This window comes from Gymnoscopelus microlampas, assembly GCF_963454915.1.
Source record: "Gymnoscopelus microlampas genome assembly, chromosome: 8".
Taxonomy (NCBI): Eukaryota; Metazoa; Chordata; class Actinopteri; order Myctophiformes; family Myctophidae; genus Gymnoscopelus; species Gymnoscopelus microlampas.
The window spans coordinates 11620006-11692094 of record NC_139945.1 but is presented as its reverse complement, the minus strand read 5'-3'; the positions used below and the strand labels follow the sequence as shown (position 1 = coordinate 11692094).

Below are 72089 nucleotides of genomic sequence, written 5' to 3'. Positions count from 1 at the left end.
GTTTACAATGTTTATGGTTTGTATATTTACTGAGATCACTTTAGGCCAGTCTATAAACTCCTCTTCAGAATCCTCACCCCCTAGCCTTGTATCACTTCTTGTTAGATACTTCACATACTAGATGGTTCATGTTATGTCATTTAGATAGACATATACTATTTGCTTGTCCACACAATGCTAATGTTATTTAGATAGCATGTTGTTTAGAGACAGCTGCTAGTTTTGATGTTTACCAATACCTGCTAACCTAGTTACTTTGTAGCACTTTAATGTGACCATGTTGAGTAGTCTTTGTCCCATTTACTCTGATCTTGCACTTTGTAAATCTTCAATTAAATCGATTAATCGTTCTTAACAGTAGTAATAATGATTTTGGTCAGTCATGCACATCCCTAGTAAATTCTAGGGACATTGAACTGTACGTTGAACTGGTGCTTGCAGAGTTGCAGAAATGGATACAGATGCTGGAATAGCATTTTCAGAGTGCTTGCATAGTTGAAGGTGTTCTGGCTACATCACTTTGTTGTAAGAGGTCTTTATTATCAAGGCAAGGTTAGATGCCACTCTCTACAGGAGCTATGGTTAGTATATTGAATTGCTGTTACACAAAAAGTGACAAAAAGTAATTTGTTCTTCTTATCAACATCTTATCAAACTCAGACAGGAATATGTTTCACCTTCTTGCTTATGCTTAATTATGCTCCATCTTGCCAAAACAAATATAGCTCATATCCGGAAGTAATAGAACTCCATTGTTGTCCAAAAAAACTAAATGTACAATAATTCATCATTTGGACATTGTAGTTTTTCCAGGGACCATCTTTATGAAGTGATGCTGAGAGCTTTCAGAGTGTGAACGAGGTAATGCCCATGCACAGGGACAATGGTCCAAAAAGCATTTGCCATCACTTCTTAAAGCTGTTCCTGGAATAAATTACAATGTCCAGTTTCATCACAATGATGAGTTTTGCAGAGCCAAGCAACTATGCTGTTCTGGGACAGGTTTTTTGGACCACATTGCCCTATGAGTTCCCATATACTACAGTAAGTAGACAAAATGCATTTTCCGTTCTTGGAAATGTTGTGTTGGTATGCGGAAAAAGTACACTGCTCAGCCTTTAAATTGCAAAATGGCAATTTTTCAGAGAAAATCTTTCTGTATTCTCCGTTTAGTAGGAAAAACACACTTAATAACACATTTCATTTGATGTACTGTAAGGGTAACACGCTACACATCTTGTACTGGACTTAAATGCGGGAAAATACTGTTGTGTGTGTGGGGGGTTGCTAAATCTACTCTTGCAAAAGAAGGCATTTAATCTCAGATTATCTTCAGGTCATTTCCTGGATTGGCACCTTTAGCAAGACAGGAAGTCCAGTCCAGACTCTTACATCACGTCTCTTGTTGAATGTGCTGCCGCACACACACACACACACACACACACACACACACACACACACACACACACACACACACACACACACACACACACACACACACACACACACACACACACACAATGCCAGCTCTGTTTCAGCTGTGCTGCTGTGCGGCTGTTCATTTAGACCTGGAAGTCTTCAGTAGCATTTTGATAAGGCCATGCAGGAGTCACGGCAATCACACAAGCTGCTGTGTTCATGTAATGTGGGAGATAGACCTGCGCTGCCATGCAGATAGACAGACTGTGATGCAGATAGACAGGCTGTGATGCAGATAGACGGGCTGTGATGCAGATAGACGGGCTGTGATGCAGATAGACGGGCTGCGATGCAGATAGACGGGCTGCGATGCAGATAGACGGGCTGTGATGCAGATAGACGGGCTGCGATGCAGATAGACGGGCTGCGATGCAGATAGACGGGCTGTGATGAAGATAGACAGGCTGTGATGCAGATAGACGGGCTGCGATGCAGATAGACAAGCTGTGATGCAGATAGACGGGCTGCGATGCAGATAGACAGGCTGTGATGCAGATAGACGGTCTGCGATGAAGATAGACAGGCTGTGAAGCAGATAGACGGGCTGCGATGCAGATAGACAGGTTGTGATGCAGATACAGTAGGTTGCAATGCAAACGCTGATGAAAGCCTGAGTAGCCGTAACGCGTCTGTTTGTCAGAGACTGCTGCTGAGGTAAATAAAAACAATTCAAAGAAAATTCACCTTGTGAGATGTTGTGTGCGAATTGTTTCTTTAGACTGTTCACTGAGTGTCTGCACTCGTCTGTTCTTCTCTTAATCCATTAAGACCTGGAATGCATCTGTGTCACTTTAGATTTCTTTGGCTATTCAAAAATAGCAGATCTGCTAATTTTGAAAAATCGTGAAAACATTTTTTTCATATTTTTTTCAAAAAACTGTTAGGATTTAGAAAACATTTTTAAGAATCGCTTAATGGGTCAATCAGCTCGGGACTTCTGTCCTATAGTATTTGGACAATGCAGAGTAGACACACCGGCTGGGATGCACAATCACTAGACCTCACTAGAGGTCATAGTGATCTGATGTCTGCCTCTCTCACAGCCTGTAGTCAAAAAAACTCTGCCCACACCAACGTCTTTTTGATCGTGATAGTAGTTGTGACCTTGAACATTTCTACCAGTGGTTCATGAACATCTGCCCAGCCTTCTCAATGGAATAAGCTAACAGACAGACAGACACAAACAGCCTGCCATGCCAAGCAGCATGCAGGGTCAAGGAAGCCAAACCTGTATTATATATGTTTGCGTTTGTCATCAAGTGACACGTATCTCCTCCTAGACATTTTGAAGGAGGAGACACATAGCTATGTCTATTTCATTGGTAAGGAAGGGGCTTTTACCCCTGCAAATCAACAACCCTCAAAGCTCAATGGACACCAGGTCCTCTGAGACAATAAACCACAGATTTCTTTGCATGGGTGACATTAGGAACTAAAAATAACATCCGTACGTCGGGGGTCTTGGCTGGTCATCTGCTGTAACATGATGGTACAGTCAGGGGGTACGATGGCAAAGAGCAGACTGTCATCCAGGCAGGGCTTCTCCTCCTGCCTCCACAATACAATATCGTCTCTGTCGGGTGGGAAACCTCATATGTCCAAAACTGTTACTGTTTTCGGTATTCAAATTCAAAAGCATCAAAAGTAGCAGATCTACAAGCTCGATGCTTTTGTGTGATGCCGCAGTGTGATCAAGTAGGGCGTTAGTCCATTAAGACCTGGAACGCATCTGTGTCATTTTTAAGATTTCTTTGGCTATTAAAAATGTTTTAGACAGGGCCGGTGGAGGGCTGATCGCCACTCTAGGCGAGATTCCTTTGATGCGTGCGGGGGCGCGTCTGTAAAAAAAATATCTTTATTTCGGTTTTAGGGTTAGGTTAGGGTTGTGTTGTTTAATTATGATTTTACCGATTTATTATCATTACAGTATTATTATTTTTTCCCGACTTTTTTTGCCGCCTCTCCAAACTGCCGCTCTAGGCGGCCGCCTAGGTCGCCTTAATGGACGCGCACACATTTGAACGTGAAAATGTGTGCAAATCTTTGAATATATATTTTTTTAAATTTTTTTAAACTAAAATCCTTGCTTCTGGGGGGGCCCTGGTACAAAATATTTTGAGATGGGGGGGTCCGCGGACAAATACATATCATTTTGGGTGGTCCTTGACATGAACAAAAAGTTTAAGAACCACTGATATTATAGCAACATAAGTAAAAAAACAAAACAAAACAAAATTAAAAAAAAACTTCGAGGATTTAGAAGACGTTTGTAGAATCCCCCAGAAGCAAAGATTTTAGTTAAAAATGTTCGCTTGAAAATATTCTATATTCAAAGATTTTCACAAATGTTCAAGAATGTTCAAAATCCCGAATTGAATGCGTTAATTTACGAAACAAACAACAAGTTAGAATAATATGGAGATAGGAGGTTTCTGCCCCGACAGCAACGATATGCCACTTGACCAACATGGTGCTCTCCTCTCGCCAGCCAGCCAGCCGGAACCCAGCCCACTCCACATAGTGGCTCGAGCGCACAGAGCCAAATTATACCTCTACACGCGAGAGCTGTGATTTCCAGCTACGCTAAAGGCTGTCTGGGAGCGTATTTTAAGACACATTTTGTTCCGCTGACGTCGGTTTAGGGAGGTACAAAAGAACCATGAACAAAGAGACGTTCAAATTGTAAATAATAGGGGTCAATTATGGTCATGTGAGTTGCATGCATTTTTGAGTTGCATGCATCTTTCTTTTCTTTTTGAAAAAAAATCACGTTGGATGTTTGTGTTTCTGATAGCACCAAGCATAATACTGTATGTTTGAGATAACAAGCTACAGTATGACTGGATCATTAGTAGTAGCTGTCTGTAAGAATGCTGTAGTCAGTGTTTTAGAGAGCTTATCAGATGCAATATCCTTCAAATAAATCACCTACACATGCTGCAAGAATGTCTTTTGCAAGGTGTGGAAACTCATACTTCATTTCTATTCCGGAAACGCAACACAGGGTCTACAACGCCTACCATTTAGTAATTCCCTCTTATCTCTTCCCCTTTGGCAGAGACACTTTGAATTAGGTTTTCCATTCATTCTCAGCTAAACAGGAGTTATAATGGGGATTATTATTGTCTGTCAAATACCCCGAGATCAGCGTGTAGAACGTTGATGTTGGACAATTAGGTTTCAACCGCAGCACAAACTGCTAACCCTTTGATCCAGTGTGTGGGTCTGGGAACTGAAGGTGGCATTAATGTTCCTGTTTACACTGGACTGTTGCACCAGAATAACACACATAACACTTGACACACATAAAACCACAACAGTCAAAACAGCACCAACATGTTGGCTTGTGAACTCTGTTTCCCCCAATGAGCCTGTCTATCTGCACTGTCTATCTGCACTGCACCATGTCTATCTGCATGGCAGCAGTGGTGTAAAGTAACTACGTACATTTACTCAAGTACTTGAGTACAATTTTGAGGTATTTTTTTTTCTTTACTGGGGTATCTCCAATTTTCAGTGTTTTTACTTCTACTCCACTACATCTCAGAGGCAAATATCACTTACAAAACATACATTAAACACTTAAAGCCCTATTTAAACTTTGGCTATTTGAAATTAGCCGATCTACAAGCTCACACCGCATCGCATCGCGGCGCGTTATGAGCTTGTAGATCTGCTATTTTCTAAAGATTTTAATACATTTTTTATGATATTCTGCATAATGAGTACTTTTACTTTTGGTACTTTAAGTATATGTTGATGCCAATACCTTTGTACTTTCTCTCAAGTGAATTTAGATTATTTCTACATTGCAGTATTAAGAATGTGAGTACTTTTTCCACCACGGGTGGGTACAGCTGGTGCTAATGGACTAAAGTGGTTGCCGGCCTCGAAAAGAAGCAAACTCACCACAAGAACACTGGCTTTTAATGCATTTTATTGATCCTACCCTGTCTGATCTCCAAATAAAAGGCAACAGTTAGATGTGTCTGTCATTGGTCAAAACGTGCACATTGTCAAATATCAGCAGTACTTTATATTGCTGACACACCCACCACATCAGGATCGGAATGCTGAATCCACGCGGCTTCCGGTTTCAGCTCCCAATACTTAGACATTGGCACGGATGGTAGAGTTTGTTCGTGCCAGCAATAGAACTCTGAGAAAACACTGCCATGGGTACAGTAGTTACAGGCCCAGTGTGCCAGTTTACTCAACCGGCTCTAACCAACCAGAGGTCCTCCAGTTCAAGCGTTTACAGCAGTGATTACAATGGACTTTCAGGCTCGCATCATAATTGGTGAAATTGACCTGCAAAATATAGCTAACGAAAACTACAGCTAGTAATGACAGATATGAAACCCCATTTCGTTGCTGAGCATAGTCCCTCAGGGCTCTATACCAGTGTATTTTCTGTTTTCGCTCTACATTAAATACAACACACTTGTAGATTTGCTATTTTCTGCGAGAGTTTTCCCCAGGATACGGCTGCTGGTATTTTAAGTGGTTAACCACTTAAGCCCTGTGTACTTCATCGTACAATGATTAGCAAAAGTAGCGCAATAACGCATCGCGATGTGACACATTGTGAGCTTCTAGATGGCTATTTTTACTAATGAAATACTAACTGAAATTTCGGGAAACTTTTTTAACTTTCTTTCGAAAACTCTCACCTATAATGAAATGCCCAGAATTCGAAAACTCACCTATAATGAAATGCCCAGAATTCGAAAACTCTCACCTAATGAAATGCCCAGAATTCGGTCACCAGGTAGAAAGCAGATAAAGTTATTATATATCTTTTGTCAGCGCTTTCAATGCAATGTGTGGAATGAGGAAAATGACTGCAAACAAAAGAATGTCCCTCTTTTTTTTTTTTTTTTACTGTGATCGCCTCGGCCTTTAAGAGTCCTTCAAACGGAAGCTCTCCTTCAGCAGTTGACCTTGTGAGCCATTGTTCCGCTCCACACAGAACCCTGTGTGAGAGAGAGAGGGGGAAAGAAACAAAGCCCATGAATGCTTTCACCCCATTCCTAACAGGAATGTTTATGTGTCTGATAAAGATCCTTAATTGAATGGTGGAGGAAGTGTAAGTTCAGCGTCTCTTCAAGTCGTTCCTCCTGCTGTCATAGAACAATATTTGTGTTCCTGCAGAAGGTGGTGGATAATCTGCCCATGATGGCGTGTAAAGTCTCACTACAGTCAGTGTGATTAGAACAGTAGTTCTCAAAGTTTTTCCTGCCAAAATAATCATATTTGAACTGGGGACCCCCCACCCTGACAAGCACTTGGAATTGTAGGCAATTGCATTTAGTTTGACTCGGTTCCACAGATAAATATTGTGAAAATAGCCGAACTACAAGCCCACAGAGCCTCGCACTGACGAGGCGTTGTGAGGCTATTCTCACAATGTTTTCTTCTTTCTTATTTGACAATTTGGCCAATTTGGTATGAAAAAGTGCAGATATACCCTGTATACACTTAATACTCTATGTTGGTTTTATACTGTTGAGTGAGAAAACAATGTTGCATATAAGCAGTGGTGGAACAAGAACTTAAATGTTTTACTTAAGTTAAAGTATCAATACACCAATATCCGGAATTCAAAATTTACTTGAGTAAAAGTTCAAAAGTATTGGTATCAAAATGTACTTAAAGTACCAAAAGTAAAAGTACTCGTTATGCAGAATGTCCCATTTCATAAGTTCAAAATGTATACTTGAGCTCACATTGCATTGCGACGCATTGTGAGCTTGTAGATCTGCTATTTTCAAATGGCCGAAATATATATAGGGTTGAAGTGGTTAATGTATGTTTTGTGATAATAATCGTTAAATAATTGTAGTGGAGTAAAAGTACAATATTTGCCTCTGAGATGTAGTGGAGTAGAAGTAAAAGTGTTGAAATTTGGAAACACTCCAGTAAAGTAAAAATACCTCAAAATTGTACTTGAGTACAGTACTTGAGTAAATGTACTTACTTAGTTACTTAGTTACTTTACACCACTGCACATAAGCTACAGTAATCATCTGGGGACCCCCCTTCCCCCCATAATAATATGTGGCTCCCCCTGGGACAAGACCCGCTGTGTGAATTACAATCATATGCCCACAGTTAGAGGTCAGGTTTCTCACTGTGAGGATAAAAACATTGTTGGCTCTGTTTTTATAAGCTCTGAACAATGTCCTAAAACTGCCAGGTCCGCTGTCTTTAACCTGTAAATGCTCTCACCACCACCAACAGAGCGCATGATGCACTATTTGACGACATTATCTTGCACGAGCTGTTGCATAAATTGTACATTTTTAGATTGTATCTAGGGCAGAACTGTTATAGTTCACCACATGATACCGAGTGCTACTTGCGCTGTGTTTAAACTTGGTTACTAACTTATTCATCCTTTCTGCTGCATCACTGTATATTCTGTATATCTACAGTCACTACTGAGTTCATCCATTATTATATTATTTATATTCTCTATTATATAATATTGTTGGCTGCAAAGTACAGTATATGTATTTACCTCAATCCAAGGATGGTGCGATTCGAAACACTGCTCTGTGATTTCAAACCTCTGTCCCCACCTCTGTATTTAAGTTTGTCTTTCTATTTTGACGCTGTAAAAAATAATAATAATACAAAAATGATGTCTATTTCTCAAATTCTGCTATACTGGACGTTATTTGGCTCTCACAAGTGTATACAAGTACACACACACACACACACACACACACACACACACACACACACACACACACACACACACACACACACACACACACACACACACACACACACACACACACACACACACACACACACTCCAATCACAGACAGTAGATGGCGCCACCCTCTCTGGGCAGCTGACTCCAATGCCTGGTGTGTGTAGCATCAGCAGTGATAGATCCAATGTGATGGTAGAGAAACATTGTCATATTGTCTTGTGACACAGACACTCTTGTCAGGTTCACCTCAACGTTCAACTTTATTGTCAACAGTACCAATTACAAGTAAAAGGCATGTGAAATTCATTGTGCGCTAAAAAAAACAACACAGCAGCTACAGTCTCAAGAGTAAAGCTGTTAAAGGCTCACTGTCAAATGTGATCTGTGTTCAAAACGAAGCTGCTTAAATAAATAAGCGATCTATATAAAAGATCTAAACTACCTGTTAGTGCAAAATAGCTCAAGTGCAAACTGCATTGTCATGACGCAGCATCTGATTTGTGTCTGAGATCCAGTTGGTACAACAAGATGTCCTTCCCTCCACTCACAGAGAGAAGACGTTTCTCTGGGACTTTGAAGGATTATTTATACTTAGTTGTGCACCACACCGGTGTTGCGCAATCAATGTCGCACACTGAAAATACTAATAGCAGATCTACAAGCTCACAACGTGTTGCAGTTTCCATGCGCCACACGGCACGCAACAAAGTATAAATCAGGCTTGAGAGTTTAGGAATTCATGTTGGTTCTGGACCCTGTGTTCCACTGTCGAGTCCCGGCCCCCGATCTTCCATTGTAGGCCCTGGCCCCCCTTATTTCAGTGTTGGCCCCTGGTCCCCCCGTATTCCGTAGTTCTCCCGGGCCCCGCCCCCAGTATTGCAGTGTTGGCACAGTACCTGTAGTGTAGCGCTGGCCCCAGCACCCGTATTCCAGTGTGGGCCCCAGCCCTCCACATTTAATAATAATACCTGGAATTCATATTGCGCTTGAAACCCTAGGAACCTAGTGTGTGTGTGTTTGACTTTTCCCGTGTGTGTGTGTGTGTGTGTGTGTGTGTGTGTGTGTGTGTGTGTGTGTGTGTGTGTGTGTGTGTGTGTGTGTGTGTGTGTGTGTGTGTGTGTGTGTGTGTGTGTGTGTGTGTGTGTGTGTGTGTGCGTGTGTGTGTGGGTGTATGAGTGAGGGAGAGAATCTGAGCACGAATGCGTATGCATGTATGAGGATGATGTGAAGGAAAAAAAGATAAAACTTTGGGTGGGTGGAGTTACAATGTCACTAAATGTGTTGAGATGTGTTGAGAAACCAATCCCTTGTCCCTCCTTAATTTGTGTTGATGACTATGTCTATGGTTTTGAATTGTCAAAAAGCATGTTGTACCTTGCTTGTACTCATTCACTTCATTAAAAAAAAGATTTATATAGTGCTTTTCTAAGTACTCAAAGTCGCTTTACATGCTCGTGTGGGGGCCAGGGGGAGAGGAAAAAAAATAACAACTTTATTAGGAAAAAAAGATTAGCAAATAAGATTAGAATTAAAAGCAACTAGAAAATGTGCTCCTCGGAGCACAAGTCTCTGCCAGCAAATATTGGAATTTATTCCAAGATTGGAACTTTGATGATAGGCGTTGCGCCTTTGCTTCTTCATCAGTTTGCAGACAATGATTAGCTTCTTCAGTTTGCATAATAAGAGTTAGTTGCACTGTGTCATCAACTGTGACTGGAAAGTACTGTTCTTGATTAATCCTGTCTAAGCTATTTATATTACGTATTGTGATGACACCAGTGTGTCTACATAATGTATTGCTCTGCCATGTCTCAGCCATTTCGTGATTATTCCTGTCTTACCTCACTTTGAAAGAGACAAAAACTCTTTCAAAGTGACACATCTATTTATAGGCCATTATACGTCATGCGTCTCACTAGCCAATCAGAGCACACTCTTTCAACGTATTGTCACGTGTCACGTGAGGCTTGACCAATGTTAGCTTGGCCGAGGGGGGGGGGGGGGGGGGGGGCGGAAAGTGAAAACATAGTCTCCTGGCGGAGACAACAACAATAAAACACAAAAAACAAGAGTTGAAATCAAGTGTGCTGGACCCGACCCCCTTTACTGCAGTGCTGGACCCGACCCCTTTTACTGCAGTGCTGGACCCGGCCCCCTTTACTGCAGTGCTGGACCCGACCCCCTTTACTGCAGTGCTGGACCCGGCCCCCTTTACTGCAGTGCTGGACCCGGCCCCCTTTACTGCAGTGCTGGACCCAGCCCCCTTTACTGCAGTGCTGGACCCGACCCCTTTACTGCAGTGCTGGACCCAGCCCCCTTTACTGCAGTGCTGGACCCGACCCCTTTTACTGCAGTACAGGGGGCCGTGTCCCTGTATTTCAGTATTGGCCACGGCCCCTCCGTTATCCAGTGTTGGCCCTGGGGTAGGGGCCACCCTCTCTCTCTCTGTGTGTGTGCTGTGCACTGACTTTTATCTAGGAAGCCATTCCCAGCTTGCTTGGCACGCTGCCATATGACCTTACAACATAAACAGGGATATGTTTAGACATTTTAATTACACTGGAATATGATCCTCCAACCGCAAACATGGCATGTTATTGCCGTGTCTAGTCTGCCTGAGATGTGTGTCCATGTTCGCGAGTGTGTGTGTGTGTGTGTGTGTGTGTGCGTGCGTGTGGGCGCGTGTCTGTCTCTGCGTGTCCTGCGGGTGCACGTGTGCATGCAGCATGCATGTGTTTCAGTTTTGTGTTGTTTGTCGTGGCGTGCACGTGTGTTTGTATAAATGAAACATGTTTGTATATGTGAAGTCGTCCCTGGGGCTCTGTCAGCTCTCTGGTTCAGACCATCCATGATAATAATGGTCCCCACGATGGGACAGCCAGCCACACAGGATTGTCTGTCCAGACGCCATCGTATCTATCTCCCCCTGGAGAGGAAGTCATAGAAAGCCTGTGAATACAGCTTTCCTGTCCTCTTTCACTGCACACTTGTTAACTTTAATCCCTAAAGACCGGGAACGCATCTGTGTCATTTTAAGATGTCTTTGGCTATTCAAAAATTAGCAGATATACAAGCTAATAGCGCGGCACCGAGTGCCCTGGAACAAAATATATTTGCCTTGACATGGAAAAGTTGGAGCACCACTGATATAGCAACATACGATTTGAGTTACAAATGTTCGCTTTTAAAAATATATATATTCAAAGATTTTGCACAAATTTTCACCAATTTTCAAAAATAGCAGATCTACCATCTATGAGCTTGTAGATCTGCTATTTTTGAATGGCCAAAGAAATCTTAAAATTACACAGATGCGTTCCCGGTTTGAATGGGTTAATTGTTTTGTATTCTCTTTACTGGACTTTGCCGTGTGTGTGTCTGTCTGTCTGTCTGTCTGTCTGTCTGTCTGTCTGTCTGTCTGTCTGTCTGTCTGTCTGTGTGTGTGTGTGTGTGTGTGTGTGTGTGTGTGTGGTTGGTTGACGGGACTGTCATTTATTTGTTGACGTGAAACTATGTGTATTTCTGTCACTGTCTGCCAATTTATACCGCAAAGGAATAACTAACTGAGGAAACCACAGTGCCAGTGAAGGCTGTTAAGATTGAGATCAGGTTACATACAGTTCTTCCTCCCAAAGGCACAAATTAACCACTTAAACCTAACATCAATAGCAAAAAACAGCCGATCTACTGGCATATTGTTGCCAATATTGTTTTCGTATTTTCGCCTTAATGTTTGTCTATTTTTGCCGAATGTTTGTCAATTTCTATTGTCTATTTCTACGCCTAATATGGCATATCGTCTCTCTCGGATGGTACTTTTGATGCTTTTGTGTGATGCTGTAGTATGATCAAGTAGGGCGTTAATTTACATAAAAGCACAAAAGGTTAAAATATGGAAATAAGAGGTTCTTGCCGGACAGCAACGATATGCTACAGAATAGGGACACTAGCGTTCATGCAGTATAATTGTAAAGTGAGTTGTGCCTTTGACTCTCTCTCTCCTCATGTGCCCTCTGTCTCTCTCTCTCTCACGTCCAGATAAACGATCAGATTAGGTGCCAACAGCCTGGAATGGAGGCTGTGATCCTAACCTAGATCTGTGGTACAGTGTTGTCCTCTGCTGTCCACCTCTGGGACCAGCATCACACTGAACACAGAGAGCCACCTAATGCTGCCTGCTCCACTTTTCTAGTTTTATACACAATGAAAAGAAGTCTTTTCACTGAGGCTTTTCTTAAGGCTTCTATAAAAGACCCAAAGGGAATAAAGCAGCATCCTAGTTCCTGAAGAATCGAGTGATTATTACAGGGTGGAGGACTGCCACCCAGTCAGATTATGAGAACAGCTTTGTGCTGTGTGTGTGTGTGTGTGTGTGTGTGTGTGTGTGTGTGTGTGTGTGTGTGTGTGTGTGTGTGTGTGTGTGTGTGTGTGTGTGTGTGTGTGTGTGTGTGTGTGTGTGTGTGTGTGTGTGTGTGTGTGTGTGTGTGTGTTTTATGTAGGCAGATGAAAAGATGTAGTTGTTGTGTGTCTCTCTCTCACTTGATGGCCTCTACTGTAGATGCTTGTGTGACACACACACACACACACACACGCACACGCACGCGCACGCGCGCGCACACACACACACACACAGAGGGGACTCTTCTTGTGTGGTGGTCTGGTGACAGTGGAACCCTGGTACTGCCAGCCAGCTGAGAGGCCACCAGGGCTGGATGACAGAGTGTGAGAGAGTGACGTGACGTCACCATGTTGTTCATGTGTCTCTCTTTCCCTGTGCAGAGAATCCTAAACTGGATTTTTTTCTTCCTTTGTTTTGCTTGTAGATCGGCTATTTTCATTGTATTTCAAAAAATCACACCCTGTGTGAAGAGAGTGGTGCCTTTGATGAGCCCCGTATTGATGTTGTCATCAATGTTTGTTTATTGGACATACACCCGGACACACAGACAAAGTCAGATATAGGAGTGGTTGGCACCACTCAAAAATATATATAGATTTTGAAACCTTTTGCCTATTTAGACCAGCTGTAACCCATACGTCTTTATACCTTTCAATTCGGGACAGGATCTGTGTCACGTTTGAGATGTTGCTATATATATACTGTATACATATCAACAGCCTCCTATACTCCTATAATTCGACAAAGCTCTGTGAGGGTGGTGAGGCCAAAATCTCTTCTGCACGGTTCTCCTCAGTGGCTGGAGCAATGGATCTGAATTTGCACACAGCCATTGACCATAACCATGTGCACGGAACAGCGAAGCCCGTTTTTCACTTTCCCCAAATGTTGTTTATTAGCGTTTTTGTGTTTCGCTGGCTCCCGGGTTGCCAAATCATGTGCGCATATCCCCCCGCGGGTATGGTCTAGTTATTATTAGTTTTTCAGAAAACGTAGGATTTATAAAGTGTTTTTAGAATCAGCTTCAGGTCTAAATGGGCCGATTATTTTATCAACTGATAGATTATCGATTATTTCTTCATAATCGATTAAATGGATCAGTTTGATTAACTGTTGCATCCCTACACTACTGTATAGTTAAAAAACGTAGTCCTCGTGATGGGTGTTGATGAAGCGTGCGCGACACATAGACCATGTGACCGCATCACGGCCAGATCAAAGGGTGTGGTAAATCTCTCTTTCAGCGGGTCTGGATAAGACCACGTCTTTAGTAAGTTGGAGCATTAGCTCAGCCGGATTTGTGCGCTCACCCGTGCATGATGGATGTGTGCGTGGCGTATACTTGTGAGTGCCAAATGTATAGTCGAATTTGAGAAATGGACTTTGCAAGAGAAATGGTTGTTTTCTGGTAAAAAATGATTTGGGGGGGTTAGGCTTACAATTAGGAAAAGATTCAGGATTAAATATTTAGAGGTTAGGTTTAGGGGTTGGGGTTAGAGTTAAGCCTGATTTATACCAGTGTCATGCACCAAAAATACGCAAGCTTGTACTGTAGATGGGTTATTTTTAGCTTTAGTGTTAGGTTTAAGAATGGCAGAAAATTGTGAAATTGGCATTCATATAACGTGTGTGTGTGTCTGTATATGTGTGCTAGAGGTCACAGATGTGTGGCTTTTCAGAATGAGGGCGACAGACAGGACAGATGTTGTCCAAGCTCTTCTGGATGGGCATCCCACATAGACAAAATCCTCTACTTTAATTCAGTCCCTGAGGGGGTACAGCACAAATGCACCCAGAGGTCCTTTCTCACTCAAAATTAACATAACCATTTAAGCCTTGTTTTAGAATTAGCAAACATAGGTGATCTACCAGCTCAAAACGTGTTGCGTCGCAACATGTTGTGAGCTTGTAGATTGGCTATTTTGCAATTTTTGGTCGTGACATGTTCAAAATATGGATGTCTGGTTGAAAGTGGTTAACTTCTAATTCAGAAGGTGTAAAAAGGACCAAATGGGTCAATGTTTACACCCTCCTCCTGAGTAAATTGAACACAGAGGAGGATTTTGTTGGCCAGCTGCTTGATGGAGCTTCCTGTAATCTGCATACTAGCCACTCATTGGCTTAAACCGGGGACAGAGGCGGAGCTTTTGAAGCCTTGTCCCGAGCAGCAGAGTGGTTGGCACAAGCCAAGGACCTGCACCAAGGAGGAGGCGTGGCCATGTAAATCCACTGCATGCTGATTGGAGGGGTGGGGAACATGAGGCGTGTTTATGTAATGAGGTGTGCCCTGACAGTGGGGAAGTGATACTTTCATTCAGGAGCATTTCAGCAGGGCCTGTTACTGGTGTACTGTAATAGAGACTGTGTGCCTGGTGTTACTCAGAGGATCTTTTATTTTGGAATACCACTGTATTAGAGACTGTCTGTCTGACTGTACTGAGAGGATCTTTTTTTGTGGAATACCACTGACTTCTACATGGATTATCATTACATTGACGCAATCTCTGAAACAAACAGTGACTTTGAGGTATGTGCGTGTGTGTGTGTGTGTGTGTCTGTGCTGTTTGTTTACACTGTCTGCCCTGCTGCATGTGTGTGTGTGTGTGTGTGTGTGTGTGTGTGTGTGTGTGTGTGTGTGTGTGTGTGTGTGCGTGTGCGAGCGCACGCGCGTTTAAGTAAGTTAATTGCTTTCATTGTTTTCTTTCCTGTACTTTAGAGGCATGTGTGTGTGTGTGTACTGTTTTCACTGTGTGTGTGTGTGTGTGTGTGTGTGTGTGTGTGTGTGAAGCTAATTGCTTTTTCTTTGTTTTCCTTCCTGTACTTGGGGAAATGAAGACGGTTGTCCAATGGGCTTTAGGTTCATCCTGTGCATGAACATAAAGTGTAGTTTAACTTCACGAGGAGGTTCATAACACACTCAGTCAGCTGAACACATGTGACCAGGATTGTTTGAATTAAAGGAATGACACAGTTAACTGAATGAATGAATCAGCTAGTGAATGAATATCTCATTCCATCCCCCGTAACGTAATTCCTTTTATTTCGCATTCCTGCAGTTGGCTGTGTTCATGTTCCATAGTAGAAATAAAGACATGTGCATTGATCAGATTGAGTGGGTTAACCACTTAAACCCCAAGCATCCGTATTGTGGGGAAAGCTTTAGCGAAAGCCTTCCCCCCAATAACAGAAAACAGAAAAGACACTAGCATAGAGCCCTGAGGGGTTTAAGTGGTTAATCGTATGGGAGTATAGCAGCAGTGGCTCAGGAGGTAGAGTATTGGCCGCTTGAGAATCGCGAGGTTTCCGGTTCAATCCCCTGTGTTCCTGTGTGTCAACGTGTCTTTGAGCAAGTCACTCAAGAACCCCTATTTGCTCCTGACGCGCTGTGTGTGTGTGTGTGTGTGTGTGTGTGTGTGTGTGTGTGTGTGTGTGTGTGTGTGTGTGTGTGTGTGTGTGTGTGTGTGTGTGTGTGTGTGTGTGTGTGTGTGTGTGTGTGTGTGTGTGTGTGTGTGTGTGTGTGTGAATTGGTGAACACAATGCACATTGTACAGCACTTTAACCCATTAAGACCGGTAACACGTCTGTGTCATTTTAAGATGTCTTCGGCTATTCAAAAATAGCAGATATATAGAAGATCATAGCGTGCTTGTATATCTGCTATTTTTTTTTTATCTTGAACATTTGTGCAAATAATTGAATATATATTATATATAATTTTTTTGCTTCTGGGAAATAGTTTGCGATGGGGGTCCGTGGCCAAATACATACTGTATCATTTTGGGGGTCCTTGACATGAAAAAGTTTGAGAACCACTGATATATATAGCAACATAAGTTCCATAAATCCCCAGAAGCAAAGATTTGAGTTACAAATGTTCGCTTAAAAAATATATCTTCAAAGATTTGCACACATTTTCATGATTTTTCAAAAATAGCAGATCTACAAGCTCATAGCGCGGCACTCGGTGCCGCGCTATGAGCTTGTATATCTGCTATTTTCTATCAGCCAAAGAAATCAAAAAATGACACAGATGCGTTCCCGGTCTAAATGGGTTAAAGAAAGGCGCTTTATGAATGTACCATTTACTAACTCATAATAGCTAAATAATAATCAGCTGTTTGGATTGGAACGGATTGTGTTTACTGCTGCCAAAGGAAAGTGACATTCATTGTTGTGGTGTGTCGTTGATTTGTGCATGATCTGCATGGGAATAACATATACCAGCAAACTAGAGTCACAGGTTTTTGACTCATTGATTGTCTTAATAGCATGTTGTTGTTATAAACACTGTTGCAGTCTGTTGTTCCATTCAGATTTCAGGAGCTTTGCAAACTTTCAGTTTTAGGCCACATGGATTAAAGTTCTCAGTCGCCAGGACTGATTTCTGTCATTTGGATTCGATAGAGGAATTTCCTGAAATCAATGGTTAAAACCTCAATCTGTGATTTCTTCAACTGGCGGTTGGCTGTACAGTATGTAGGCTACTGTAGAACAGCAAAAACATAGGTTTAGCCAAAACCTATTACATATTGTGCTATAGTTAGGCTCCTTTCACGCTGTTTCACACAATGATGTTTTGGGATATTTGTTTGCTTTAATTCCTGTCTCCATATTTTAACTTTTTGTGTTTTTTAATAAATTAATGTCCTACTTCATATTACAGCGTCACACAAAAGTATGAAAAGTAGTAGCATATCTACAAACTGAAAACGCGGTGCGAAGCTTGTAGACTTAAGACTTTTGCTATTTTTGAATTTGAATCCTGAAAAGTAACAGTTTTGGACATATGAGGTTTACACCCGATAGAGACGATATGAGCTTCTATCTACTGGACAGGCAAGTGCATGTGTCCCAATGTGGATGTGTGTTTGTTTGTTTGTGTGTTGTAATGGTCTCACCCAGTGTGTGACTGGGGCATAAGTCTGTCTCACATAAAGACGTTGCTGTAGCACTCCAAACAACCAGTGCTTTCACACACACACACACACACACACACACACACACACACACACACACACACACACACACACACACACACACACACACACACACACACACACGCTCACATCACCACCTGTCACTAGCCTCACTGGCCACCAGGGAAACTTCGCTGCTATTCCAGCCAGGCTGTGCTTTTTCAAAACATCCACAAATACATGCAGTTTTGGCAGAAATGGCTATAATAAACCACAAATCATTTCGCCTACCCATTTTTTGTCTTTTGCATGAGAATTAACTGGTGTTGTTGGTTAACCACTTGTTCTTTCACTGTTTCACAATACAACCATTCCACATAAATGTGTTTTTTTTTTTCACAACTTCTCTCAAAAACACTATTTCTAGTTGCGAGTGTGCCGACCACTTACGTAGTTTAAGCCCTATATACCTCATTGTACGACAAATAGCAGATCTACAAGTTCACAACGTGTTGCCATGTGATGCGTTGTGAGCTCATGGACCTGCTATTGTTGCTATTTTTAAAGACCTGGTCACTTGCACAGCCAGGGCCGCATTAAGACCCCTCAGGGCCGTGGAACACCACAAAACCAAAGGCCCCCCCAGCGGCGTAATTTCACGCACATGCGCCCAACCTGCGCGCGTGCGCTTCGCATTCGAAATTTTTCGGGTCTAATTCGGGTCTAATTCGGTCTAATTCGGTTCTATTTGACCAATATAAATCAACATTTTTGCTTTAAATACACAATTCTCACAGGGCCCTGCAGGCTGCGGGCCGTGGAACACAAGTTCCACTAGGTTCCACGGTTAATGCGGCCCTGCACAGACCCCATGCTCCCCTGTCTCGTCCCCCAATAGAAAATAGAGGAAAAAAGAATATCCCTTTTGGGATGTCGTCTGTCGCTGTAGTTCTCAAACCGTTCACTGACATAGTTAAGAAAGTATTTCCTGGCAAAAACAGGAGAATTTTAGTCTATGGGGCAATGAAAGGTACAGCCTGCCAAAGGGAACCCATTTTAACATTTATTGAATTAAAGTGCTATAATTATAGTAGCTGAAAAGTAAGTAAACCCCCCATTCCAAGTTGAAACATGCTTTCATCATGCTATAGGTTCATAACATCATGCTAGGCGGGTACGTCTGAATCCATTTCCCATGTCATACAGTACAGTTATATTGTGCGTTGGAAGTGGACTCTCTCTCTTGAGAGCAGCAGTTTCTGGCTACAAGTCGTCATCCATCAACACCATGCATGGCAGCCAAACACACCATCAGGCTCTAACATTAACAAAGCAGCACATTGTAAAATGCATATCGTCGCTGTCAGGCAGAAACCACCTATCTCCATATTCTGACTTCTTTTCTTTGTTTGTAAATTAACGCCCTACTTGGTCATACTACAGCAGCGTCACACAAAAGCATCAAAAGTTGCAGATTTGCAAGCTCGAAGTGCGGCGCGAAGCGACGCGCTTTGAGCTTGCAGATTTGCTGCTTTTGGAATTTTAATCCTGAAAAGTAACAGTCTTGGACATATGAGGTTTCCACCCGACAGAGACAATATAAGTTGTTTATGTTGTTTTGGTGGGTTTCATATTATTTTAATCGTTTCTCAGGGACTTGCTTAGGTTAACTACCGAGCTCTTGGTCCTCCTGTCATTACAAAAAAAGTTCCTCTTCTTCTTCTTTCCCCCACATGTTAAAGTGCTTCCCCCCCTTTTCTCTCCTGATGAGATACATAGATACCGGGGCTACAATGGTTTCCTTGATCAACCTTTGATTGAAGCATGGTCAGCATTTAGCCCTAGTCACAAACCTTCCGCTTGCCCTTCAAAGGGCTTATTAGAGGTCATTAAAAATGATTGGATTCCTTTATGTGCGTATGGGCTTCACTGTGTGTGTGCTATAATAATCCACCCTGGGTTCAAACGGGGACATTTTCAAGCCTGTGTTCTCTGCTACTGTGTGCTGCAAATCTTGTTGCTGTCGGTTAGAAATCTCGTATCTCTGTGTTTTAACTTTTTATGTTTTTTCGTAACTAATACCACACCATCACACTACAACAGTGTCACACAAAAGTAGCAAAAATAGCCGATTTACAAGCTCAAAACGCGGTTTGATCTGCAATTCTTTGCAATATTATGAATTTGAATCCTAAAACTTAACCGGTTTCGGAGACATGAGGTTTCCACCCAACAACCAGGGAACAGAGTCTTAACATTCCAAAACTACATGACACTTCACCCCTAAACAGGACTTTTTGTCAGTTAGCCTACTCACCCTGTGAAGCCTTGAGTAACTACTGATAGATAATTTTGCTATCATGATTTAGATTCACAATTTTGATTGATTGATTGATTGATTGTCCAGCTCATATAAAACGTTCAGTCATGCTATCCTACACTGCCCAGATTACTAAAGGTGGAATGGGCCAACATACAAGGACTGCCAGCCAGGCAAGGGAATAATCTAGTGGCACTTTAGTTCTGGCAGAATAAACCGTCTTAATAAAGCCAGGAGAGGGCTGTGGAAACGTTTGTTCAGTATGTGGAAAAACTGAACGCATCACTAATAATATCTGCTGCATTTATTTTAGTTATTTTTTTTTCTTCCTAACTGCAACAATCTTAAGTGTAGCAAGTCTCCAATTCCCCTTTCTTTCTCCGGCTGTGAAAGAGCTAGCGAGTGTTCCGGACAGGACACTAATCCGGAGGTCTGCCTACTTCAGAAGGCTGTGTGTGCCATGCAGGCTGTGTGCCAGGCTGCTATGTGCCAGGCTACGCTGTGCCAGGCATGCCAAGTAGCCCGGACGACAGTGTGATGTCATCAGTGTGGCTAACCGCCATTAATCATTTAACTCCGTATGACTTTGTTCAGTTGTACAACAAGTCGATTTCCCCTTTTGAGAAAAGGGACTGTACGCCAGGGTTAATGTGGTCAAACGATGCTATTGTTCTTGACTTGTCTGAATCCGCAGATATTTCAGTTTAAATCCATTACATCCCTTTTTCTGTTTCCTTTTCCACTTTGCAGTCTGATAAAGTAGCTCAAGGGAAGAATAGTGTATTATTTTGTGGCAGCTCAACCCAGCCAGACAGACAGAATGGTACAATCAATAATGAAATTCCCTGATCTCGTATACGTCTTAAATCCTTTTCAGCTGTGGCTGAAAGTCTTACCTAAGACTTTAATACCGAGGATAATCACGCACTCCAGTGGATTGAGGGCCTGACCGTGCAGTGGGACATGAAAAATATCTTTACTGTGCTCCAGGTTTGACTTTGGCGATGCGTTTTTCAGAGATCCACTTAAGGGTGCTTATTGTGTACTGTACAAGACCCACTCAGTGTTGCCAAGTCTGCCTATTATAAGCGACTTTGGGCTTGCTTCCTAATGTTCCTGAATTTTCAAATAGCTGTGTGTGTGTGTGTGTGTGTGTGTGTGCGTGTGAGAGAGAGAGTGTGTGTGTGTGTGTGTGTGTGTGTGTGTGTGTGTGTGTGTGTGTGTGTGTGTGTGTGTGTGTGTGTGTGTGTGTGTGTGTGTGTGTGTGTGTGTGTGTGTGTGTGTGTGTGTGTGTGTGTGTGTTCATGTATTCTAGTCACTTATTTTGGGCTTGTTTTCGTAGACCTGCCCGCTTGTTCCTATTGCAAGATATGGCAACACAGGACCCACTGGCAGAAGTGGCTGCCTCTCCGCCTGGGTCTAAACGCAGTGTGTCCACATGCAGTATGTCTGCCTCTCCACCTGGGTCTAAACACAGTGCGTCCACATGCAGTATGTCTGTCTCTTCACCTGGGTCTAAACGCAGTGCGTCCACATGCAGTATGTGTGGCTGAGTTGAAATGTCAGGCATGGTGGCTGAGTAATGGGAGCTCATTATTCAGGAATGGCACTAAAAGGGAAAGAGAGCATTACTATTTAATTGTGTGAAAAGCCTAAAACCTGTGTTCCACAAGGTTTATGAAATGCAACTCGCATTTCAGTTGCATGTGTTGAACACATAAGAAAGGACATAGAGAGAACTCAAAGAAGACTAACTAGAGTTATTAATCTAGTGCGTCAGTGTTTTATCTTAATGTATAAAGTATGTACATTACAAGTGTGCTCAACATGCGATGTGCACACAATTGCTGTTATTAACATGACAGACTTCCATTCAAAACCTTTCTACTCTTCCATTTGTAGAAACACTGTAGTGTGGTTGGAGTGGGCATGGTCATGCACGGCTGACATCAGCAGAAGCAGAGAATTATGGGTATACTATGGTGGTTTGTGTTTGTGTGTGTATGCATTGTTTTTTTTATTTCAGGGTTTAAATAGTGCTGCTGTGGCTCCATGTGCCAATAAAAACTGATCCACCGTGACAGTATGTCTGCCTATGGGCTATAGCTTTAGCGTTTTACTGGGCAGAGCACTGGGGCCCTGTATGTGAACAATGATGTGTGAGGGGTCGATGTGTTCCCTGCCCTGGGGAGGGGGCCACTGAGCGGCTCAATGGGGCTGAAGGACACTGTGTCCTTCTGGGACAGAGGGCTATAAAGCCTCCCAACCTCTGATTCCTGCCCCTGACTGACTGGCTTCTGGTGGGGTTTATATGAAGAACGGTTTGTTTCCACTGATGCGAGAGGGCCGTTTGAGCTGGTAAAGCATACGACAGGTGAGGTACTGGAATAGAGCAGGTGAGGTTTCATCAGGCAGATTAAGGAGGGTTTACATGTATGCGTTTGTGCGGGTTTTGTGTTCTATAGGTTGTTTATGAGTCATAAACCTTCAGTCATGTGGAGTCTGTTTTTGTCATTGTAAAATAACCTGGAATTTCAGTTGCATGTGTTGGGGCCCATTTTCCTTGCACTGTCTCTGAAGCTCAATTTATGCTCCATTGCACGAGGGCGTCGCTTGCTGAAAAGAACAGATCTTCAATCTAACAACGTGCGTTAAGGTGCAACTCTGTATATTAATTTTAACTTCAGTGACGTGACGTCACACGCCGGTCCGTGCAAAATTGTGAATAGGAGAAGGGAATCAACGTCATGTGTCTGTTGTGTTGGAGGTGCAAACAAAATTGCGTCTTGCACGTATTTGGCCCTATTCGTGGCGTTTTTAGACATTTAGACGTCTTGTCTTCATTTTTCATAACATGATGGTTGTTGCAGCAGGTCCCTGCACTGCAATACGTAACCACAGTTTTGCACAAAAATGTTGTTGCAAAACTTGAGATATCTTTTAGTGACTAAGTTACATCACTGTGTACGATCCCTCTAAATGGCATGCAGATATAAGTGTTGTTTGCACCTCCAAGATGATGTCGGACTTGGCCACACCCCCGAAAAACCTGTATATGTGTGTCTCAAATAATTAGACAGTATTATGGATGCCTCAGTCTTTGAGGATACTGTATACAATACAGTGACTGTACTGATACGTAGCAAGTATCTGTAGATTGTAATTCACTAAGTTGAATGAGCAACAGAACGGTTTGTGATGACTGTGCTTCAAAGTGGTCAGCAGATCTCATTGACCCGCTCATCTATGTGGGTCAGCGGAGGCTAGCGGCCGCATTGAAGAGGCCATCGGACATCAATCCATGTGCTACAGCTGTTGACCAGGAAAGGAGGTCAATAGTCTTGTGCGTTGAGCAGCCTGTCAATTTCTTTACTACCCTTAAGCTCTGAATGGCCAGTTGTAATTAAAACTGTGAATTAGAACGTGGTTGGGTGGTATCATGGAAAACCTGGTTGAGATCACATGAGAATCGTTTTTTCCCCATGTGGAAGGTAGCAAATGTAAAAAAAGAAAAGAAAGAAAAGGCAGCCGTTTATACAGCCCAATAACTTACAAAGATGAAACGTTTTCCCTTAACATATTTTTTTTGCATCATGTGAAACAGTGATTTCTCAACTACTGTGCATTAAACCACTTAGGCACTATATACTTTGTCATACGGCGAATAGCGAAAATGCACGATCTACAAGCTCAAAATGTGTCACACCGCTATTTGTTTTGAACATTTTGGAAATTTGGACATGCCCAAAAATCGAGAGGACAGGTTACCCACATACTGTAGTTCTATGTAGATGTGAATGTGTGTTTCTGTGTGGCGGTAGGTATCCTACGAAATTTAAAGCAAACTTTCAGTGTCTCTCTGAGTGATATAACTGCAGCCTGTCTAGTCAATCTCATCTGCTGCTGGCAGTAGATCCAGTCAACAGGATGATATCAGAACATATTGAACAAAGTATAGTGGAATTGGCAATTACATTATGACAGATGGATAGACCACTGTTATTAATGGCCAGAGCCTAATTATGTCTCCGCTGGCGACAGCCTTGGCCAGAGGCATACTATAGTACAAATGTACATATTCACGTACATTTCTATGAACATTTGTACAGTACGTGCATACGTCCCATTCTTGAGAACGTGATATGTTGCGAACGTCTTGAGGGAAGTGTAAACAGCATCTGGTTGGCGGGGGCATCGTGACATAAATGACATTTATTCCATTAGGTAGCGTTCACGTTCAGTCCTGTTGATTCTTGACACTTACATTTACATAATTTCCAATTAAGAGATCCAACAGTGCTGTGGCTCATAAGGTTTGACTCTATTAATTTCATGGTTTTTCTGTTTTTGTTTTTCCAACTTCCCCTCTTGTGTTTGTCCTGTTATGAACACAATGCACTATACTTTCTCCTCTCGTCACACAACCAACCCCACCATTCCTGCACCCAAATATCCTGTGGCACATTCTTCTCGCGGGGGTCCTGTCATTCTTTGGCATTCCCCTGTTCTTCCGTTCCTCGCCCCGCTAAACCCGTGTTCCACATGCACGCTCCCTCACTCCTCGTTCCTGCTTGGAGATAGCAGAGTGCAGCTTGGCCCCAGTAGCCATGGAGGACAGCGACCACGGGGGGAACTCCTCAGCAGAGGAGCAGGAGGGCGGCCATGCCTCCCCTAACCACCGTGAAGATGAAGAGGTATTGGTGGGACGGCAAAAGATTACAGCCCGACAGATGAGTTTTGGGTCTGATCCCCTGAATTTGGAGAGTACCAGACCAGTGATTCTCAAGCCTTTTCATTTCAGGGACCCCTTGTATGATACAACGTTTTTACTACTGGGACCCCAATCTACGCTGTGCTATTTTAACTCTCTTTATACATGAACAAGCAAACAAGTATACAGTATAAAATACACAAACTGAACTTTCTTTTATTTAGCCCCTTAAGCTCATTGTTGTAGGCGACTCCTTGAGTCAAGCAGCCTCACTGGCCTTTCAGTGCTCCTGAATTATTGATCTGTAACGGTAGGATAACCGTCCGTCTTTTTACTCACTCTGCTGCATGCTCAGGAGACCTGCGGTGGTAATATGACCATCGATCCTTGCCAGGTGTACATTACTGACTTACTGTGTTGTTGTTGTGGTGTTTGCCTAATAATAGTGCAGTGCTCTGCATTGTTGTCAATGGCAAAACTAGAGGCTTTCAATTCTACTTTGGAAAGAGAAGGAGAATAGGATACAGCATCGAATAGAATCAACTTTAGTGTAGTGTCACATCACTACAGGTGCAAAAGAGTGGGTGCAATAATGGATTGTGTGGAACACACATCCAGCTTATAAAAATGGCAACAGGCATATAAAGTCTGAGTGTCTTTTCATGGTTAAAGTGACGCGGTTAAAGAAATGAAAAGAGGGAGCATCAGGTATAAAATCACATCAAATAGCTATAATAAAAAGAGAATAAACAAATAAAATAACAGGCAGAATAAACAACCTACGGGTCCTTTTGGTTTTTACTCTCCGCATTATAAGCGAACCCTCAGGGAAGTTTTCAACCTAGCGCTGCAGTTTGTTACTGAGCTGGGTGATGTGCAGGAGCATGCCAGGTTAAATTGCAGACAGAAGCAACATTTATATACTGATTAGGCTCTTAACCACATTAACCCTGGTGTCCCTATTTTGGGCTTGTTTTTCGGTAGGCCTCTATTGATCCCGCCGGGGGAGGGGGGGTTCAGTGTGCATACAACACTTTTCAATATTTTTCAAAAATAGCATAGCAACGTTGTGAGCTTGTAGATAAAGTATAAAATGGGGCTTAAATCAAATTGGAGTAGTACAGTCCAGTATATCCATCATCCATCTTGGTAAGGCAGGGTGTCATGAATACGAGTGACCACTGAAAGTGACACCGTAACGGCCAGGTTCAAGATTATTTTTACCATATGAATTTAATTATGGATTAGGGTTGTATTTACCCGAATACGGGTGAGGGGGGGTGATGTGCACTCCCCCCACTTCTAAAAATATATTCAAAAACATTCTGTAAGAGATTTGTAGATGGAAAATATTCCTAGTACCTCACAAATCAAAATATACGTTTGTTGTTACAATGTTACAATATTACTAATGTAAACTAAACTTATTACTGCCCCAAAATACACTGTATTTGTTACGCTTTAGTTGCATGTGGTTTTCCAAAAATAGCCAATCTACAAGGCCACAACGTGTCACACTCCAATGCATTGTGTGCTTGTAGATCGGCTATTTTTGGTGCACGATACCTGTAAGCAAGTAAGTGTAACTCTGGCTTTAATCCATCTATGTCTCCGGCGCTGCTGCTATTGTTTATTTTTGTTGTTAGCCATCGGTTTATGTTGCTATCACTATAACCACATTATAAAGTCACATCCACTTTTACGTAATGAAATCAAATAATCAATTTAATGAAATTATTTTATTGGTTATTTCTTCATTCACCACAAAAACACTCTTTGTTTCAACGACGATAAATGCCGCATAATCTGTTTCGCAAATGCTTCGTGTCTCTTTGATCTGCAGAATGTAAACTGTAAACCTTGTAATCATAGACCGTTACATTGTTTCTCTTAGCCCTTATCTCCTACATGGCTACTCTAAATTGAATTGAATTGATGTCTCTTGGGTGTCTGCCAAAGAAAGTGCTGAGCCAGACAAATGCCTTTTTGTTCCCCAACAACACTTGAAACACAATGTAGAATCTGACCACTTCCAAGATGTTCAGGACAGTCATTGAGACTGTGTCTGCTTTATTTGACATCTGGATTATATTGTGAGCTCATCACGGGGAAGACGGATGATTAGGATCTGTTATTTTTTCCTCCCTTTGAAGTATTTCTTTCTTGTTGACCACTGTACTTTCCACTTTAAGAATCTAGCTTAGGTCACCTTTTCTCTGTCTGATGCCTTTTTGTCAAGATTGTATGCACCTAACAAAATACACGATATCTCTTGCAAATGTTTTTTTTTGTATTTATTAAGAGGCATTACAGGTAAACATACTATGGCATTCAACTCAACATGCTTTTATTTTTATTTTATTTAATTTTGAACAAACATACAATTGTCAACCGAAATCAAACCAATAGACTACAAAATACAATACAAATACGATAAACCAAAGCAGTCATTGCTATTTAGAACAAAACCAGCTTTGTATCTGAAACTAAATAATGTACAGTATCTGTTGCACCAAAAACGTAATGATTTATGAATCCAAACTTAGAGGTATATCCCCAGGTATCTAAACTTAAATCTGGACCCACAATAATTCTGATACACATTCTAAAACCTGTTTTCTGCTCTCTCTCTCTCCCGATGTGTAATATTCCCCATTACCTTCGCACCTTATCTGCCCTCTTTTCACATCCTGAACACTTATCCCTGTGTTCTGAACTCTCGCCCGTATCATCCCTATGTTCTCAACACTCATCTCTGTGCTGTGAACACTCTTCCCCTGTGGAACCTACCTACCCCATCATCCCTCTGCACTGCCTCATGCAACTCCTGCCACCGTATCTTGGTCCCCCCTCCATAGCATTCGACCCACTCTGAGGACTCAGAGTTGGAGAATATCATGCAAGACCTCCACCAACACCCTGGGGAGCACCAGCATCACCACGAGCACCATGGTCATGACCCCCAGAATAACCACCACCAAGACCACGAGCACCATGGCCATGACCCCCAGAATAACCACCACCAAGACCTCGAGCACCACACTCATGACCCCGAGCATCACTATCACCATGACCATGAGCACCACGCTCATGAAGCACACATTGAAGCCCAGGATGCAGACCGCCCCGACACTCCGTCTTTTTTACAGCCGCCTGCGGCCGGTAGGGTCCAGTTCGATTCTGATCCGGAGCCCAGCTCGCCATCGCATAGTGTGGTGGAATTTGACTTGCCGCCGCCCCCTCCCAGGCCCAAGAGCCCCTGGGGTCTATTTGACCCCTACTTCTATTCTGAGGTAAACGCCATCAGCACAACCAAGAGGTCCAGGCGGGGGAACAGTCTGTCATTGCGTGTTGAGCTGTGATCACACAGAGATGGATTCATACATACAGTCCTTTGACAAAGCTGGTGTATAGACTAGTGTTTTATGAGCTGTTATTGAAATGAAGGTCTGATCATGGAGGAGTGAGATTACTGACATTAAGATAATAAGATGTTTATTGTCACTGTATTCAGAATACAACAACATTTCGTTTAGTGCACCCACAGCTGCATTATACAGTACACATACAGTAGTATTATGCCATCAACTGTTAGGTCCGTCATACATTAAGTCAAGTCGTAAAGGTATGTTGTCAAAAATGAGAACGTCATAATACATACAATAATATCTTAAAGTAAGAAGTTAGACATCAAGAAACCAGAAACCAACCACTGTATATATTGCACTTGCCCAATAGCACATATCGCACTTGCCATGGTAAACAAAGTGAACATAGTCTTGTGTGTGTGTGTGTGTGTGTGTGTGTGTGTGTGTGTGTGTGTGTGTGTGTGTGTGTGTGTGTGTGTGTGTGTGTGTGTGTGTGTGTGTGTGTGTGTGTGTGTGTGTGTGTGTGTGTGTGAGTGAGTGAGTGTCCATCAATGCTGTCACAGTATTTGGAAAGAAGCTGTTGTTTTTCAGTCTCTTGGTCCTGTTTCATATCCGGCTGTAATGTCGTACATACTATTGTTGACGTCGCCTACTGTATGTTATTGTGAATGGTACCGATCCAGTCAACTCCTGTATTTATTTCAGGGCTGTATAACGTTTCATTATACAATAATATACACACCTTGCTTAAAGCATTCTTCTAATGGTGTTAATTGACCGACCTTCTTCCTGTGTTTTGTCTGTTTTTGTTTTTCCAGGACCTGGACAAGGAATATGTGGGTTTCGCCACACTGCCAAACCAGGTACACCGCAAATCTGTCAAGAAGGGCTTTGATTTCACTCTCATGGTTGCAGGTGAGTTATAGTGCATAACTGATTGATTGAGTACTTTATTAGTCAGAAATATAAACAGCACGTGGTACAGTCAGACATTAAGGCTAAAAGGATAACACAAAAAAGTCCTGGAGACTTTCCATTGTGGTCCTATGTATTCAATTAATCAACTTACAGTAGCATACACAATTAACGCAATAAAACATGTACAAAATAGATATTTACCTCCCCTTGTGGTCTCCTGATAGGTGTTTTTTCAGGCCAATTTTGAAAGAAACCTATGTTGCACATCCTTTAATGGATGGTGTCAGGGCATTCCACATTTAGGTGGCAGAGCAGCATAACCATAGAACATTATTGGTCATTAGTCATTAGTGGAATACAATACACAATTACCCTGCATTCCTAACCTACTGTTTTTCTGTTGTTTCCTTTTTATTTTTTCAAAGGAGAGTCAGGTCTGGGAAAGTCCACCCTGGTCAACAGCCTCTTCCTCACAGATCTTTACAAAGACAGGAAGCTGCTTAACGCTGAAGGTGTGTGCTAGTGTCCTTACTGTAGCTTTGATATACTGTATGTTTTCACACTCAACACTTCACTTCTCAGTTTCACAAACTTAAATGTCTCATGTATTTGGTTTTACATAAAGCCCTGTTGTTTAAATGCTTGCCAATGGAGTGTGTCCTCTCCCCCCCCCCCCTGTGTAGAGCGAATCACTCAGACAGTAGAGATCACCAAGCACACAGTGGACATCGAGGAGAAAGGCGTCAAGCTGAAGCTCACAATCGTGGACACGCCAGGTTTCGGAGACGCTGTGAACAACACTGAATGGTACCTGTCAAATATCCAATACACACGCACGCACGCACGCACGCACGCACGCACGCACGCACGCACGCACGCACGCACGCACGCACGCACACACACATCTCAAGTCCTAATTGCGAACGCGGAAGGAGGCGCGGAAGAAGGCGCGGCGAAGCCCAAGTGGAGCTTACTATGAAACCGTGCTCGGGTTGTGTGTGTCTCTGTGTGTGTCTCTGTCTGTGTGCACTGTGTGCACTGCCTGTGCAGCCGCCAGAGTGCGCTAGAGTGCACTACACCTGCCAAGCCTGGACAGAGATGCAGTCACACACACATGCGCACGCACGCACACACACACACACACACACACACACACACACACACACACACACACACACACACACACACACACACACACACACACACACACACACACACACACACACACAATTCCATACACACACACACACACACACACACACAATTCCATACATGGAGGCAGTCACGTGACTTTCTCTCTACACTCTCCCCATCACGGTGAAATAACACGGATTACAAGTCCGTAAATACACAACATAACAATTTAAAAAAGACAAAAAAAACATTAGGGCTGCGTTCGCTTGCCGCGTTTGCGCGTCTTACTTGTACTGTATATACTTCGTTGTACGAATGCGTTTTAATGGTGTCACTGTAAAGAACAGATCTATAAGCTAACGAGTCAAACCACCTCCACCACCGCTATAAAATGGGGCACACCACCACCGTGCCACGGTGGCGCAGTCGGTAGCGGTGTCGCCTCACAGCTAGAAGGTCCTGGGTTTGATTCCCACAGGGGACGCTGTGGGCGCTGGGGGCGTGTTCTCTCCTCCGCGTCATCAGTGCCCATACCCTAGGTGGGGTTGGTGAAAGGACCTTTCTGTGTGGAGTAGGTACCCTCACAAAAACATGCAGTAATCCTGGTCACTATACTGCCTCCCCCTGGCCAGCCGGGGCGCCTGATGGAGGGGAAAGGAACTGGTTGGAATAACGTGTTCCTTCCACGCGCTACGTCCAACCAGGGAAACTCTCCCCTGTCAGGTGATAAGAGGTTGGCCTCCCTAGGTTGGCAGAGGGAGTGTAGTGCCCAGGATTACATAGAGATTGGCACTGGGTGTAAAAAATAGGGTTACAAAATCGTGGGATGAAAAAAAATAAAAATAAAATAAAGATGCATTTTATATGCCATTATATAACGTTTCATAGCTCGATTGTACATTTTTTATAAAACTCTGCAAAGTTCTTAAAAGTCATCTTTGTAACAAGAACTGCCTCCTATGTGCTCTGGTGCAACATGTGGGGGAAATTGCAACTGCAAACCAGTATTTTAATAATTGAGACTAGACGAAGCATCCGATTGTGCAATGGTTCAGCAATCTGAAATGCTGACACTAACATCAGTTAGTCTGAACATAGTCTTGGTCAGCTCATAGCTCACCATCCAACATGAAACGCTTCAAATAAACCGTACCCATGGGAAGAATTGCACAGCTTCCCAAACATTATACATGTCAGAAATCACATAATAGACGAATAAATGGCTCCCAAATCATATTATTATTATTGCACAAACGAAGGATATAAAAAAAATAAGAAGCTAATTCGCCAAATGTTTTAATGTTGTGTGGTGTTGTATTTTATTTATTACGTGGGTAAGATCTGTATTGTCTCTGTGTGTTGTGTGTCCCAGCTGGAAGTCGGTGGCGGACTACATTGACCAGCAGTTTGAACAGTACTTCAGGGACGAGAGTGGCCTCAACCGCAAGAACATCCAGGACAACCGAGTGCACTGCTGTCTCTACTTCATCTCACCCTTTGGACACGGGTATGTATGTATGACACACAGATGCTAATGCTCTCCTACAGGGTCCATCCCCTTCTCTCTCATCACCCTGTCAAGTCCAATGTTTTCCTTTAAAAGGACCATACTACTATAATTTTGGTTTCCACTGTGTGGCGACAGGGGTTAGATTCCTCCACAGTGCCTCCAGCTTGGCCAGCCGCTCCAACAAACACATAAATGTCCATGTTCATAGGTGATAAGATAAGCAGCTCAGTGGCCTTGTGGTTAGAGTGTCTGCCCTGAGATTGGGAGGTTGGGTTCGATTCGACGGCCGGGTCATCAGACCAAAGACTGAAAAAATGGGACTAAATGGCTCCCTGCTTGGCACTCAGCATCAATGGTTGGATTGGGGGCAAGTCCCTGTAACATACTAGCATCATGTTCAGGGGATGTACTTGTACATCAAGCTGCCTCACGCTACCGAAACAGGAGACAGGCTCCTGCTCCTATGGGCAAGGCTTACTTACTTATAGGTGATAAGACAGCAGGGGAGAACGTTGCACTAGTGACCCCTACAGGTTGGTCAGTGTGCTTGTTCAGCAGGGAGCACAACTGGAAGGAATGCGCATTATGTCCTCCCAGTGAAACTCCTCACTGTCCTCCCAGTGAAACTCCTCACTGTCAGGTTAAAAGAAGCATGTGCATAAGAGGACGGAGACATGTAGTTGTATACACCCTCCCCAGACCAAACAGTAGTGGTTGGCAGTGACAGGGACTATATATATACTACATGGGGGGGATAGCTCATTCACCCGCTGCCCTGGTACCACACTCTGGTCTTGGACCAATATAACGTCTCTAAAGTTTTGCAGAGAGATTTCAAGGATACTGGGAACTGCCTTAGGGTCCCGTGGAAACATTTTTAAATAAGGATTAAACATGTTTAATGGCAACGCCGATTAGCGCCGATCAACACATGTTTCCGTGGGACCCTAATACAGCTAAGAGTATCTTTGAAATCTCTCAGCAAAACCTTAGAGACGTTATATTTGTCCGAGAACAGAGTGTGGTACCAGCGGGTGAATGAGAGAAACCATTGACTTTCAAGGGACCCTGGATACCGACTTCCCAAGTACAAAAAAGGTATACATGGTTCCGAAAGGGGCTAGGGGGGAGAGAGAACACATGACAGCTGCCTATATTCTAGAACACCATTTTTTAATTGAAAAGCTGCTGCATTCATCTGTTATCCTGTGTGGGGCATCATCAAACGGTACAGTACTGTACATTAGTCTAACATGCTGTACCTGTTTCTACAGGCTGTGCATTCATTCAGCCCCATGCATTCTTAACGCAGCAGCAGCACTTCTCTGGAGTTAAAGGCACTCTGTCCTTCCTTCCTCTTGGGAGATTTACATCTGCTGCATTACCACTTCCTCACCAGTCATTAGGACTAAACGCTGATGTGGTACTTTTCAGTGCACTTTGTGCATGTTCGTGCGTGCATGCACTCTGTTTATCCCCAATGTGTTCACTGAGGAATTGAGCAGTGCTGCTCCTTCAACTACAAGTATTAGTGATAAAAGAGCTCTCTCTGGTGGCCAGTAAGGGAACACACAGTCACACACACTTATGAAGGAGGACATAAATTACAATCATAGGCTAGCCTTCAACAGAGGGTTGTGTGGTGGAAATCCCACAATGCACACTTGCAGATGTGTTATTTGTACCCAAGATGTGAGATGAATGAATACAAGGTGATCAGAACGATTTGTCTCTGTAGGATTTTTTATAATAATGTTTGCAAACAGAGTGTCTATACAGCTCTCCTATAAGGGGAGGGAGATTTCAGCAGTCTTTAAGGAATGCTGAATGCATAAGATAAGAACTGAGGCCCGTGGGCCATTATTCTCTCTCATAACCTTGACTGTCTGGGCGCCTTTATATGACAGAGAGAGAGAGAGAGAGAGAGAGAGAGAGAGAGAAGGGGAATGGTCAAACCGAGAACTAGCTGTCAGGCATTAGAGCCCATGTGGCTATTGGGTCACCCCACATTTAAACTCAGTCTGTCTGGTTTTGCAACGCTTTCTTTACCTCCTAGAAAACCCAGCATGCAGTGTTCATACTACTGTATACACGCATGCAAACTTTGTGTGTTAATGTGCATGCAAATTTTGTGTGTTGATGATGCATGCAAACTTTGTGTGTTGATGGCGCCTTATTGGTTGCTCCACTATGATGTGTCTTATTGTGTCTCCTGTATGTGACAGTTTGCGACCGCTGGATGTGGAGTTCATGAAAGCCCTCCACGAGAAGGTCAACATCGTGCCCATCTTGGCCAAGGCAGACACACTCACCCCGACTGAGGTCAAGAAAAAGAAATTCAAGGCAAGGCTGCTGCAAATCAGACATGTTCCATCTACACGTGTGTTCTGCTGCATATAGTGAACTGATAGTTACATATCGTATCTGAATTTGAATTTATCTGAATGATAAAACATTAAGATCTGAATGATAACATAACATTAACCATGGTGTCCTTGCAGATCCGGGAAGAGATCGAGGAGTACGGCATCAAGATCTACCAGTTCCCCGACTGTGACTCTGATGAGGACGAGGACTTCAAGCAGCAAGACCAGGAGCTCAAAGTGAGTCCTGAACACCTACTGTAGCTCACCGCACCGCTCATCCACTGGAGTCAGTGTGTGGAGATATTGCACGTCTGAAATGTGTTGACTCAGTTCCCACAGATAAATATTGTGAAAATAGCAGATCTACAAGCTCACAACGCCTCGCTTTGTGATATTGTAGATCGGCAATGTTTTTGCGTTATTTGACAATTTGGCCAATGTTTGAAGAGTTTTTATAGTATAGTATAGTTTGTTGATTACTTTTGATGTACTAATGGTCTTTTTCTTTTCTTTGAGGTATTAAAAAGGTCTTAAAAGTCCTTAAAGGAGTAGTTCACCCAAAAAAAAACGTTTTTTTTTATCAATTACACACCTGAGCCAATACCGGAGTCTCCGGTAGGAGACTTGGCAACTCAAGGCTTCATGGGGTGTGTAATTGCTAGAAAATAAGTAATTGTTTTTCTGAACTATGGGTTAGGGTAAAAAAAAAAATTGTCACTTCACTGTCATCTGGGGACCCCCCAAAAATCATGTGGGGACCCCCCTGGGGGTCCCGACCCACATGTTGAGAACCACTGATCTATGACTGACATATCTATGATGTATGTCTCCACATTTTGGCAATGTTTCAGCCCACAAAGAAGACTTGAAGGATACACTTGATTCTCACTCCAAGCGGCTTGGGGAGCCTCCTCTCTTTTCACTCCTGGCTCCTCCAAAAGCAATTTAACGTTTCTGACACAAACAATTTCCACAAGATTAACTGCAGACAAACGAACAGACACACTAGAGCAAAAACATAATCTGCACCCTTTGCCTTTCGGCCTGGTGGAGAAAGATAATTAGTGACCTGAAGTTGAGAGAAAAGGCGTGAAATTATGGAGGAGAAAAAATCATTTAATTTCTCTTCTCTTCACCAGGACAGCATTCCGTTTGCAGTGATTGGCAGCAACACAGTGGTGGAAGCCAAAGGGAAGAGGGTTCGAGGCCGTCTGTACCCCTGGGGGATAGTTGAAGGTACTGCAGGCTTTGTTGCTGTTTTGGCATGTTGTACTACGATGTGTCAGACGAAGCAGCTCTTCAACATCAGTGTGGTACATTGTTAACCACATGGTTAAACTGAAATTATACTCCAACACAGCTTGAAGATTAATTCTCCGGAGCCAGCAATACCACCTTCTGGCGGTATATGATTTAAGCCGTCGCCTTTCTGTTTCATAGAGGCCTGGAAACGGCAGCGGTGTAAAGTAACTAAGTACATGTACTCAAGTACTGTACTTTAGTACAATTTTGAGGTATTTTTACTTTACTGGAGAATTTCCAAAATTCTGTACTTTTACTTCTACTCCACTACATCTCAGAGGCAAATATTGCACTTTTACTCCACTACAATTATTTGAAAACTTTAGTTATTAGTTACTTTGTAGATAGCAGATCTACAAGCTCACAATGTGTCGCGATGCGACGCACTGTGAGCTTGTAGATCTGCTATTTTCAAAAGATTTTAATGCATTTTGTACATGTGAAAACTTTGTGAAATGGGACATGCTGCATAATGAGTACTTTCTACGTTTGGTACTTTAAGTACATTGCAGTATTGATACTTTCACTTAAGTAAAAAAATGTAGTACTTTTTCCACCACTGGTTAACGGTCTGTCACTGTCATGTGTGTTTGACAGTGGAGAACTCGTCTCACTGTGACTTCGTCAAGCTGAGGAACATGCTGGTCCGAACGCACATGCAGGACCTGAAGGACGTGACGCGGGAGACCCACTACGAGAACTACCGGGCCCAGTGCATCCAGAGCATGACCCGCATGGTGGTGAAGGAGCGCAAGCGCAAGTACGGTTCATCCATACAAATGCATTATGCTGCTTACCATGCACAGCAAATGCATTATGCTGCTTACCATGCACAGCAAAGCTAGAGTTTCATCCCCGATAGATTAAAGGGACTACACCATGAATTTAAAAAATAATAATAATATTTAATATCATATTGTTTATGTCCCTCAAACGTTTTTCAAAAGGTTTGAGCCTAAATCAAGCCTCAGATATACTCATTCCAACTAATTTCTCTCTTCTTATAAAGCACTTTCACCTGCAATTATTTCAACCACATTGTCCTGTTTGGCACGGGGCGCTATTGAGCCAGTTTGTATGTATGTTATCTCCTGGTTCTGTTTTTTTTTTGGGCGGAGGGGGGGGGGGGGGGGGGGGGACTGAAAAACGGGAGGTATCGTACCCTGAGGTATTGACCTGTTTTGAGACCGATTTACAGAAAACCCCAGATTTGCTGTGAAAGCCTGAGTGTTCAAACTGGGGTATTTTTGGGCATAGAAGAGAGGTAGGGGAAAAAGAAGAAAAAGTTAAAATTCATGGTGTAGTCCCTTTAACACTCAGGATTGAATAGCTCATTTTAAAATGCTAACATCCCAGTTGTGGTATTATGTCTAAATTCAAGGCGAATCTAATAAGGCTTTGGTGTCATTTACTTGTTAATATAGCCAGTATAATCTGCAGTGGTGGAGGTGTTCTCCCTACCCTTCCATTTAGACATCTTTCTCAATGGAAGGATCTAGGATTGGACACTAGATGCGACGCAATCTTTACTGTAGTTTGGCCATTGTTGCAATTACCTCTCTCCATTGGGAGACAACGCACATAAAACGTATAGATTGTAGCTTTAAAAGTGATAGTGTACTCATCTCTCTACAGCTTTGACATGATCATTCTGTCCCTGGCGTTCACGATTTTGAGAGCGAGCTCGGAATGTTGTTTATAGAATAAATCCAACACGTGCACAAGTTTTAACTTCATTTACATGAATGTGGCTGAGATCTGCTGTAAACATTAAGTGTGTGTGTATCTGTGTGCAGTAAGCTGACCAGGGAGAGTGGAACGGACTTCCCCATCCCCATGGTGCCCGGCGTGGCCGACAGCGAAACAGAGAAACTCATCAAAGAGAAAGACGAGGAGGTACGGCACACCGACCTCGAACCGGACGCAAAGCGCCACCACGATGATGGTGGTGAACATCATCATGTTCACAGTCAGGATCATGATGACCATGAGGCCCAGCACTCAGAGCACTCAGAGCACCAGGCTGACCCTGGGCCTCAACCAGAACAAAACAAAGAACCCCCTAGGCCCGAAGCCTCCTGATTAGACAGAGAGAGATAAGACCTTTCAGGCGCCAAAGACAGTACAGCAGTAAAAAAAAAAAAAAACTGATTCCAGGGCAAGGAAAAATGTACTGTAGATACAGCATGATGGAGAGACATCACAGTCAAGGCAACACCATCAGCAAGGTGGCAAAAATAATACAGTATATATATAAATAAGATATGCAACATGCAATATACAACACTATACACCCTCAGCAGGGCTCGCATAGTGCAAGACAAGTAAGAGTACAAGAGAACACACAGAAGCATACTGTACTGAACAGAGAACACACAGAAACATACTGTACTGAACAGAGAACACAGAAGCATACCATAGTTATCATACTGAAGAGATTGTTTCCGAGCAATTAGTCTGCTGAGTGAGATGAGCGACCAACGTGTGCCTCGTTATACATCTTTATTGCTAACGGCACAAAGGACTGTCTAAGTCTACTGGTTGTCTCTGGGGTGGGGAAATTAATCTCTCATTCTCCCTGCTACTAAACATTCAAGTTTTGAGACCAGTGGTTCCCAAAACTTGTTTTAATTTCAAGGACCCCCCTTAGTCTTAGAGTGTACAAATGGAACCAAATGGATCCGTAAGGACCTTACGGGTCCATTTGGTTATACACTATCAGAGATACAGTCCTGTAAGGGTCCATGTTGATTTCTAACTATTGTATAAATCATTCACTGTGTCTGGGGACCCCCTCAAGGACCCCTGGGAGTTCCCGGACCCCTCTTTGAGAACCACTGGATTAGATGTCACTGATAACAGATCATACAGTACGTCAATATGTTTAGAGGCCACAGCGAGGCGATGTTTAGCAGTAAAGATACATACTGTAGTAAATGCACACCATTCTCCCCTAAAGCCATCTGGATCATATGGGTTCCTTTTTCTTTCCTCTTGAGGGGATGGATGAAGAAGATGAGGTCACACGGTCGGAGCCTAGAAGGATAGTTTTAGGGTCAGGTTGTTTAGAGGTGTGTCTGGCTCATGGCTAGAATGATTTAGAATTGGATCTAGAGAGCAGTGGTGACAGGCGATCCAATAGCCTTTAGGAAGGAAGTCCTGAGATCCACATAAACAAACCACTGTAGGAATACAGTATAAGTTATATATAAACAGACCACTGTTTTAGGAATACAATTTACAATGTAGGCATTTAGCAGACGCTCTCATCCAGAGTGACTTACAATAGCAAGGTAAACACATACTGTACATCAAATTCAGATACATTATACAGTGTAGGTTATATATAAACAGACCCCTGTGTGAATAACACAGTGTAGGTTATGTAGACATAAGTGGCATTAGATGATTCTTGGCTGGAAATAAGCCTCAGTTGTTTTCACTTAAGTTATGGTAAAGTAATTCAGCATTACGTGTGTCCATCCATATTTATTTTATATTTCAATTGAATATTTTATAATCAAAGTGAAGCTGTGCTAGAAGTCTTTTTTTAATCCCACATTACATGAATTGTGTTTAATGAAAGGAAATAATTAAACACCCTTTTCCACAGGTATATTTACTGCAGCTTGACTCTGTATGAAGCTACACTTTAGACCAAACGTCAGTGAAGGGCGACATTAAATGAGCTTAATTATCTATTGTAGTAACGCCTGATTTGTACTTGGACAAGCAGTCCAAATCCAGCCCAAATCTGATGTCCTATCCAGATTGGAGTTAGATTGGTTTTCTGCAGTCTGAACAAGTCTAAGGAAGGTGGTTCAAATCTGATTTACAAAAATCAGTTTCCATGTGTTTTTTTGCTGTTCAGAATTGATAAAACCAACAACCAATATGATTCCAATCTTGAAGGGCCCAAAAATCTTATTTGGACTACCATTGTGAACATAGCCTCAGTTGCGCGCTGGTGTCACACACCGGAAATAGCAGATCTACAAGCTCACAACTGCGATGCATTGTGTGCTTGCATATCTGCTATTTTATATTATATATTATATTCATTATCCCAGCCCATTGTGTATGGGAGTCCCTGCTTTATCTCGGTCTGAGATTTATTTATTGCATCAAATAAATGTCATATTTTCCTTCATTTGTTTCTTTTTTCTGTGTTACTCTTAGAAGTGTGTTTCTGTATATATATATATATATATATAATAGATAGATATGAACATAAATAATGCATCAATTTATCTATACAGACATGCTGAAAAGTAAACACCGCCTCATTTCCTTAAATATTCATTTCCAATAAATATTAATACAATTCTCCCTAATAAAACCTCAACACAATACACTTACTTGAATCTTAAAACCTGTACATGAGTTAGCGATGGTTTCCCTCGGCAGATTTCCATGCTTTTGATTTCTGCAGAAAATAAGATATGTGGTTAACATGCACATATGAGAGTTTCACATTTTGGCATAAATGACTGTCTGACTGTAAAAGATTGTCTTTTTTTGGCTACAGAGCATTATCTTCTATTTCCAAAATTAAATAAAGAATTCCATTGGAAATGTGTGGTAGGAACCCATGGCGTAATAAACGACGATGTTTAGCCTATAAACCCACATCCTCACCAGAACACTATTGATTACAGACAAAGTTAGCTTTAGCACTCACTCAGTTTATCCAATACACATTAATTGGAAATTCAATGACCCAGTAGATCGACTCTGGCCAGCATCACCAGGTCACGTGACCCACAGGGACTAGCCTCATTCGCTGAGTGCTAATCGATTTGTCCCGACAGGATCAGCTGTCTGTAGAGCTGGTTCTGTGCACCCTGCAGATAGTGGATACTGTATCTGTGCAGTTGTGTGTAAATGATAGGTTTGGAATGGAAGCTTGTGCAGCCAGCCAGCATCTGTATCCTTAACAATTTTAACCCTAATTTGGGCATGTCATTTCATATCCTCATATCGTTGCTGTCGGGTAGAAACCTCTTATCTCCATATTCTAACTTTTTGTGTATTTTCATAAATTAACATAATATTTACTGTATATATGTCGTAGGCGAAATAGTGTAAAAATTCTCAACCAAAAAAAAATCACTAACTTTTCAAAACAATGCCAAACTTCTCCAAAAAATAGATTTTTTTTAAATTCCCCACAAAATTCTACTTTTTCCACCATTTTTAACAACAAATGTATTTTCATAGTTTTTCTGTGGAAAGTGATTCTGTAATTGACAGGTTTTTTTTTGTCTTATCTTCGTAGTTGCGACGGATGCAAGAGATGCTGACGAAGATCCAGGAACAGATGCATACGCAGAAAGAAGCCTATTAACCCAGGATACTACTGGTGTAGCCTCAGTACTTCATTGTTGTACTTGTCTCTGTGTAACTGGGGAAAGAAGCCCCAGGGAAACCTCCACTCCAGTCAATTTACATTCCTACAGTGTCTCCACCCAACCATCGAGCTTGAAGTTATGCTTCGTAGTACATTCAGGGCGTCGTGTCATCTATAAGCTCACAACACATTGTGGAATGGATACATGGAAGATCAGAACGCTAAAATGTCTTTAAACAAGATTTGAACAGACATCAATTTTATGTACGGACGCCATTTTGTGTAAAGACGTCATTTCGTGCGCATAATTTTCTGGCATTTCATTGGTCAAATTGTACTGTAGCGAGTGCACACGAAAATTGTGACTTTACACAAAATGCCGTCTGTATGCGTTGCGTCTAAAGACATTTTTTAGTGCTTTGGCCTTCCGTACGGATACAATGTGTTGTGACCTTATAGAGCCGATATTTTCAGCGTGCACCGCCCGCCATACGACTAAGTATAAATCGGGCTTTCACCTCATCAAAAAAAAAAGAAAAAAACACGAAACAAAAACCGATATGTATCGGGAAGCATATGGAGAAGCACGACTGTCTGATGATGAGACGTTTTTCAGCTGAACGACCACTCTGTTCAGACTCTTCTGACTTTATGGCAGCACTGTCAACAGCGGGGCTGACCGAGGAATGTCGCCCCACCCTGACTACCAGAATTAGCTCATGTTAACGCCAGTCAGTGGCGGTAAGGTTTTGCTAGAGCAGGAGAACGCAACCCCCCCCCCCCCCCCGTCTGCTGTTCCCTTGTTGCCATCTTGTCAAAAGTAAGAACATTTTATGCCTTGAAAAAACGTTTAATGGGTTGACACTTGAGTGTGTGGTCAACCTCAAACGGTGAGATGGGTGAAGGAGTACAGCATGGGTCAGGTCTGAATATTATTAATATTATTTGGTGCAGGGGTTCTCAAACTTTATGATATCAAGGGACCCCCGTTTGGTATGCATTAAGCCATGGGACCCCCATTTGATATACCTTTCTATCTCTGGGACCCCAATCTACACTATAAAATCCTAACTCTGAGAGTGTGCAAATGGAACCAAAAGGACCCGTCCATTTGTACAGATGCGACATTTGAGAATTTCAATGCCATTGGCAATTCATGGGCAAATCAGTGGGAAATCCAAACCTTTTCATGGAGAAAGTGACATTTGCCAGGTGTGAAATGGTGTCATTTCAAACAAAGGCTAATCCGGCCCGAATAGGGGGGAAACTTTTCATGGAACTTTTAGGGAAAGATCATGGAAGTGTGAAGGGTTCGGCTGACTTATCTGTACACTCTCGGAGTTGCTGATACGTAACTCCTCAAAGGCCTCTGGGGGTCCCCGGACCTCAGTTTGAGAACCTGAGTACCTGAGTAACATCCTTACGTTTTGTGTCACACAAGTATGAGGTTTACTTGCAAAGTGGCAGGTGCATGACCTGTCCTCATTTTCTTAAGCACATTTGTTCTTCCATAAAAAAGTTTATTCTTATTTTTTTTAAATTACTATTATCTCTCTAGGTCCACTTGCAAATATAATGTATTAATTTAATTTTTATATAGGTTACATTTGTAAACATGTTTTGCTATTGGATGGCATTATGTTACTTAATGTGTCGGAGTACACAGAATACAATAGTAAGTTGTTTTGGTAATGCTATTGTCTGAATGAATGTGTATATTTTGTGTAGATTTTCATCGAAACGTTACTCTACTGTGTGATAATTTGATTTACTGTAGTCTGTAGTTATACAAGGACTTAAAGGGGGCGAAAGTGATATTGTTTCGTTAAAATAAGTGTTAACTTACTTGGCCTATGCCCAACTTTGGGCATAGGCCACGAACAAGTGCTCTCCAGGCATCCCGGTCCTGGGCCAGTTTCTCCAGCTGTCCCTATGTGTGGCTAGATCTCTTCACATCTGCATCCAGGTGTTACTTGGTCTGCCCCGCTTCCTTCTCCCCTGTGGGTTCCAGAACAGGGCGTATCTTGTGATATTAGATGCATGTTTGCGAAGAGTGTGGCCAATCCATCGCCATCACGAAAATAAGTGTTAAATGGCTCTGTATTCTGATGATATTCATGAGTGTTTGTTCAGTAACAGAACCCCCCCCCCCCCTTGAGTAAACAGAAAATACATTTTCACTTTGGGATACCAATCAGGAGAGAGAACCCCACACAATTTATTTTGTGGGGTCATTTACCCCCAAAAAAATATTTTCTGCTTACTAAAGAACTGGAGAGTGACGTGTAGACCCTTGTTACTGAACACTGTACAGCAATGATTGCTATCACAATGTAGAGCTTTAACTTTGTAACACAATTATTATTTTCATTTTTTTACAAAAACATATCACTTAATGGATTTTTTTTATGCAGTTGTGCATAAAGCCACAAGTTTATCCACCCTCCAATGCTTGACAGTGCGGATATAAGAAGTTCTGTTTAATCTAGGTCTTTCTGACCTTTTAGGATCTTGCATACGATAACCACTGCTCTCTGATCGCTACAGTATGTTGATATTTCAGTTAAATTATGAGGAAAGCCTTCACATAAAGTTGAGTTATGCCCATAGAGACATTATAATATTGTGACTCCATCCGACAGCATCGGACCAATTATTTGACGGCATTCATCTAATGATGCTTGTTAGTTGTCAGATTTCTCATTATGATTTTCATAAGACAAGGCCCTTCTTTTTTGTCTGAGACGATTAGAAGGTCGCAGCAACAATAATAATGTAGAGCAGTTGTTTTTGTCTGGGTTAGCGGTTCCTTAGATTGCTTGAGGCTTATCAGTTTATTGATTGTTTGGTTTAGGTTTTTGGGGTCAATTAGAGAATACGTTTCTATAATATCTTTGGAGGAAAGGCATGTGGATGCTGAGATAAGTTATTTCTTTTATTTCGGGTACTTACACTATGATGTGCTTTAAAATAACAACAAAACATCTTACATTTATCATAAAACCAAAGCCTATAATGACGTCTTGATTTGTCTTAAATATTTTCCATTGGTGGAAAGTTCACATAAATAGTTTAACATTTCCCATTTCTATGCGATGCGAGAGTGCAGACTAGCCGTCACCAACTCGGGACTGCTCCAATTTATGTAGAATATTGTCTGTGGAAAAAGTTGAGGAAACCTGAGAATGATGAAATCATTGAATGAAAACTTGATTTAACCGCTTTCAACTTGGTGCCCCCTATTTTCGGCATGTCATTTTAGGTGACAAAAATGTCGACGCATCATGAGCTTGTAGATTGAGTATTTTTGCTATTTCGGCGTGCGTACTTAAGTGATTAATTCTTGCACCCAGATAATAACAGTGAAAATAGCAGATCTACAAGCTTTTTTGCACCCAGATAAAAAATAGCGAAGAATTTCACTATCATACGACAAGTATAAGGGCTTAATCTTTGCACCCAGATACTTGCGTATCTCTACGTAAAACACATTTATTTGTGATGTTTCAAATGACTGTGCTACATGCTTTATGTTTTCATTTACAAGATATTTGTAATGTACATTCCCCTGGTATTTCATTATGCTTTCAGAGACTATCAAAAGCAGATATAAGTGGAAGGAGTCGGGTATTTTTTTTCCTCTTGTTTTATATGAAATCATTTCTTTTGTTGTCATACTACTTTTTGGAATATATTTATGTAATAAATAAATTTATAAATGTGATGTGGATAGAGATGATGATGATGACGATGATGATGATACTAGTTCTAAAATTGTAATAAAAGAGGAATATAAGTTCATGTCTCGCTCGTTCAAGCACCTCTCTCGCAACTCATTTTGTTTTTAGAAGGATGTTCAGCTGTGTGTGTGTGTGTGTGTGTGTGTGTGTGTGTGTGTGTGTGTGTGTGTCTACACTATCTATTGTAGTCTCTCTGTGTAAGGAGCAGTTCACCAAAAAAAAAAAAAGAATCTATCGATTATTTTGTTTTTATCGCATTCCTAAGCCAATAATTTGATGACCGCGGAGTCTCCAGTAGGAGACTTGCGGTGTCTCCTACTGGAGGCATTAGCATCTTTCCGCCGGTCATCAAATTATTGACTTGCAACAAAAACAAAAAAAATCTCCTTGAATACAATGCTTCATGGGGTGTATAATTGATAGAAAATAAGTAATTGTTGGGGTGAACTATTCCTTTAATTAGCCTGGTAAACCAACTCGCTCGCGTGAATTCACATTATCGTGTGTCTTCTGCAGGGCGGTCTGGCACCAATCCCTGGGTGGGCGTTTTGCAGGAACCAAAAAGTGGATGAGCCAATCAGCGTCTGTCAATCACAGGGCCCTGAGTGCATGACGCTGATTGGCTCTTCCACTTTTTGGTTCACATGATAGTGTGAATTCACGCGACCGGGATGGTTTACGAGGCTATCTGTTAATGGCCCCTTTTTCCATAACAAAACAACACGTATTAGCATTTCTTTTTCGTGTTAATAATACTATCTGTTACATCCATCCTCCTGTTCATTTGATGGGATGTGATGTCAAACGGAAATCTTAAAACAATGTGTTTGACGGCGTGGTCTTTACTAGTGTACACCATAATTGGTCGTGGCTGCTGCTGGGGAAACTCCATATACGGTTATGGCCCAGAGATCACGACATAAGACTGCGAGGTCAAGCTTATAATAGTGACCGACTCTCTCGTGAAAGATCTCTGGAACCGAGTTTACTCCCGAAGCTGTTTTTCATTGGGTGCTCAGCTGCCAAATGACATGACAGTTGTCGGGATGGCCAGACAGTCCTCTGGCTCCACTGTGAGCTTTCACAACGTCCAGTATAAAGTGGACCTTAAGTCTGGCTTCCTCTGCAAGAAGACCACAACCAGGAAAATACTGGTGGACCTCAATGGAGTCATGAGACCTGGTCTGAACGCTATTCTTGGACCGACAGGAGGCGGAAAGTCCTCTTTCCTGGATATTCTTGCTGCAAGGAAGGACCCGGCAGGTCTCTCTGGGGAGGTTCTCATAGACGGAGCTTCACAGCCTCCCAACTTCAAGTGTCTCTCAGGCTATGTGGTTCAAGATGATGTAGTGATGGGCACACTGACGGTGCGGGAGAACCTCAGTTTTTCTGCGGCACTGCGTCTCCCAAGCTCAGTGCCTCAGGGGGAGAAGGAGGCTCGTGTGAATCACCTGATCAGAGAGCTGGGACTCACCAAGGTGGCCGACTCCAAGGTGGGCACACAGCTGATCCGGGGGATCTCAGGCGGGGAGAGGAAGAGGACCAGCATTGGCATGGAACTCATCACCGACCCCTCTGTTCTCTTTCTGGATGAACCCACCACAGGCCTGGACGCCAGCACTGCCAACTCTGTCCTGCTACTGCTGAAAAAGATAGCCAGTCATGGACGCACCATCATCATGACCATCCACCAACCACGGTATTCCATCTACAGACTTTTTGACAGCCTGACCTTGCTGGTTGGTGGCCAAATGGTGTACCATGGGCCTGCACTAAATGCCTTGGACTACTTCACCAACATTGGTTATGCCTGTGAAGCTCACAACAACCCAGCAGACTTCTTTCTAGATATCATCGATGGAGACTCTAATGGTACCACTATCACCAAGATGCAGGGCTCTGAAGAACTGGATATTGAGGAGTCGAGCAGCCCTGTGCAGAGCGTTGAAGAGTGCCTGGTGGAGCAGTACAGGAACAGTTCCAACTATAGGGATACACAGGCTGAGCTGGAGCATATCACCCAGGGTAAAGAGTTCATCGATCGGCCACCGGCCACCGTCACCTATAACACCTCCTTCTTTCACCAGTTCCACTGGGTTCTCAAAAGAACCATAAAGGATCTCATGTTGAATCCACAGAACTCCGTGGCCAAGCTGGGAGTGGACATTATCCTGGCTTTCATTGTGGGTGCTACCTTCTTTGAGATCAAAGATGACCAGGGTGGAATTCAGAACAGGATGGGAGTCCTCTTCTTCATCTCCACCTTCCAGTGTTTCAGCGCTCTGTCTGCAGGTGAGCTCTTCATCACTGAGCGGAAGCTCTTCGTGCATGAATACATCAGTGGCTACTACAGAGTGTCTGTTTACTTCCTTTGTAAGATCCTGGCTGACATCATCACTTTGCGCACTGTCCCCACCTTCATCTTCTGTTGTATTGTCTACTACATGATCGGTCTTAGAGCCACAGCTTCCGCCTTTTTAACCTTCTCACTGACAGTGATGGGGGTGGGGTACACTGCCACGGCCTTGACCGTGGCCATATCAGCAGACATGAAAACGTTAGCTATGTCAAACGTCTTGATGACCATCACCTTCGCCTTCATGATGATCTTCTCTGGTCTGCTGGTGCACCTCCCCAGCGTCAAGTATTGGCTGGCCTGGGCCCAGTACATCAGTCTTCCTCGCTACGGTCTGAATGCCCTCAAGATCAACGAGTTTGTGGGTTTGAAGTTCTGTGAGGACCTTGTGATGCCTCCTGACTCCACCAACTGTAGTGAGAGCCTAGATGGCCTAATATGCACAGGGGAACAGTACCTGGACTATCTAGGAGTAGGATACACCACATGGGATCTGTGGAAGAGTCATGTGGGTCTGATTATCATGACCGTCATCTTCTTCATCATCGCCTACCTGAAACTTCACTTCATGAAGAAGTTTACTTGACCCTGTAAAGCCCAACACATGAATTGGACAGAAGATTCCTATACACACACACACACACACACACACACACACACACACACACACACACACACACACACACACATACACACAGCTGAACATCAGTTTAGCTTCTTTGATTTTTCAGCTCATGCATGTGATATGGGTTCTTAAAGAAATAACCTGTAAATAGTTGGTTGGTTGATCCAACAGGAACAGTCATTCTTTCTTCATATATTTTCCCCTCAGAACATATTTTTTGCACTTAGAATGCTTGGAAATAGTGTCCTTTCATCCTTAAATCTTATGGCATTTGAATATATTTAACTCAATGGTATTTTTCATTAGCCTTTGACTTATTTGTCATCTTGCCAACTCCATTTTGTCACTGACCTAAGCACAGACGGACACAAAAATAATGCCTCTGGCCACAGCTGTGGCTGGATTCTGTAACTATTACTATAATATTTTGTGTTGCTCTTTTTCAACCTGTCATGGATCAGTCTAGTCTTGGTATGTTACTCCATTTCAACCTGTTGTCAACTTCTCCCTCTCTCTCATCATGGTCAGTAGTCAGTATCATGGTCAGTAATAACATGTCAGTATCATGGTCAGTAATAACATGTCAGTATCATGGTCAGTAATAACATGTCAGTATCATGGTCAGTAATAACATGTCAGTATCATGGTCAGTAATAACATGTCAGTATCATGGTCAGTAAAAACATGTCAGTAGCATGGTCAGTAAAAACATGTCAGTATCATGGTCAGTAATAACATGTCAGTATCATGGTCAGTAATAACATGTCAGTATCATGGTCAGTAATAACATGTCAGTATCATGGTCAGTAATAACATGTCAGTATCATGGTCAGTAACAACATGTCAGTATCATGGTCAGTAATAACATGTCAGTATCATGGTCAGTAATAACATGTCAGTATCATGGTCAGTAACAACATGTCAGTATCATGGTCAGTAATAACATGTCAGTATCATGGTCAGTGACAACATGTCAGTATCATGGTCAGTAATAACATGTCAGTATCATGGTCAGTAATAACATGTCAGTATCATGGTCAGTAACAACATGTCAGTATCATGGTCAGTAACAACATGTCAGTAATAACATGTCAGTATCATGGTCAGTAAAAACATGTCAGTATCATGGTCAGTAATAACATGTCAGTATCATGGTCAGTAACAACATGTCAGTATCATGGTCAGTAACAACATGTCAGTATCATGGTCAGTAATAACATGTCAGTATCATGGTCAGTAATAACATGTCAGTGTAATCATGGTCAGTATCATGCTAGTATCCTGTCAATATCATGGTCGGTATGATGCCGAGTCCTGGGCACGACGATAAACTGCAACCGCAGGCTGCAGAGAGGTAGCCCCTTACCTCAGCAAGGGCCCTTTGGCAAAGGAAATGTCCCTACTGACAGACCTGGTCCTTCTGCATGCTTGTATGGTACGTCCGATGGTACCCAGTCTAGCCAACACATCGGATAGGAGAGGGAAACTCTGATTCCAAACCACCTGCTGCCTGGCAGGTCATTCCTCTTAGGAACAGGCTAGGAGAAGGCAACTCTGACCCCAAAATCCACCTGCTGCCTTGTAGGCTAGGTCTTTTTAGGCAAAGGCTAGGAGATGCCCACTCCGAATAACAAAGCTGCACCTTCTTGGGCCGCCCTACACGTGGCAGTTTCTGCACCTGTTGGGCAATGACCCTCTGAAGGCGAGAGGGTGGTGAGAGGACTGCACGACCGCTCAACACCTAAAACAATCTTTGTGCTGGTAAGACATGCAGGTATCCTGCCCAAGGCACCTGACATCCACACCAGCCCATGATGCCACTATCATAAAGGTTGAGAAACACTAAATTATAAGAACATTTGATAACAGCCTTTAATATTTTGTCACAAATGAATCAATCTATGTCTATTGAGGATAAAGACACGGAATTCTGCCACATACAGTATGTTTTATTATCTCTTATGATTATAAATGCTGGACATTTCTTATTTCACACAGAACTGAGGTAATCCCATTTGGATCGCATTTGGACATCAGCGTTCCATCACATTTAGTTTCTGAGACATGGACATTTAACAACATGAACAGAAATGCTCAGTTGGTACAAGCAGTTAATGACCTGAGGTTTGAATCCCGAAAAGTAACAGTTTTGGACATATGAGGTTTCCACCCGACAGAGATGTTATATTAGGCCACGGAGCTCCATAACAGAGTGTACAAATGGGGTCCCATTTGGTTCCATTTGTACACACTCAAGAGTTACACGGTCCATTTGGTTCCTATACTAGCTATCAATCATTTCCCCCCGGGGACCCCCTGGAACCACCTCAAGGACCCCTGGCTGGGGGTCCCCGGACCCCACTTCGAGAGCCCACTGCTGTAGACCACGTGCTACATCTTCAGCCAGGTCAGGTCATCAGATCTGAAACGAGACACAGAAATAGTTGAGCTGTAATCAATATTTAAAAACAACAGAAATCCTGTGCAATCTAATGTATTATTAACCCATTAAATCCAGGAACGCATCTCTGTCATTTTAGACTTCTTTGGCTATTAGCAAATATACTTATGTTGCTATAATCAGTGATTCTCAACATTTTTCATGTCAAGGACCCCCAAAATTATATGTATTTGGCCGCAGACCCCCCCCCCCCCTCATCTAAAAAAAAAAAATATATATATATATATATATATACATTGAAAGATTTGCACACATTTTCAAGATTTTTCAAAAATAGCAGATGTACAAGCTCATAGTGCCGCGCTATGAGCTTGTAGATCTGCTATATTTGAATAGCCAAAGAATCTTAAAATGACATAGATGCATTTCTTAATGGATTAATGGGCACATTAACAAGTCTCTCAAGTCAAACTATCGCTTCCACAATCTTCCAATATTACAGACCGTCGTCAGACAGACAGACAGACAGGTCTGTAGTTCCGCCCCGTAACAGAACAGAGAACAGAAAGCTCTTCAGATCAGAAGGATGTTCGACGAATCACAATGCAGTGTGATCGACAGAGTCAACACATCTGTCTTGAGAGACTATGGACAGATGACCTACGCCAGGGGTCTTCAACAGGGGGTCCGGGACCCCTTGGGGGTCTTCAGAGTTACTACAGGGGGGCCCGCCAAATCTTTGTGTGATAGGAACAATTTTTTTTACATTAACTACTTGAACCTCCAGCATCCCTATTCTGAGGAGAACCTTAGCCAAAAATAGCAGTTCTACAAGCTCTCAACAAACGCCTCACGATGTGTTGAGAGCTTTATCGGCTATTTTCGGGAAAAGAGGTTTGGTGTAGAGGGACAAAAAGAGCAGACCATGTACAGAGTGATAGGTCAAGTTTACTAAGTATTGACGTATTACGGTTAAATGTCTGAAAATACACATTAACATGAATCCAACATACACTGGTGATAGTGATGTCAAACAAGTCTATGAAGCTGTCTATGAAATCTATGAAAAAGTTGAATCTACAACACAATTTAATACCCCCACTACAATATGTAGTGGGGGTCCCTGCTTCATCGCTCTCTCAGCTAAGGGGTCCTTGGCCTGAAAAACGTTGAAGACTCCTTGATCTAAGGGGGGGATGTGTGAAAATGTTCTTCTATAACGACATGCCCAAAATAGTGGTTAATAAATGTATGGTTGCAGACAAGAAAACACGTATCTATAATGTTGCACTCAGCATTGATCTGAAATCAGATTAATCTGCAAAAAAATAACAATTCTACATCGAAAACATTCATAAAATACATGTATTTGAGGTTAAATGTGAACACTAGGGGGCGGCAATTGCCATCCCCTGAGACCCAAAATGACGCCCTGGTGTTGCGTGACGTAAATAGCAGATCTACAAGCTCACAACGCGTCACGAAAGTGACACGTTGTGAGCTCGGAGATCTGTTATCTACAGAGCACGACACCGGCACGCAACTAAGTATAAATCAGGTTTAACGGGGGTCTCACACTCACTGAGCTTGTGCCTTTGTTATGGTCATTCCTGTGGACATCAGTTCTGCTAGGCGAGCCACAGCGGGGTCAAACATCAGGCTGGCTGCCGCTACCACCACCTCCTCTCTTCAGAGGAGAAAAACACCACACACACACACACACACACACACACACACACACACACACACACACACACACACACACACACACACACACACACACACACACACACACACACACACACACACACACACACACACACACACGTTTTATCATCATTTGGCTGCGGACGCCCATCTGAAAATAATTTGTGCCAGGGACCCCCATAAGAGACTTTTGTTGTATTGAACATATTCAAATGTTCTTTTTTTAAATAGCAGATCTAAAAGCTCACATTGCGATGCGTTGTGAGCTTGTAGGATAGCCATTTTCAAATAGCCAGTGTATATACGGTTAAAGTGGTTACACTGCAGATTTTGAGGGGGACGCCCTGGAATCCTCCCAAGGACACTTTGAAAACCACTGGAGTAGAACAGTTCAAACACATTTCAACTCTGGCAGCGAGCAAGAGTTTCACAGAATTGCACCCACTTGTCACCTGTCATGTTGCCCGCGCCTCCCCACCTGAATGCTCGCCTCTCACTGAAAACAAATGACTAGATGTCAATCACTCCGCCTTGTGAATAGACCTTTAGTCTGCTGGTACTCACTTGATATAAAATGCCAGGAACTTCCTTTCCTCCACTTTGCCTTTGAATAGGATTTCTGTGTATCCCTCCCCGAACCCTGCAATTACGAAAACAGGACAAATTGTGAGATGGGAGAAAACAGGTTTCAATCTCAATATAGGATGGTTTTAGAACACTGAACCATAATGGTTGGTTGTCGGGCTGGGCAAAATCAAATATCACGATCTTCCAAAAAAAAGGTTTTAACTATTCAGTCACCTGTGTATCTGATACTCTTCCCAAGCAACACAGTCCAGAAGAATGGGACAGAATCAATCTTGGTTGGTTTCTTTAGCATGTTTAAGGCGGCTGCCCTTCCTGGGGTCCGAGAGATGACAAACAAAACAAAACGATTTAAATCATTCAAATCATCATCATAGAATATCGTCACTGCCGGGCGGAAACCTCGTTTCAAAATCACTATTTTTATCGAATAATCCATCAAAGTATAACATGGGGCATTCATTTATGAAAATACGTACAGAGATGAAATATGGATCCTAAGGTTTCTGCCCGACAGTGACAGTGGTAATAATCTTTTTGTGAATGCCTCAGTGTTGTACCGTGTGCTTGAGCCATCTGCCAGTGAGCGATGTTGACCCTCTGGTCTCCACGGATGGTGAGTGGGAAGGAGGTCACGTCTCCTGCCCCAAACACATCAGCTACGCTGGTCTTCATGAACTGTAATGGGACGACACCAATGTGCATCACAGAACTTTTCTCATTCTTATTAATTTCCATATAATTATATTCAAAAAAAGCAACTGATGATGCCTAGATATACGGCGTAGCATGTACATATCGGAAGCTTTAGCAGTAAGAACTTATTGGATCTGAACCTATAGAGTGCAAGTTTATGTAGGTTCTTAGGTGCCATCTTGTTCATGTCAAGCTTGGTTTTCAGCCAACACCTCATTCATTACAAAGTGGTTGTTATCATTGTCATCTAAATGCCTTTCATAATACCTTGTCAACAATCACAGCCTTCTTGGAATCCACCTCTATCTGGCTTCCTGCCAAGAAGTCAGAATTGGGAATGACACCTGAGGGAGAAAAATCTATAATCAATACAATTTAGTTTTTATAGATTCTCTACACAAACAAGAACGGTCTACAAATGTTTGCCAGGCTACAGCACTCTTAGTCAGGAAAGTTAAAGGGATTGTAGGCAACATTAAGCCTAAATTTTAAGAATATTTATATATACATATTTAGCATTTTTTCCCCTCTATCAGCCACTATATAATGATGCTGGGGTGTTTTCCTGCATTGAAACACAGTCCTCTTTCTGAAATCCGTATTTTCCCTATTATTTATGTTTGTCCGGGACTTAAATGCATGGACGCGCATGTGCGCGTCCGTGCACGTCCGTGCCCGTGTGAACTGTTCGGGTGAAACCGAATGGGACAGCCGACAAAAACGGAACGAGCCGCCATTGTTTCTGTGGGCAGTTTTAACTTTGAATTGACTACAGCTACATGTAAAATGTACAAAACAATTGCATACAGGAAAGGAAACGTCTTAGCTCCACTCAAATCATGTATGCATCATTACAGCTGTCCCAATTCTGTTGGCGTTTAAAAGGCATAGTATGCAACTTTTCCTTGTGTTTACATAACAAAACAATAAATACATTTTACCCATCATTTCCCTCTACACCAGAAGTTATCAGCCACTGGCATAGTGTGGTGGTGTTTACCTGCAGAAACACACTGCCCTCTCGCTGTATTTCTGGTGTTTTCACTGTTTGTTTCGGTAGACAGGGATGTTTTTGGGCAACCAAAACAAACAGGTAAACACCACCACTGGATCCAGTGGATTTCCACCACCGGGGTAGTTTACCAGGCTAGATGACTGCTGGTATAGAGGGAAATGATTGTGTAAAACATTTATTATTTATTGTAATGTAAACACAGGGCAAAGTTATGCTATGCCTTTAAGGATTTTTATCTTAATAATAATAATTTACCAGCTCCTACAATCACCACGTCAGCCTCCAGGACGGTACCACTCTTCAGAACCACCTCCTTCACCTGGAGAAATCACATTTACTATGAATATCCTGGGTTGATTCTACAATATCAGAACATTTTGGTGTCAGCGTGAGCAGTAATGGAGAAAACGATCTCTGTCGGGTGGAAACCTCATATGTGCAAGACTGTTACTTTTCAGTATTCAAATTCAAAAGCATCAAAAGTAGCAGATCTACAGGCTCAAATCGAGCTTGTATATCTGCTACTTTTGATACTTTTGTGTGACGCTGTAGTATGATCAAGTAGGGCGCTAATTTACGAAAACAAAACGCTACAGGTTAAAATACGGAGATAAGAGGTTTCTGCCCGACGGCAACGAAACGTAGAATTACCTTTCCATTCTCTCCCCTGATCTCAACGACGGCGTCGTTCATGTAAAACTTGACATTCTGTTCTGCTAGCATCTTAAAAGGAGAAACATGGTTAGAACTAGAAGCTCTCGACTTATATTAAGACCTGAGGCCGATTCTAAAAATGCCTTCTAAATCAGTAGTTCTCACACTTTCAAGATTTTTCAAAAACGTTCAAAAAATAGCAGATATACAAGCTCACAGTGCGGCACGAAGTGACGCGCTGTGAGCTTGTATTATCTGCTATTTTTGAATAGCAATGCAAAAATCTAAAATGACAGAGATGCTTTCCTGGTTTCAATGGGTTAAAAGGCAGGGTAAGTGATATTTTTTTGGGTGAAAACAAAGTGTTTTCTTAACAGGTTTAAGTATTATATTATGATAGTAATCATTGCTATAGAGTGTTCATCAGTGTCTCTCCAGCTCTTTAATAAATAGAAAAAACTATTTTCAGCTGGGTTGCCAATTTCAGCCAATCAGGGTACCTAGAGTGTACCCATTCATCAGCTTCAATTTGATAAGTGTTCCAGTTCCAATTTTGTCTGCTCATTTCTTTGTGTCGTCAATGTCGTCGACTTCCAATTTCAATTGTTTCATCTGTATCCGGTATTAGTTACTGAACAAACACTCTATAGCAATGATTACTATCACAATGTAGAGCTATTTAACACGTATTAAAAACAATTATCATGTCAAAGTGGATTCACTTTGTTTGGGCACTCACAATGACAGACCACTAGGGGTCAATGTTTCCTACCTGCATAGTCATCTTGCCAATCTGCGGGCCCAGAGAGCGCTCAAACGGGTACATTGTGGTGCCAACCATGCTCACACTGGAAGCTTTGTCTGCCAAGTAGGATGCCACCTCCATGCCTATGGCACAAACATGACACCAGGTTGTAATGGAATGTGATGCAAGATATGTCTAACCCAGGGGTCGGCAACCTTTTTGACATGAAGAGCCATGATTTGATTTTCTTGACAGTCAAATAAAATACAGATTTTGATTGTCCATAAAACCAATATTTGTTTTCCCCAAGTCCCCTCTCTCTCACACACACACTTATGTCCCCTCTCTCTCTCTCTCTCTCTCTCTCCCAAGTCCCTCTCGCCAGTGATCACCCTCCCCTGTGCCAATGTTGGCAGCCGTGCCTAAGGTTGCCGACCCCTGAACCCTCTATAATTACTTTACTGGTGTCCCCCAGGGGTCTATACTTGGGCCTCTTCTTTTTCCCCTCTACATCAAATCTCCTCCGCCAAAAATATATCAATATTTTTGACAAATGTGACCAAGTACAATGCATTGGGATGCAAGGGGACAGCCTTTTGCAGATTATAAAAGTATAGAATGTAAGCTTTCAGATGATGTGTCATTTATTGATATATTTGAAGAAGATATGGTCAATTTGAGGCTTGTTCAGCCAGAATAGGCAAATCAGAGAAAACGGCTTCCAGGCGTTAACAATGGGTAAATTATTCAACCCCTAACCAATCTCCCCATTGTCACCTTTCAGTCAGCTGACAACTCATTATAACACATTTTCACAAAGTACTACTCAATAGCCTAGACCAGTGGTTCTCAAACTTTTGTAATTTCAAGGACCCTCAGTTTTGTTAGCCTATTTTAGTCAAAGGTTCACCTTTTATGACATGTGTGGAATAGGGACGGCAGGGTATATGTGGTCAAATAATGAAACGTAAACCATATGCTATCTGGGAGGAAAAATATACAGTGATAAAAAAAATCCCCCAAAGCAGTGAGGACAAAATTATAATTATTAAAACATGAAATATGTTTCATCAGTAAGGAAGCGGAGGTGAAAAGCAGATTAGATTTGTCATTTTAAAGCTAATGTCTCCAGGGTAGGAAGGTACAAACCAGAATGTCTGGTCTGGGCTACAATATGAGGAAGCGTGGAAGCAGGAAATGAAATATACAGAAATAATCAGAACATCGATGATCATCATAGTCATGTCTATTTTGCAGCAGAATATAAGAGTGGATGTCTTCTTCAATAAATATGTCTTTCGCCAGCAAACTGCACACCATTCCACTGTTTTTATTTATTTTATTCCATTGTCTTAGCCTTTTCTTGTGTTTTTACTAATAAAGTAGATTTTCTTTTGTAAAGCATGTAAAGCGTCTTTGGGTACTTAGAAAAGCGCTATATAAATTTGAAATATTATTATTAAATATACCTACTGTTGCTATTGGTATTGTTGATGACATGTATTGTATATGAACTAGAAACTCGAGAGTTCGACACCTACGTGCATATGGAGATCTGTGTGTCTGTCAGTCCTTGTCCCTTGCGCTATTTACATTCATGCACGTTAAGCTTCATTTAAAGGGTGTCGCTTGCCCCACAGAAGCTTGTAGGTCTGTTAGTTTTGGCGAGCAACTCTGTATGACGCAGTACAAAAGGTGGCACACACATACCTGCACGTACACACTGGTGTCTCCCTCTATTCTATCGGGCTTTATTCTCTCCCCCATCTCTGTCTCTATCCCCCCCCCCCCCCCCCCCCCCCCCCCCCCCTCTCTCTCTCTCTCTGTGGTCTCCAATTGTATAGATAGATTGTATGTCTTGTTGATGAATTGAGTTCATACGACCATAATGGAAACAAGACCCTCCAGGGCTTTTTGTGTTATCCTTTTAGCATAGCTTGTACCTGCCGTACTGTTTGCAACCTGTTAATAAAGTAATCAATCAATCAGTGTAATCACCTATGAAGGAGGCTCCAACAACAACAGCCTTGTGGCCCACAGAGCAGCTGTGGATGTCTTTGGCGTCTTCATGAAACTGCAACAACTTGACTCCCTGAAGATCCCAGCCTGGACAGCTGAGTGGCCGCGCTCTATGAAGAGAACAACAACCAGGTGCTTTATGACACTGGTTCTCAAAGTGGGGTCCGGGGACCCCCAGGGGTCCTTGAGAGGGTTCCAGGTGGTCCCCAGCAAAATGAGGAACAGTTCAAAAACATAAGCCCTATTATATTTTATGGCTATTCGAAAAAGAATAGCAGTTCTATAAGCTATGAGCTTATAGATGAGCTATTTTCATAGCACATAATCTTTTCAAATGGCGGTCCGTGAATTTGGGGATCTTAGACATATCTCAAATCTCTATACAAGAGATTTAAGTGTAAGTGGAAGAACCAGATCGGTGTACTATTAAGATTCATTCAAACCTTCAGATGTTTGATAATGTACATTCAATGGGGGTTGTTGTTTTATATCATTTTAAGAGGAGAAATGAGCATATAAAGTGTAATAAGAGAGAGGTAGTGAATCCAACCTGCAGCCAGTGGAGATGAGCAGTTGGTCATAGTGATGCAGAGTGCCGTCATTCAACGTCACCTTCTTGTTAGATGGGTTTACTGACACCACCTGCAACATGAACATACACGTACATAGTATGTACACACCCATGGATTAAAGCAAAACTAAATCTCTCGACTGAAAGTTTTTGTCAGGCCAAGTCCTAATCTGCGATTTGTGAAACGGTGTGAAAGGAGCCACGCACACTTGCGCTGTGTTTCCTAAACAATTGGAACAATATGTATAATTATGATGAATTAGTAATATTGTTCTAAACCTTTGTTCTTACAAATCGGACGTAGCGACTGAGAACTTTAATCCATGCACAACTCACTACAACATGACCAAACAGTAGGCTACATCAACTCTTACAAGCATATGATTAACTACATTAGATTAAGTATTTCATCGCTGTTGGGTGGATACCTTGCATATCCAAAAGTGTAACTTTTCAGGGAATGGAAAAAATAACCTATGTTCCAATGGGTCCAATGTAGTTGTTGTTTACAAAGGGAGACAACGCTGGAGCAACACGGACAGTTTAAGACTTTTATTATTTAGGTGCATGTACAAATAATGACTGATGTTTCGGGCTTACGACCTTCCAAGTCATGAGTAGTTATTGTTTAGTCACAAGCTCTTGTTTATACTTTTCATTGGTTCAAAATATATCAAACTCACAGACAGACTTAACCATTTTCAACCTGGTCTCTCTATTTTGTGCATGTCACTGGAGTTGAAAACTTTGATTCAAAATGTGTTTTAAAAAAGAAAAAAACATTTGTGTTACTTTTGGATGATTTGGTTCTTTGTGTCCTGCTCACCTCCTTCTGTGTCCACACCTCGATGTCATACTGTTGGAAGAAGTCACTGGAACGCAGGAGAATGTTGCTGCTGTCCAGGTTCAATGCCTGAGAAGACATCAATGTTTCTACTATGACGTCAACAGAAAACACAAAAACATTTTTAAAAAAACCTCTACCTCCTGTTGAAATCAGATTTATAGATATAGTGAATGATAGGAACATGTAATATGATACTGTATAGAGTACAGCGAACTAGATCTTTGCTTCTTGAAACTAAACAAAGCAACTCCTTCAGCAAGACTCAACATTATAAATAACACACTATGGAAACACTCTGGGCCAGCACACGTTCCACACTCAGGGACACAGTTAGATAGTTCATACATGGTTTATTGTAGAGAAGAGGGCCAGATGGTCAGAGCAGTTGTAAATGCTGTCATGACAGGGTGTGTGTGGGGATGATTTATCCTGTGTTCATAGAATATCAATCTCTATCCTCTCCCGTCTTACAAAAAAACTACAAAATGATGGGAGCGTGCACAAAAATAACCCACCTGTAAACCTGTGATGTGACAATGAAGTTGTCACTGACTGCTCTGACTGAAGTCACTGGAAGATTTGAGTCAAAGAGACGGGGAGGACCAGAGGAGAAGAGAGAGAACGTTTCAGCCACACTGGCATGACCATTGAAGTTGGCTCGGATATACAGAAATGCAACCAATCAGACTTATCAAATCTGAAAATGTATGTTGACATAATGCAGACAGGCACGTAAGTGAAGTGGACCTACTGGACCCGTTAATGTACTGTATGCTTTGTTTAACTGTAGACATGTTGTCTTTTGACGACATTCCTTTCTTAGGTTAGGTAAGGTAATGTCACACCTAAAGTTAAAACTTTAATCTCTTTTGATGTATTGTTATACAAAGCATGAGTTCTGATGAATCAGCCTACAGTATAACTGGTTTGATTGTTTACTGTAAAAACTTTCCACTCATATGTTTCAACTAAGACATATCTTCTATTAATTCACCAAATCTCTGTGTGTCACTCTGTTGCATCTTGGAAAGCGTACGACCAAACTGTCTCAAACCTGCCATGTGTGTCTCATATGACCCTGAGGTGTGTCCCATCGAATGGCATTTCAGACAGTTGTCAAGTTTGTCAACCTCTGCTTTAGTGTGTATCCCATAGGACTTTATTAATGATCACCCAAACCATCTCCACATGTAGATCTGCTATTTGTTATCTGCCAATGTTCGACCCCATTGGCAGAACGATAGGGTTCAAGAGGTTAAGTATGTGCTCATCTTTTAGAATGAGTTGCTAAAGCATGGTTTTTCATTAACTCGATCAACCCTACACTTACCTTACTCAGTTTGGGTTTATCGTATGGTGGCAGTGTGTCTCTGGTAACCATGACAACTCGACCCTCAAAGCGGTTCTGTCGCAGAGTCTCAGCACACAGCAGAGAGGCGGGGCCTAATGGACACAAAAGACAGAGTCTCAGCGGACATAGCTGAGTAAGGGCTGCCATAGCTGAGTGGTTAGTGAGCCCGCCTGGGAAGCCCTGGTTGTCCCAGGTTCGATTCCAGGCCAGGCCAGCAATGTGTCGATGAGTGTCCCTGAGGCGGCGGGCGTTAGTACTGCTAGTTTATATAAGACCAGGTGCGGCGTCTCATTCAAGTAACTCCCACAACCTCTTGCTTGCTCAATGGTGTGCAGTGTTAAACATTATACTCCCAGTCTGTGGACCTGGGGTTCGAATCTCATTGCGGACTATTTGTTTTCCACGACCCAGTGCTACTTTTTGCGGACTATTTATTTTCTCTGATAAAACGCTACGGTTACTGAGGTTAAGGTTAGGAGTAAGGTTAGGTTTAGGCATACTTTTACTGAGGTTAAGGTACAGGTTAAGGTTAGGAATAAGGTTAGGTTGACTCTTGAGGCATAGTTGCAAAATCGCTACCAAGACGTTTAACCAGGCAGAACTGTCAATCACAGCTCGTCCTTACCGGGTCTTGCATAAACTAGCGGTACTAACGGCAGTTGCGTCCCTGAGCAAGACTCTTAACCCCTAATTGCTCCCCGGGCACCGTAGAATGCTGCTCCTAGGATGGGTAAATGCAGAGGACAAATTTCACATATGTGCAAATATACAGTGCAAATATACAGTGACAAAAAAAACACCCCAAGGAGTGGAGACTATTCTATTCCATCTATTCTACACAGCAGAGAGGCAGGTAGTGAACACAAAGGACAGAGTCTCAGCACACAGCAGAGGGCTTTAGTTTGGACTAAAGTGAAGGCATCAGCTGGTGTGCTTCTTTGCATTATTTTAGAAAAAGGACACTGAAATAAAAATTCAAATAACCACCAGACATTTAAGCATCATTGTACAACGATGCCGCACCACCACATCACAGATGTGACACATTGTGAGCTTGTAGATGGGCTATTTTCAGTGTGTGACTCCGTCACACGACACAAATCAGTCTTTTTAGTCACCCATGGACTTCTGTTAACCAGTATTTTGAAGTAAGAGTTTTTGATAATACTGATAATCTGTCATCTACTGTATAAACACACTATAAATTCCAGGAATATGTCTATGTACGCATGTATGTAAGTATGTATGTATGTATGCATGTATGTATGTGAATGGTGCATTTATATAGCGCAAAATTGTCCAGTGTCGAATAACTCATCACACTTGGCATTTGGATTCCTGAGGACCTAAGAAAGGGCGGTGTTGAGTGTGAAGTCCATCAGATGAGCGGTTCTCCAGAACCGGTCCGCTCTGTACGGGACTGAAGGAAGTCTTGTGATGGCTACAGCCCGACTGATGCCAGAACTTTGAGTATGATGCCGAGCCTGATTTTGGACAGTCCTAGACCACCGAATGCCAACCTACAAGCGCACCATGCGTCATATCCATATTTTTACTTTTGAAAATGTTACGATATGCCCAAAATATACAGAAGGAAAGGTTGAAAGTGGTAAAAAAAACATAGGCCGCATAACTGATTACATTACATTACATTACAGCCATTACAGTCATGATAATACCAATGTTGTTAAAAAGTCAAATAATAACCGATATATCAGCCAGGCCGATATATTGGTTGGTCTCTAGTGATGTATGAGGTCCTTTCTTACCCCCTCCTATCAGCAGGATGGTATGGTCCACTCCTGGCACCCTGCTGCTCATCTCCTTGACCCTCTTGGTCAGCTTTAGAGACTGGAACAATCCACAATAAACAATCATGGAAGTATTTTAATGTTAATGTTATTCCAAGAAAAGAAACTCAGTCAAATTGACATGTCTGGAATCAAATTGTCTAACTCACTTTTTTGCTGATGGACACATATACGCTGCCATCCTCAACTTTGACCTGTGAAAAGAGAAAATGTATAAATGGAGCTTTAGCTACAGTTTGTTATGAGTAGACTCAACATGGCTCTGTAATGAAGATGGCAAGGTCTAATAGGACCTAATCACATACTACACTGAATCCTTAACACATTGAGTGCCAAAAACGGTCCAGACCGTTTTTGAGAAGCTACAGTGTGCGTTATGTGCCATAAACGGTCCGGACCGTTTTTGGCCAATTTTTTAAAAATATATTTTTCCCACGTGGGGCGCTCTAACGAAACTTTGGGATCATCCAAGTAGTCTCTAAGAAGGAGAGGCCGGATGTGGATCCATGTCAAACATGCTTCCGCTCGTCCGCTTCAATGTTAACTCCTTGACTAAAAGCTTAACATCTCCTATTTCTTTTTAACGTGGTGCAAATGAGCCGTTTTTGATCGGTGATCACTCTGCAATGGAGGATCGCGTTAGAAATATTATTGTTCCAGGCGTTAGTCGGGACCCTCCGCCGTCTCGCACGCAGGCTTTGTTTACATGCGTACATGTAAACAAAGCCTGTTTACACGCATCTGAGTTATTTTTTTCTTCAACTATTGGACTGCTACACTCCTCATCATGGACGAAACACGCGTCCTCGTCGGGGCTTCTACAGTACGCAACATATCAACGTAAATGGATGGAAGATATGCTGGCACTAGATGTACCCTATTTTAATAAACCTCTGGCACACGATGTGTTAATAGCAGATTAAATATGAAAAATCATCAGATTTTAAACACTACAGGCCCCTAAGGAAATAGGAGGCAAGTCCCTCCCAAACCTGAAAGAATATTATATTTAGTCTGTTGATGTGATAGAGAATTTGATGCAAAATGGAAGGATTTTGAATTGGCTTCAATTAAAATTCCAATCCAGACTTTAATTGGTAATAAGGTGCAGGCCAAAATCCCTTTACACCATACCATACCATTATAGACAGGCAGGCAGTACCTTGTAACAGGGCAGAGAGTCCAAACCTGGATATTCCTCAATATCTCCGTTCCTGACATTGAAACAGGCTCCATGAAAGGGACACCTCAACCGGTCTCCAACCAGTGTTCCTGAATCCACAGAGAACATGCACTATTTACATTATTCACTTTATATAAACACTTTGCACAAACAGCAGTCTCACTTATACAAATAGCACATTAATACCATTAGCATTGTCCATTTGAACACTCTGAGTAACTTCAAATTAAAAGGTTTGAGAACCACAGTTCAACAGTGTTTACCTTTAATAAGAGGAGCATTGTAATGACTGCACTGGCTTCCAATAGCGTTGTACTGGCCCTGGACTCGAACCAACAACACCTTCTGGTCCTCAACCATCACCTCCTTCATCCTAACACACACACACACACACACACACACACACACACACACACACACACACACACACACACACACACACACACACACACACACACACACACACACACACACACACACACACACACACACACACACACACACAACACACACACACACACACACACACACACACACACACACACACACACACACAGAGTTGTGTGACGACAAAACTGTATCAATCGTCCAATTGCAGCTGTATTAAACAAAGAGATGATCAAAACCACAATGAATTGTTGTTAATTTTGGTGCTTAAGAGACTTACTGTCCATCCTGCAGTTCAGACTCCTGACAAACCAGTCCAGTCACCACTTCTTCATTCATAGCTGCAAGATACCAAACACAATGTGTTCCCCCTGCTGACATAGCCTGGTAAACCCTTCCCTCCGGAAATCTTATTTGTATTTGATGCAAATGAGATTTCCAGAAGGGGGTGGGAGTGAACAGTAACTATAGTATAGTTGGATCATTTCCAGCACTTCCGTGACCGTGGTCAGGTGAAGATTTGTTTCTCTGTGGATTTGTCATCTATGAAGGTTACATAACAAATTGAACCACTCTCAGCTACATATGTTGAAAATGAACTTTTCAATGGTTTTGGCCTAAAATGCTGCCTGTATAGTAAATGGTTTGTGACTTTTTTTGTGTTGAGGCATTAAAAATTGATGTTGCTTTGATTGCTTAACCTACAGTATACAGGTATGTACAAAATCCACCCCCTCTCAAACTGAGAGTGGGTGGATTAGAGTTCACAAACTGATCATGTCACTTGGTGGTGGGCGGGCCCAATCTGAGCCTAGTTTGGTTCAGCTGGGGTGGGCCTATATAGGCTCAGGTTGAACCAGCAGACAAACATTTTGTCTGAAGGGTAGAGATTCACTGCAGGAAACCCACAGCTATGTGAGCACTTCCGATGCATTATAAGTAAGTTTGTTTTCTGTTTATTAGACTTTATGTTCCTTGGTTTATTTTGCTCGATAGACATTTATGCCGGTCTGCTTATGCTTTCTGTTTGTTTAAGTTACTGGTTGTCTGTTTGTTTAAGTTACTGACTGTTTCTGTCTTTCACTCCTATTTAGTTAAATCATCACCACCACCATATCATCATCATCATCCTCATATGTGTTGTACACAGACTGGCAATAAAACACTTCGAACTCTCAATCCTGGTCTGGTCCAAATGCTCTTGTCGGCATACTGGTGTCGAGGTGTATTAGTTAGCCCTTCTAATTCCATGATTAGTTTTGCTGCCTAACCCCTTGAGATGCACCATCTCATTTTCGAGGGGGTCCGTGGTTCATGGTTCTCAGCAGTGCTATGTCCAGGCAGTGGCCTGGGGTGGCATAGGCCACCCCATGTGCCAGCCCAGGTCCGGAGATTGATTAGGAAATGGCTCTGAGAAAGCCATTTGAGAGACTGCTCTCTCAGTCTTGGTTGAAAACTTGTGTATGTGAAGTGAAACTTGTGAATGTGAAGTGAAACTTGTGAATGTGAAGTGCCGAGCAGAGCGTTCACAGCCTTCCCCTCTTGCTGCCCCAGCAGCTAACATCACATGACTGTTTAGATGACAGCAGTAGTCATGATGAGGAGTGTAGCAGTCAAATAGTTGAAGAAAAAAATAACTCAGAAAGTTTCATAAACCATGTACTGTACAACATTGTAGGCCAAACCATTGAAAGTAAAATTCAGAACATGTTGGTCTCTCACAAATTGTGCACACATTTTTGCAATTGACAAGAGGGCTCAATGTGTTTAACCTTCATAGATGACATTATACAGTACTTTTAACTTAACTTTATAAATAAAGCATGCGCATCAACACTTACTTCGCCGCGTGAGGGCAGTGTTTCTTCATTTACAGCTAAGTATGCATGGATCAGTTTATGCCTACATAGTTTATTTATGCTCCCTTTTGCACGATATGGTGTCGCTGCCGACAAGAGCTGCCTGATCCACAAGCCAACAAGGCGTCGCGACGCCTTGTTGGCTTGTGGATCAGCTCTTGTCGGCAGCGACAGCCAGGTAACCTCAGGTAACTGAGTGTGTTATGATAGAATGGAACCTATGTTTTACAGTCTATGAATGAATGGGAACCCACCTGACTGTGACGACAGATGAATGGATCTGAATGGAAGACGAAGATGAAGATGCGTCAACTTAGTCAAAACGCGTATAGCTCGAGCGAGCATTGAAAATCACGTGGAAATGAAAAGTGGATGATGTCCCGGGGTGGGTCTCTCTCTCTCCTCCGTGACTCTGTTTTATAATAACAACACGTGTGTTTAATAGAAGTATCTATCCATGCATCCCTCCAAAGAACGATCCAGGCTTTTAGAATGACTACTAAGCATATTTCTTTCGGCTTTGATTTTGAGATGCTCCAACGACCTAATTACCTCCGCTCCGTGGCACTGATAAAACACACACGATCAAAAACCACTGCGTTGTTATACAGTACGTTTACTACACCCGCCTGCTATCCAGGGCATTACCGTAACCTCCCACTGCGAGTACAAAACTACATTTCAAAATAAAAGCAACATAGCACCACGGGATCGTTTACCATTAGTCAGTCAAAATAAATTAAACAAAAATAAATTCAAATTAAATAATAAATATAATGAATATTAAATCACACAAAAAAAAAAAAAAAGTGCAATGTTTATTTCAGACAAATATAGGGTTTGACTTCTAGAAGCACCTTTCTTTGTCATTCAAATTGTGTGAATAATTGATTTAACTAAATAATAAACATCAATGGATGTATTAATTTTTTTTAATCACATTTGTTTGGCTTCCCTCATTATGACCAAGGATCTCTAAAAATGCGAACATCGTAATTTTAATTTCAGGATTATCTTTATTGTCACGTACAGGTTTACAGAAGTAGGAGTGGGTGAAATTCGTTTTCGTGCATATAGTTCCCAACTTCCTATCGTATAATTATTTCCATAACGAAAGGGAAGAAGAAGGGGGGGGGCAAAGGAGATCAAACAAGAGAACAAAAAACAAGTATAACAAGTTATCTACATAACTTGTTTGTATTTCAGCTGGTATTTGAAATCTCCTGCAGCGTTTAAACCGAACTCCCTTTAAATAATGTTATATTTATGAAATCATCTAGGCTATATTAAAAAAGATTTGAACTTGGAGCTCAGTTGAACTTGAACTCATTTTAGGCTGTGCTTTCTAACTGTAGCCTTGTTAACAGACATGTCAGTGTCATACAGTATGATTCATTTACAGCATGCATGTTTATATTTGCTTATGTTTATTTTATTTGACATGGACATCACAATCACATTGGACAGATTGACCAGATGCAATGCTTGAGTGTTCTGGCTCAAATTTCTATACATTTGTATACATAATGATACCTTGTGAAATGGGACATTCTGCATAATGAGTATTTTCTACTTATATATATAGCAGCTATGGCTATATTATGGCATACATTTTGATACCAATACTTTTGTACTCTTACTAAAGTAACTTTTTAATTCCTGACTTTTACTTGTAGGCTATAAGAGAATTTCTACATTGCAGTATTTATACTTTTACTTAAGTAAAACATGTGAGTACTTACTGCAGAGTTTTCCCTCGCCCGCTGTCCAATGAAAATACATATACTGTAGAAGAGGTTATAAAAGGAGCTAAAGGAGATCATAAAAGACAAGACATATCAACGTTTCGGTCTGGACACTGGGTTCCAATGTAAGTGATATTTTTGGGTTAAAAACTAAAGGTTTATTGTTACAAATGTAAAGCTCTATATATATTCCAATCGTAGGCTATAATTATTTCTATTTAAAGTACCCTCTCCAGTTCTTTAGAAAACAGTAAATATACATTTTCAGGTGGCATGTCAATTCCGATTCCAATTTCATCCAATCAAAGATAATTTATTAGCTTGTGTTCCAGTTCCAATTGTTTCTGCTCATTTATTTGTTTTATCACTTCCCATTTGAATTGTTTATATTCTGAATTGATTGATTTATTTGACTCATTGATTGATTGATTCAATACTTTAACAGTCCGAAAAAAAGCACAGAAAGCACAAAGTACAAAAGGATGCTAAAAGGATTAAACCCAAGAAAGAACGTGGCTTGTTTCCATTGGGGCCCTGTTAATGAGCTCTCATGTTCCGATTTTAACCATTTTTAAATATTCTGAGAATTCCTTAATATTTTAAAAACATTTTAACAACATAAATCTTGCATTGTTACAAAATATCTTCAGATGGAGGTCAGTTGCAAAACAGTTACAGCGTGTTGTCACTCTCTCTGACCACTTAGTGTCGCTGTTATACAGAAAACGGAATCCAGGTTTCAAAATCCTTGAATAACATAAACGTGGTCAGCGTTGCCAGGTCCGCTTATTATAAGCGACTTTGGGCTCGTTTTTCTTTAAAGTAGCTTGTAAATATTGGTAGTTGCGGGTTGCTGTTTTTTTTCTTTTTTGGGGGCTTGTTTCTAAAGTGTAGTTGATTATGTTTGGGCTTGCTGTTTAATGTTGTTTAACCCAGTGGTTCTCAAACATTTTCATATCAAGGACCCCCACATTAATATGTATTTGTTTGCAGACCCCCCATCAGAGAATATTTTATTTTCTTCAAGACCTTTAAAAAAAAAAATAGCAGATCTTCTATTTCCAAATAGCAAGTGCTCATGTTGCCTATATAGTCGCTTCTTTTGGGCTTGTTTTCATAGACCTGGTTGCTTGTTTCTTTCTCAGAATCTGGCAACACTGAACGTAGTGTGTTATGTGATTGTGTGTATGTGTAGCCACGCCCCTTCGTAGTAGGGCGGGCGCGGGTAATCCTTGTTGTTAGGTTCACTCACACACACACATACACACACACACACGCACACACGCACGCAGATGACCACAAAGTTACACAAGAGATCAGTGTGTTGAATTACATAGAGAAGCTTCAACCACCACGCCAGCATCAATCAACCACTGACCATCATTAACATCATTCTTTTTATTTGATAATTTTATTTTTGTTGGCTTTTTCTTCCCATCATCATCATCATCATTACAGAACACATTCACATCCACACCTCGTGTCAGAGAGAGAGGGAGGGAAAAAACCTCACTTTGACACATTGTTTCCACGCCTCCTTTCTGCAGACAAAAGCGTGTGGTTTTCTTTTTTTATGAATGACTGACTGACTGACATTTGAATTGATCTGTGCATGTGGTATCTATATATATCTATCTATCTATCTGTCATTGTGAAAGAATCCACATCCACCTGAGGAACCTGAAGAAAGAAGCAGAGTTTCAGCTACCAAGAGCCAGAAGAACATTTAGATCTTGGTTCTCTTCCAGACACCATGGAGATCCATTCGGTGGTTCTGACCACCGGAGCGTCGGTAGGATTGTTCCGGCTGCTGAACACTGTCTTCGGCCAGCTGCCCGTCCCAGAGTCCGCCTGCAGAAACGCATGGAAATGGAGGAACATCTGCACCTCGTTCGTCCACAGTGTTGTCACTGGGATCTGGGCTGTTATGTGGTGAGTTAAATAATGTTATCACTGATATGTGCAGTTCTGTGGTGAGTTATCTGTAACACTGGGATATGGGCAGTTCTGTGGTGAGTTACAATATGTTATTATCACTGGGATATGGGCAGTTCTGTGGTGAGTTATCTGTTATCACTGGGATATGGGCAGTTCTGTTGTGAGTTAAATATGTTATCACTGGGATATGGGCAGTTCTGTGGTGAGTTATCTGTTATCACTGGGATATGGGCAGTTATGTGGTGAGTTAAATATGTTATCACTGGGATATGGGCAGTTATGTGGTGAGTTAAATATGTTATCACTGGGATATGGGCAGTTCTGTGGTGAGTTTAAAACTGCTTAAATCTGTTTGGGATATGGTGAGTTTAAATGGTTAAATTAGTTATTACTGGGATATGGTCAGTTTAAATGGTTAAATCAGTTATTACTGGGATATGGTCAGTTTAAATGGTTAAATCAGTTATTACTGGGGTTACTGGGGTTAATGAGTTTAACTGGTTAAATCTGTTATCACTAGGATATGGGCAGTTCTCTGGTGAGTTTAAATGTTTAAATCTGTTATTACCATAGTGTAATGATATATAGGCTATGGTTTCAACTCACCATAAAACTCACCATATACCAGTAATGGTCTATGGTGAGTTGAACTGGTTAAATATGTTATTACTGGGATATGGACAGTTCTGTGGTTCTGTAGTGGAAAATAAATATTTACTTAATTTGCTGGTGGACACCTTACATTTTGATATTAACTTATAATAAGTGGGTTGTTGTTTGATTTATAGCCTAATAAGTTTAACATGGAAGTTTAATAGCCTTTAGAAAATTACTTCAAGGCTATCATGGGTGAATAGTTTCTCTATAGTTGTAAATTATGTTTTACGAAGGAAAATTGACTCCTATTATTTGATTTCATTTGATCTCCTCAGCTTTTTCCTTCATCCAGAGATGGCTGAAGATTTGATAGAGACATATTCAACATTTTCACACGCATTAGTGTCTGTGTCCATTGGTGAGTCTCAACTATTATTATTATTATTACCCTTATTATTATTATTATTATTATTTAATAGAACATTTTTTATCTATAAGCTCACAACGGGTCACATTGGCATGCGTTGCCAAGGACCCCCAAATTGATATAAATTATGTTTGCCCACGGAACCCCACAGGGACCCCCAGAAGAGAAGATTTGTGTTAAAATATTCAAAATTAGAAAAACAAAATCAAACACTTTCACAATTTTTCTATAAACCCAAGGCGCTGTGAGCCTGTATATCTGCTATTTTTGAATAGCTTACGTATAAAATATGGATATAGGGATTCTAATGATTGTGATGCTATATTAACCCCCCCCCCCCCCCCCCCCCCCCCCAAGGACCACTGGGGGTCCCCACGTTGAGAACCAATGATATATAGGGCTCAAGTGGTTAAAGGCCTTGAACTGGAAGACATACATGCTTGTCTTTGTATGGTGTCTTCTGTGTGAGAGTTGTATAAAGTCTTAGTGAGTGATAAACTTGTCTATGTGGCCACTCTGTAAACCATACAGTATGTAAGCATATAGTTTCCCAGGACAACTTAATGGCCATCTTCTACAAGTGGATAACAACCTGTTCTGGGCCAACAAAGACAAGCAGTGAGGGTCAGACAGAGGCTGAAATCTGAGCACACTTTTCCACTTGGACACCTCCGTTGAATTCCGGCTGGGTGGTCACATTCTGCAGCCCAGGACCCCCTATTGTTCATACTCTGGCCTGTGTGTGCCGATGTCTAATTAGTTAATCAGTAGTCTGTGGTCAGTTTAGAATTCATAATGTTGTGTGTGTTCCTCTATTTCTCTGTCTTTGAGGAATATGAAGAAATAATACACTATATGAACTCTTATACTAGTTTAAAGGCATAGTATGTAACTTTGCCCTGTGTTTACATAACAAATTATTGTTTTGGTATTTATTGTTTTGAAAACAATAAATACACCGCCCCACTACTCGAGTAGTGTGGTGTTTACTTCTCACTGTATTTTGATGTTTTCACTGTTTGTTCTGATAGACGGGATGTTTTTGGGCTGCCAAAACAAACAGTGAAAACACCAAAATACACTACATGAACTCGACAAAGACGGATGCACCACGTTGGATTCGAACCTACAACCTCCGTGGTGGTGGGTAGTGACTTTACCACTGCACCACCGAACGCAGAGAGCTCTGCAACGCAAAGGCCCGCCTCCCTCTCAAGTCAAAACAGTTGTCAATGTTTACAACTTGATGAGAGGACATGTGGAAATATCCTTATGGAACCCGAGAGAGAGAGAGAAAGTGAAAGAGAGGAAAAACACACCACGAGAGTGAATTGACGAGTGGTCAGGTAACGTGTGTTCTCTCCTCCCCAAGATTGAAGTCAGTAACGTTACGCAGATACGCAGATGCGCATCTCTCTCTAGTCTGGCAGTGGGTATATGTTTTTGTTCTGTGTGTAGAGGTTAAAACCGCGTTGCTCGTGAAAATGCTATGAATTCATTATGAGCAAAGTCTAGCAGCTACTCTGAGGGAAATGGCACTCCTAGGCGCACATTTTAAAGCAAGATTTGTCAATACCCCCCCCCCCCCCACACACACACACACACACTCTCTCTGGCAAATCCTGACAAGAGAAACGAGGAACGCGAAGAAGACATGCACAGTTGACGAGAGACAGAGAGACAGAGCAAACTGTTAAGAGCGTTCTTCTATTGCTACATTCCCATGTTAATGTTCTGATTATGAAATACAGTATTTGATGTGGATACGGTGACACTTATGCTGTTATTTGGCCCCAGCTTTCTGCATGCATGCGGGGGGGGGGGGGGATTTTGCATAATCATCATAATCTTTCCCATTCATCTGTATGAATTAATCTGATGAAATGCAATAGAATTGTTCAGTGCAAAAAAAAATTGGCATCGTTATAAATACAATTATACAAATAACAGTTTATCGTCAAGTAAAATGTCATGATGGTGACATGAGCACTACAGAGTGTTGGTGTTGCTACACAGATATCGCGTTCATGATGTTTACGCCTGTTGATCTCGCTGCATGCATGGTGTCCCTCCCTCTCTGCCTTCAAATAAAAGTCCCTTCTGTGACTTTTGACTGTGAACCCTCCCTGAAAACTTTGCTTTTTTCACTAGTTTGGGTCCCAAGGAGGGAGACATCAAAATTCTCCTCTTGATCTCCCGAGCTAAAAGGTTTGGGAACCACTTTAGTCTTAGCTTGATCAATTTCACATGATTACTCTGAGCTGACTCCAATCCTCCAACATCCTCAAAATAGCAACAACTCTCCTGCTTCTTCCAGGGCAGTGGTTCAGCA

The 72089-nt window shown here is 42.0% G+C and overlaps 4 protein-coding genes across 5 annotated transcripts in view; 3 read left to right on the top strand and 1 right to left on the bottom strand.

The window, feature by feature from the left end:
- Positions 1-14986: 14986 nt before the first annotated feature.
- septin4b (septin 4b) lies at positions 14987-44301 on the top strand. The gene is made up of 11 exons (XM_084065217.1): positions 14987-15130; positions 28737-28833; positions 29262-29348; positions 29520-29643; positions 31343-31477; positions 33706-33823; positions 33982-34083; positions 34986-35082; positions 35746-35908; positions 36945-37044; positions 40427-44301. Exons 1-11 carry the CDS (start codon positions 15080-15082, stop codon positions 40493-40495), a joined length of 1143 nt encoding a protein of 380 aa, XP_083921343.1. The 5' UTR covers positions 14987-15079; the 3' UTR covers positions 40496-44301.
- Positions 44302-45284: 983 nt separating this feature from the next.
- Positions 45285-47180, top strand: LOC311050466 (broad substrate specificity ATP-binding cassette transporter ABCG2-like; the record flags this gene model as incomplete). Its single annotated transcript, XM_084064550.1, has 1 exon — positions 45285-47180. The coding sequence occupies one exon, from the start codon at positions 45285-45287 to the stop codon at positions 47178-47180; it is 1896 nt and encodes a 631-aa protein (XP_083920676.1).
- Positions 47181-49147: 1967 nt separating this feature from the next.
- aifm4 (apoptosis inducing factor mitochondria associated 4) lies at positions 49148-65647 on the bottom strand. Of its 2 annotated transcripts, none has more exons than XM_084065582.1 (19): positions 65305-65647; positions 63472-63600; positions 63068-63177; positions 62784-62893; positions 61771-61815; positions 61580-61661; positions 59790-59902; positions 58439-58525; positions 57592-57683; positions 57021-57151; positions 55050-55165; positions 54275-54346; positions 53879-53942; positions 52876-52952; positions 52473-52590; positions 52129-52227; positions 51892-51967; positions 51203-51307; positions 49148-49641 (listed from the first exon to the last, which is right to left on the bottom strand). In XM_084065582.1, the coding sequence occupies exons 2-19, from the start codon at positions 63570-63572 to the stop codon at positions 49611-49613; spliced, it is 1629 nt and encodes a 542-aa protein (XP_083921708.1). In that variant the 5' UTR covers positions 63573-63600; positions 65305-65647; the 3' UTR covers positions 49148-49610. The 2 variants fall into 2 exon arrangements, with proteins under 2 accessions (XP_083921708.1, XP_083921707.1); XM_084065581.1 differs by having other exon boundaries at positions 63472-63532; positions 65305-65646.
- A 2744-nt stretch (positions 65648-68391) lies between these two features.
- The window catches only part of tlcd2 (TLC domain containing 2), a gene marked incomplete at its 3' end in the record, with an annotated part of 38985 nt that continues 35287 nt past the window's right edge, over positions 68392-72089 (top strand). Inside the window, exons 1-2 of the mRNA XM_084064927.1 lie at positions 68392-68727; positions 69666-69748. Of these exons, the coding sequence (XP_083921053.1) occupies positions 68549-68727; positions 69666-69748 (262 nt within the window). The 5' untranslated portion in view covers positions 68392-68548. The remainder of the gene's footprint in view (positions 68728-69665; positions 69749-72089) is intronic.

Coding starts and splice junctions, on each gene's coding strand:
- septin4b (XM_084065217.1), top strand. CDS start 15,080: ATGGATTATCATTACATTGACGCAATCTCTGAAACAAACAGTGACTTT. Junction 28,834..29,261: donor TTTCACTCTCATGGTTGCAG/GTGAGTTATAGT, acceptor ATTTTTTCAAAG/GAGAGTCAGGTCTGGGAAAG. Junction 34,084..34,985: donor AGCAAGACCAGGAGCTCAAA/GTGAGTCCTGAA, acceptor TCTCTTCACCAG/GACAGCATTCCGTTTGCAGT.
- aifm4 (XM_084065581.1), bottom strand. CDS start 65,395: ATGCTCGCTCGAGCTATACGCGTTTTGACTAAGTTGACGCATCTTCAT. Junction 58,526..59,789: donor ATAAACCCAAACTGAGTAAG/GTAAGTGTAGGG, acceptor ATGTCTTCTCAG/GCATTGAACCTGGACAGCAG. Junction 49,642..51,202: donor ATAACAAAGGCACAAGCTCA/GTGAGTGTGAGA, acceptor GTCTCGTTTCAG/ATCTGATGACCTGACCTGGC.